General features: G+C 35.6%; 3 protein-coding genes and 2 long non-coding RNA genes across 8 annotated transcripts; 3 read left to right on the forward strand and 2 right to left on the reverse strand.

The window, feature by feature from the left end:
- Positions 1 to 9,055: 9,055 nt before the first annotated feature.
- On the reverse strand, positions 9,056 to 23,215 carry LOC113503385 (probable ATP-dependent RNA helicase DHX34). Of its 2 annotated transcripts, XM_026885313.1 has the most exons (19): positions 22,397 to 23,215; positions 22,050 to 22,168; positions 21,604 to 21,770; positions 20,810 to 21,013; positions 20,299 to 20,431; positions 19,767 to 19,915; positions 19,181 to 19,288; positions 18,975 to 19,080; positions 18,448 to 18,653; positions 17,438 to 17,641; positions 16,446 to 16,631; positions 16,059 to 16,156; positions 15,493 to 15,703; positions 15,038 to 15,100; positions 14,428 to 14,609; positions 13,743 to 13,853; positions 13,308 to 13,429; positions 12,694 to 12,982; positions 9,056 to 9,554 (listed from the first exon to the last, which is right to left on the reverse strand). In XM_026885313.1, exons 1-19 carry the CDS (start codon positions 22,927 to 22,929, stop codon positions 9,272 to 9,274), a joined length of 3,474 nt encoding a protein of 1,157 aa, XP_026741114.1. In that variant the 5' UTR covers positions 22,930 to 23,215; the 3' UTR covers positions 9,056 to 9,271. The 2 variants fall into 2 exon arrangements, with proteins under 2 accessions (XP_026741114.1, XP_026741115.1); XM_026885314.1 differs by lacking the exons at positions 22,050 to 22,168; positions 22,397 to 23,215 and having other exon boundaries at positions 21,599 to 21,686.
- Positions 23,216 to 23,618: 403 nt separating this feature from the next.
- On the forward strand, positions 23,619 to 36,051 carry LOC113503311 (ubiquitin-conjugating enzyme E2 Q2). Its single transcript, XM_026885166.1, has 8 exons — positions 23,619 to 23,900; positions 26,404 to 26,520; positions 29,373 to 29,473; positions 30,808 to 30,943; positions 32,876 to 33,047; positions 33,376 to 33,567; positions 34,040 to 34,267; positions 35,570 to 36,051. Exons 1-8 carry the CDS (start codon positions 23,739 to 23,741, stop codon positions 35,599 to 35,601), a joined length of 1,140 nt encoding a protein of 379 aa, XP_026740967.1. The 5' UTR covers positions 23,619 to 23,738; the 3' UTR covers positions 35,602 to 36,051.
- Positions 36,045 to 40,456, reverse strand: LOC113503312 (glutathione S-transferase 1-like). Of its 3 annotated transcripts, none has more exons than XM_026885169.1 (6): positions 40,249 to 40,456; positions 38,072 to 38,216; positions 37,712 to 37,770; positions 37,434 to 37,581; positions 36,824 to 37,017; positions 36,045 to 36,472 (listed from the first exon to the last, which is right to left on the reverse strand). In XM_026885169.1, the coding sequence occupies exons 2-6, from the start codon at positions 38,210 to 38,212 to the stop codon at positions 36,313 to 36,315; spliced, it is 702 nt and encodes a 233-aa protein (XP_026740970.1). In that variant the 5' UTR covers positions 38,213 to 38,216; positions 40,249 to 40,456; the 3' UTR covers positions 36,045 to 36,312. The 3 variants fall into 3 exon arrangements, with proteins under 3 accessions (XP_026740970.1, XP_026740969.1, XP_026740968.1); XM_026885168.1 differs by having other exon boundaries at positions 40,257 to 40,455; XM_026885167.1 differs by having other exon boundaries at positions 40,253 to 40,455.
- Positions 40,457 to 63,530: 23,074 nt separating this feature from the next.
- Positions 63,531 to 64,857, forward strand: LOC113503322. The gene is made up of 2 exons (XR_003401441.1): positions 63,531 to 63,884; positions 64,462 to 64,857. It is a non-coding gene; the product is annotated as an uncharacterized LOC113503322 (long non-coding RNA).
- A 5,357-nt stretch (positions 64,858 to 70,214) lies between these two features.
- LOC113503323 lies at positions 70,215 to 71,962 on the forward strand. Its single transcript, XR_003401442.1, has 2 exons — positions 70,215 to 70,989; positions 71,567 to 71,962. It is a non-coding gene; the product is annotated as an uncharacterized LOC113503323 (long non-coding RNA).
- The last annotated feature ends 127 nt before the right edge of the window (positions 71,963 to 72,089 follow it).

Genomic DNA, 72,089 nt, shown 5'->3' on the forward strand with positions numbered 1-72,089 from the left:
TTGGACCGAATTGCTTGTTCATGTTTTGCGTAGGATTTCGCAGAAGCAACTTATTTATTTATAGAAGGTTAGGTTGAAAACTTCATGAGTTTTATGCAAAAAACCAAATCCCCCAAAAAATAATTGTATCTATATTTTATCTGTAGCCTATCATAGGAAACGAAAATATGTTTTTGAACTGAGCGATACCTTACCAATTTCAACAGTGTATTGCGGAAAGAACTGGTACCTATGACCTCAAGTTTTTCATACAAAAATTCCAGGTACCTTTATCCATGTCTTCCAAAGAGGTTTGTTACAAAAGCACGGTGTGTTGCGTGTCGGCGCCCTATCAAGTGCAGTAGTATCTCCCCACGTTATCTGGCCGAGTCCTGTAGATGCGCGCGATATCATCGGAAAGGCTAAAGGATACTGCCTGTGTTTCTGTAAAACTATCACTCTGTATGTGGGAAAAATATTTTATTTTTCAAATAAAAACTACTGAACTAACTACTAACTTGAAATTTTATGGGACCAAATGACAGTTATTTCACGATAAATTCTATGATAACAAACATAAAAAATACAGACGAAAGAAGCTCATCCATTTTGATGTCGGTTGAAAATTAGACTACGGATCTAAAGAATGAAGAGAAGAAGTACCTACCTACGCATAGTACGCCGAGCCCAAAATAATCGCGAATAGGGCATGAAGAAGAAGAATAGTACTAGTACTATGATATTCATACTCCTTAAACACTATAGCAACATGATCCAAAAGAAAAATAAGAAAAATATTCTGTTATAGTACCTACCAACCATCTTACAAAAACACCTTTACTAAACACCACCTGATTATCTCGGCTTCGTGCAGTTTGACATTGTAGAGCCAATGAACAATCGAAGAAGCCGATAAGTCAGCAACGTGACTGTTCCGTTGATGATCGTTGTCTGAGCACAGTGATTGTGTGTCCGTCTGTCCGGCGGTAACAAATTAGCGAGCGTCTGTGACCACGCCGTGCTCACGCGCACCCGACCTCGCGAGGGATGATACCAGTTCGTGATTTTGGTATTTGGTCTAGTTTTTTTACTTAGTTAGTTACTGTCCGACTGCACGCCATAGACCTCCCCTGGATTTTTTCACTCTGTCCCGTCTATTGCCTTTTCCATTTTTGTGGTATGCATCCAGTTTAACGCGTCGCGCCACCGCGCCACAAATAATGGAATTGTTTTTTCTTGTATTATAATCCTAGGTTCCTAGTTTGAATAGGTTTACATAACGTAAAAAAATCTATAAAATGTGAATTACTATGAATTTGTTTAATTAAATTTCATGTCCATTAGGTACTTTAAGGTAACGACGGAATCACATTAGAGTCGTTTGAGTGGCGTTTCTACGGATTTTTTTCCAAAATTAAATTAAATTATTTTTTGCATGTGTTTGGAACATGCAAAAAATAATTTGTCTCTCCAAACATTTTCATAATGCCCTCAAAGACCTGAAAGAAAACAGTTCCATTACAATCCAAGCTCAAAACTTCCCAATAAGAATAAATACTAACTAGAACAAATCCTTATGAGATCGTTCACGATCGGTTGGCGGTAGATATCGCACGATTTACTGCTCTATTCGGCGATACATCGACTGCTGAGACACCGAAAGCCTTATAACGTATCACGTGCAAGCAAAAGGACAGCAATTGACAGCAAAATTTTACCCAAAAATTTTAATCAATCTACTTGTTTCTTTGAGATAGTCGTGATTCGCAATACAAATTGGCCCGTTGACAGCAATAATTGTGCAAACATTGTTGAAGATTTTGCTTTTCCCAGATACGTAATACTGTCATGTCTTGTACAACAGATAGATGGCGTTGGATACTAAGATCACTGATTTATTTGTTTTGAGGCTGTTTTTGCTAAGTGCTGCCCCATTTGACTCCAGAAATAGGATCTAAAAGAAATTAAAGTTGTTTTTCTTTGTTAGACATCGTTCAATTGTACTTAATACCTATAATTACCTGATGTTGTCTATTTTTAGAAGACTGTGAAGGACAAAACTTTTATTTAAAAAGGTCTTAAATGACACGTGTTTTTTTTCTAGATGAACAAAGTTAGTTCGGTTTTGGGTTACTTTATCAGCTATTGTCTATAAATATTAGTGTTAGCGGCCTGACCAATAACTTCCCGATCAATATCAACATAGCAACAACCAAAATCGTTGCACGTAATTGCGAGCCAGCCTTTTTCAAAGGTGCTTTAAAGATTGATGATTTAAGGTAGGAGAGTAGCATTAATCTGTCTACATTTAATATGGTTGACCCTAAAGACAGCTCCCAATATAAACCAGGAAACAGCTACTCTAAGGCCCATTCCACACAACTCACAATAGACACGAATTACGAGGCGAAATAAAGGCTGGTATACATTGTACAAATATAGAGGCAAGTACTAGTCATTTTTTTGGCATTATCTGAACGAATTTGACTATGACGGCTCACTAGCCGTGACTAGCTTGAGACATTTAGCAAAACACCAGAAAACTGCTCAGGACATATTGTAGACCACCAGTCTGTGCGCAAACACAGATACTAGCTTCTCTTACCTTCTTTTAGCTAGATCGAACGAGAAACCGGCACTGCTGGAGAGTAATGAGACGTAGGACCTACAATTTAATGTACTAAAACTTTTGGTATTTATTTCTAAAACGAACTCGACATTATAAAAGCGTCTAAGGATCGAAATCGAAACCTTCGACTTGGCAGTCCCACATATCTTCTACTAGGCTAACACAACCTAAATACACGTGCTAGTGAACGTTTAGACTTCCTTCAGTAGTATCATTTTATAGCCAGGACAACAGGACCCAGTAGATACAAAAATAGAAACAGATACTAATTTTGATTCCAGCAAGTTGAATTGTCCTAAAGCGAAGCGAACTGCTAACACTTTACTACTAAACCACTCTCCTAAACACTAAGCCAGTGTAAACTAAGCATATAAAAGCTGCACCACACGCTCGAGTCGTCAGCTCTCAACTATAAAGTAGGTGAGTCGCTACACTGGCGGTCGGCGTCTGCGCAGTTCAAGACAAGGTTGCCAAGATGGAAGTGCTTTAAACTGTCGAGTTAAGGGTGGAACTATCGATTTTTTATATAACAGTATAAAATATATTACGAGGTGACAATTTTAAAAGATTTTAGACGTTTAAGAAAGTATACCTATATGTAAAATTAGGGTGTTAGGTAATTTCGTTGATTGCTTTTTTTGCTGATAGATAAATATGTTTCTCTGCTTAGTTGAAGAAAGCTTAGATATCTCGTGTCGTTTTGGTGGCAAATTTCAGATTATTATTATATGGATTCTAGAAAAATCCAACCGGACACAGATGCACTGATTGTAAGCATGATATGCATAACTTCACTTTAGCGTGCATTACCACTTAATCTGGCAATTTCTATCGAAGCTTAATCGATTAGGTTCCTCTGAATCTTATCGATAATCTCGGATTCCCTGGGTAGGGACCAGCCCTACCGCTAAGTTGGCGTAAATTGAAAATCCTCGTGACGCAACGTGTCGGGATCAGATCCCCTGATAATGGCTATTGTTTGTTTTGCTTTATAAACTATACTATAGATAATAGTGGTATAGGCAAAACGATATTTTCTGCTGGACGTACATCTTAAATTTTTTAGATATCTTTAAATAATGGTGAAACTGTGATTTTTATTAGCACGCTCGTAATCTTAATCTGCAATTTCGGAAATTAATTTAAAAGTTCACAACTAAGCAGTTTGCCAAATTTAAGAAATGCTGTTGGTTTTCTTTAGGACGTAGGTACATTATTTTCAGGGTAAAATTGCTTAGTGATTAAGAATTCTTATCGTTTTATCGCAAGCTTTTTTCCATGACAAAAATCGCTGGTATAGTTACTTTTCATTAAAAAAAGTCGCTTAAACACGGAAATTACATACCCGAATTTGTCACAGTTACTTACCCGCCATCAATTAGTCTACTTATGTCTTCAATCAAGCGAATAAGTTCACGTTTTGCTCAATTTACTGTAAGTTTTTAATCTCTTGAATGGCTCATTAAATATTGTGACCGATAAATTCAATAAAGACGGTTTGGCACACCTATTGAAATATTTATCATTATTTGTATATTATGCTTATTTATCATTTTACATTAAATTAATCATACAAACCAAGACTCCATATTAGATAAGTTATTCATACAAACACCGCGATTAATCTAAGGATCAAAACTTATTTATCTTGAAAATCATCTTAATTTTTCTAACATTAACCGATCTTTCCTATAATCATTATTATTCATCACGGTTTCCGAACTGACTACGAAGTATTTGTTGTTAATTCCATTCTTCCATTAAAACTACAGCCCAAGCGATCCAACAACAATTATTTTCACAATCTCAAATTATTTAATAACTCCAATCACGTACCCTGATTTACTTCCACGAAATTATTTTATTATATAGCACAACAGATGCACTGACTGGCTTCTTGCGCGGTGACAGGTTGACAGCCAACGAGCGTGCTAAACAAACATAAGTCCTAACCTATCTATTCAAAAATAACTCTTAAAATCAATGAATAGAGTCCAATGGGGGTGTTAACTTAAATTGGTAGAGCAGTAAAAGTGGAGGTTAAAAGTTAACCACCCATCTGGTTCACGTTCGATGCACGATTATGTTGGATTTTGATCGTAATGCTTTCGTATGGGCACTACCTGGGGATTTGTATTGGTTCTTCCAAATTACCTTGCGATATATGTTAGGGGTACTTAAATTGTGGGGATTTATGCTGTAGAAGAGAAACTCTACGTATACGCTAGATATTCCTTTCTTGTAAGCGCGCGTATCACTTGTTACTCTAAGTATGAAGGTCTTTGCACAGAATAAGGCCACTAAAACAATTAGTATTTGTTGTGCTTGCTTATTTGGTAAGTCCACCATAAATTTTAAATCTGCATCCTATTCGAATGTTAGCCGATCGATTGTTCTCTAGCTAACGGTCTTCAGATTCTTTCGAAAACTGTCGAAGTTTCTACAACCCAAATATCATCAAGACACGTCTTTCTCAAAACATCTTTGAAGAGTTCTTTACAATGTCAGTTGTAGTGTGTGTTTCTGCTTACCCTTAGGCGAATAAAGTACCATTATACTATATCGATGACATGGGATTACGTATGTAAATTATAACAACGAAACATGAATTTACGAGAATTTGTCGACGCTTCCGGGCCTATCCGACAGTGTTACGGGGCGAGGCCAAAACGCTGACAGATAAGACGCCTAATTATACATAATTACTGGTTAGAGAACAACCTTGGATGGCATGGCGAGCATCCAAGGTTACTTACTATGTATGAGGTTGAGTATTTAGATGATGTTAACTTTGTAGGTACCTTAGGTACTGCTTTTGTTCTTTGTGTCTCTTTTATCTTAAATGCAAGAACCTAAACCTCTTTTTGCCATGTTGCTTTTGAGATCATATACAGAACAGAAGATATATATATTTATGTGAAGAGGATTTTCGCACTCGTAAATTAGTTGACATCTCTAATCTTAAGATCTGAACAATAAAGAATAAATGTCTCTTGTAAATTAACTTTAATTTAGGATCTGTATGAAAGTACGAAATACATAAATCCATAAGTACCTTACTTCTAAACCCATAAAAAGAGGGAACCATGGATTGAACCTATCTTTTTAATAGTCAAACAATCTCCAAGTAACTTTCAACATGACCTAAAATTTAATTCTGTTTTTCTCATGAATTTTCCATTCGATTTACTTAAAAATATGTATAATGACACAACACTTGTAACACACATTAAATAATTTCGATGACAAAATATCAAAGGAACAACATTGTAACACAATTGGTCAACTCACAACAATATAGTTCAGAAATAAAGAGCGTTGCATTTCACGTTCGCCCTAATTTCATTTTCCCAAGGGTTGCGCTTGCGACGATATGCTCACGTTTTCGTGAGTCGTCGAACAATTGACAGACGTGACGAGTGCCCGAATTGTGCAGCCCTGATTTATACAATTACATGTGCAAAATGGAAGACCATGTCCCAACACGGAGCAAATTGACTATAATGCCCAAATTATGTCGTGTAAAGAGCAAAAAAGTCGTGTGAAGTTATTGAATTAGGTGTATCCAGAATGTGAAGGTACTACACCAGAAATTTAAAAAATAATTTGTTTGTGTTGCATATGCGTGGTAACACACAATGTTAAAGAACTATATAACGTATATTTTATGAATTATGGTCCAAATTCGTGTTAAATACAGAAAAAAATCGTTAAACGAGCTTTAATCGCTAGTTATTTCAATAAGCTACAATCCTGGGCTCCAATTGTAAGCATTTTGCCAACACAATAATTGGAAATTCAGTACGGGGCGGAAATCGGAACACTCACTGTCAATACAATGAATATCCAATTATTGTGTTGGCAAAATGCTTAGAAAAAAACGAATAGTGTAATTTCAATCCATTTTCCATTCCTTCACCGGCCATTGTAAATAGCGGAATCTGGGCCCAGTTAGGAAGAAAGATTAATCAAGTATGAACTATATTATTATTAATTGTAAAACTGAAAATGTTATTAATAGCCCTCCTCCAAATTCTTATTTTTGTTATGCCCGACAGGGCCCACAATGCTCCAAAACTAATGTATCTTGTGTACCTACCACCTAAGTTCACATTGTGGAATGCAATAAACGTATTGAGTATTGAAGTGTTCGCGTACATAACAGAATAAGAAAATATTCTTAATATTTTATTTGCACAGAACATGAGTACAAAAGATGACAGAAAACGGTCACAAACAGCGCATATTGTTAGCCGTCTAAACTTGCTAGAAGTTTAAGAATTCTGTAATAGCCAATGGATATCGAGGTCTGAAGCTGTCTCTCACGACTGACGGACGCAATGCGTGGACCACACGGGGTCATTCCTTGTATATGGCAGTAGGTGACCAAATACGGGTATCATTTTAGGGCCCCGATTCTGCTATTTTACAATGGCCGATGAATGAATGGCAATTGGATTAAATTTGAAATTATTCCTATTCTTCTTAAGCATTTTGCCAATACAATAATTGGAAGTTAATTATATTGACCTTTGGTGTACCGTTCCGTACTGAATTTCCAATTATTTTGCAGGAAAAAATACAAAAAAAATAATTTTAAGCCAATTTTCATTCATTCATCGGCCATTGTAAATAGCAGAATTGGGGCCCAGGTGAATGTTGACTGGTGACTTTTTAACACCCGACGCAAAAACAGGTGTTATAGGTTTGACTGTCTGTCTGTGGCATCGTAGCTCCCGAAATGATTGAGTGATTTAATTTAGGTGAATTATTATCGAGTGTTCTTAGACATGTTTCTTCAAAATCGGTCGAGCCATTTAAAAGTCATTGGGGATTTTTGTTCACTATCGCGAGATTTTAAACTTTTTTATTCAAAAAAACTTAGTACTTAATTACATGTTAGATAAGATTCATTGTATAAGATTGCAGTGTTCAATTATCAGCGCGTTTGATTATCACCTAATTCAGTTTAATAGTAGGATCATGTCAGTAAATACGTACTTATTCCAAAAAATTAACCAAATTTCATCTCTATCTCATTCCTTTCTGGTTTTTTTTTGTAGTATATAATGATATTAAAAAAGCACCTCGTATGCAATCACTTGCGAAAACGCACGGTGCGTTATTGTGCGAATTAAAACGGGCACTGGGATCGCTCGCGGGCAGGTCACGATATGCGCCGGAGTGCGCTAATCATGCACCGCCCAGCGACCGGTGTTCGGACCGAATCATTGTATATGCGTACGCACTTGTATAGCATGATTTCGTGTTATTTGATTATTCATGAATTTTCTGTGTAATATGTAGAATTAGTTCTTTCTTTTTCACCCCATCTCTATAGTTCTTTGCCCCCAAAAGATTCCCCTTAAATAGATAATCTTCAACTATGATTTACAATTTCCCTCTAAAGAACATTTTGTTACTGACAACTGTTTGTGAGAAATACTTACTTAAAAACTGTTCTTTTTTTATTCAGACATGTTAATGTAGCTTTAGGTGAGCTTCTACTGGATTGAGGACAAGATCTCTTAGTTTAGGTATAGCAGTTGGAGAAGTGAGACGCCTTTACATACAATATAGAATGGCATCTTGCTTCTGTAACAGCTTGTCTTTTTGGGAGGCAGTGATCGGCCCATAACGCGATAGTCCGCAAAACTGTTCGCACTTGCAACAATAACTTTTGTGAGTCGGATCTCATATATCTACATTTTGAATAAGGTTTACTAACGCTTGTTTATCGAGGCGCCTGCTTGTTTCTAACTAACCTTAGTTCTTCATGAGCTGTCGAGGCGATGCGATCGTGAATGAAACCACGCCCGTTCGACTCACAACCCTGCCGGATTACAAAAATAGGCTGCAGGTAGCATTTTTTTATTATTTTACCTTAACAAAGAGTAATACGTAATAAGTAAAATAGGCTATTACGCCATCATATCTTCGATAATGATCAGATTTCTTGTTAATTGATTTGATAGCAATACGACAATCAAATTGCATAGCGTGACGTGTATAACATCAAAGATGTTTGATAATATCTTTCTGCTAAAACAAAACATGGAAATATACTAAAGCGATCAATCAATTTGCATTAAGCTACCTGAATCATTGTTTCGGTTCCTATAACTTACTTTTTAGCTTTCTGTGATTTCCTCTATAAAACGTTTGTTAAATTACACTCCACTGTTTATATAATATTAAACCCGTATTTTTGTTTTTATCTAAACATTGATGATATGAAAACTGGAATGTAAGTTTGGGCTGGTGCTTAACTGCGTGGCATAAAGTGTACCAAAAAGTGACGTCACACGAACTCTGTTTTATTAAGCATATATTTTATTTACCTGTAATTTTTTTTTTAAATAAGATGCACAGGCAAACAAATAGAAATCTCAGCGATAGGAGCATTCTATCTGACTTTAACTGGAAACTAGAAAAAAAAAACAAATGTAAATCAAATATAATTCATTTATTTCTTCAATTCAATTGAACAAAGTATTCTTCTTATATTCTTGTAATACTTATACATAACGTTCGCACTTGCAACAATAACTTTCTTGAGTCGGATCACATATGTATATCTACATTTTGAAGAATGTAGGTACTTATACATAACGTATTCTGTACAGCAAAGGCCTTAGTTCATTCAATTATGACACTTAAAGACTATGATTTAAGACAACTTTTCTTATGCTTCAATATCTCTACGGGCGTCATATACAAAGTCTGTTTACAATTTTCGCACGTATACTCTTTGGCGTTAGGTTTAATTTCCCTTGTAGTTTTAGGTGTTAATATTTTCTTTTCTTCTTTAGCTGAGCATATGAAGTGTTTGTGTTGGAGTCTCTCGATGGGTGATAGGCAGACGGTAAGTTCGCAGTTTGTGCACGTCCAGGGTAAACTGTAGGATTCTTCGTAGCTATTGTAACTCCAGTTTGTGTCGACGACGCTGTAACAAATATATAGGTAATGATTAATATTCATATCTTGCCTGTCCCGCGTATAGCACGATTTTAGTTCGACGATACCAATGTTCAAATGTAGCTCGCGGGACAGGGAAATGGTTAAAAAAAAAAAAAGTATTATTATTTATTTGACACAAGTAAACATAATCATAAAATCTTACATGGAGACCTCCTTTTAAGTAAGTATTTACCTGTGCTAGGAGGCCTCGCTCTTCCTAATTACATCATAAACATTGTGTATCAAATTAATAGTAGATAAAAATTAAAGGAATTGTAAATACTAAAGTATGAATACTGTGGGCTGATTGGGAAAATAACAAGGCGAACAAATTAAATAGACTAGTAGAATTTAGAACATTTAACGCCTATTTCACAATCATGTATTAAATAAGTAAGCTATCTGGCAATAAAGTGAAAAAAATACATTCTTTATACAGGGTTACAGGAAAAGTCGACCTAGATCCGCTAAGGGCGTGTAGTTTGCAACGTTTCTGACTGATTCTACTATGAAATACCCTATCCTAAACTCAACGGTTTTCGAGATATTCAATTTTTTACTTTTTTTGAAAAATTATCAAATTTTTGTCAATTTAAGCACATAAATTAAAATTTGTGAGTCCAATTCATCGTTTTATTTGTTTTTTACACAAACAATAAGATGTTCTATTATCTCCATAACCAAAATTGTGAGTAATGTAACTAAATTAGGTCATAAAAGGGGTTGAAAGTTAAAAAAGTAAGTCAAATTTTTGAAACTTTGTTTTTCGTTAGTGAATATCTAAAAAAAATGTATGGGAGATAGTCGGCGGATGTGCTATAAAATATCTACGTTTCAACAGCTAACCAACAAGGTACAACAGTCAAGGTTTTTTCTTAGAATTCATAGAAAAAACCCTAGTTAAGTGCCCGCAGGTAGCAAATCAAAAGGGTTCTCGCCTATTGTTTTTCAACTTTGGTCGGAGCGTGAAAGCGAGAAAACTTACGATTTATGCAGGTGTGTGAGAAAGACAATGAGCCGAACCTGTTTGGGGTTCAATACGCCATTCCATTTTGCTTTGTGTTTGGTTGTTAGTCTGTTTATGTGATTCGTCCATGATAGATGCGATATCGTTTTGCTCTCTGTTTTCTACTCGACTTGGCTGTGTTTTCGGACTGTTTCTTCTTATTTGTGACTGCTGTGCTTGTGAACTGGACTCGGATTTTTGCTTGTGATACGGAACTGTTGATGATGTCGGCCTACACAAATGAAGAATATGCGGATATGTTAATTTGCTACGGATACTGCAATTGTGTGTCGGCACAAGCTCGTAGCGAATACATAACCCGCTATCCTGGTCGTCGAGTGCCGGATGTGAGCGTATTCGACGGAGTTTATCGAAGACTCCGAGAAACTGGCTCAGTTTCAAGACGACGTACAGATTTGGGAAGACCACGTGTAATTGTTGACGACGGAGAACAAGACAATGCCATACTACAACGATTCCGGTTGGATCCAACTATTTCCACTAATGTTGTTGCCCGTGACTTGGGAGTCTCGCAATGGAAAGTATGGTCTACTGTACACACTGCGGGCCTGTACCCATACCACTACACGCCGGTACAAGCGATGGAGGAAGGCGATCCCGCCAGACGAATAGATTTCTGCAGATTTATGTTGAACGCCGATGCAGAAGACCCTTCATTTTTTAAAAGAATTTTGTGGACGGACGAGTCAAAGTTTGATAAAGACGGTATTACCAACTACCATAATGCTCATTATTGGGCCCCACAACAACAAGGTAATCCTAAAAAGAAGAGAGTGAAAGGGTCACAACGCAGATTTAGCGTAAATGTGTGGATGGGAATAATTTCAAATTATTTGGTTGGGCCTTACTTTCTCCCAGACAATTTAAATGGAGAAGATTACGAAAATTTCCTAAGAGGGGACCTAAGCGATTTGCTCGACGACTTACCATTACAACTATTTCAAGAAATGTGGTTTCAACACGATGGCTGCCCTGCACATTACAGGAGAAGTGTCCGAGTATGGTTAGACACAAACTACGCTAATAAATGGATCGGACGAGGTGGGCCTTTACCGTGGCCAGCCAGAAGTCCGGACCTTACCCCCATGGATTTTTATGTATGGGGGCACATGAAGAGCCTCGTGTACAGGGAGCCCAACCCAATTTCCACTGTGGAAGAGTTGAGAGCCAAAATAATTAACGCGGCGGATCAAATAAGGCATAATTTAACAACAAGTGTTGTTAAAAGTGGATTGAGGAGAAGATTGCGACTATGCGTACGTAACAGAGGTGGACATGTTGAGCACGAAATTTAAAAATTGTTACACAATCCAATAAATGTTTATTATTATCAATCTTGTTTTATTTTCGTTTCTGAGTGCAGGTGTTAAATTAAACGTAATCAACACGGTAATTTTTTACCCTCTCAGTAGCTTAGTAGCTAAGTTTTTGGATGATTAAAAAAAGAAAACCTTGACTGTTGTACCTTGTTGGTTAGCTGTTGAAACGTAGATATTTTATAGCACATCCGCCGACTATCTCCCATACATTTTTTTTAGATATTCACTAACGAAAAACAAAGTTTCAAAAATTTGGCTTACTTTTTTAACTTTCAACCCCTTTTATGACCTAATTTAGTTACATTACTCACAATTTTGGTTATGGAGATAATAGAACATCTTATTGTTTGTGTAAAAAACAAATAAAACGATGAATTGGACTCACAAATTTTAATTTATGTGCTTAAATTGACAAAAATTTGATAATTTTTCAAAAAAAGTAAAAAATTGAATATCTCGAAAACCGTTGAGTTTAGGATAGGGTATTTCATAGTAGAATCAGTCAGAAACGTTGCAAACTACACGCCCTTAGCAGATCTAGGTCGACTTTTCCTGTAACCCTGTATATTTAACGGGAACTTATGTGACGGTGGTGGTATAAGCCCTAAGTATCGATATATTTTTTTTAAAACGAAAATATTTTTTTAATAAAGTACTTTAGCGCCATCTACCTATGTTTTACTAAAATTAATTAAAATACAACAATCAGTAGCTACCAAAAGCCTAAACACACACACATTAATACCCATTTCATACAAACCAAAAACACAACAACTTACCAATTATAAACAACATTATCAGTAACAAAGACACCTCCTTTCTTCTCATGTGGTTTACATTCAAAGTTTTCATCAAAGGGGTTTGGTTCAATCGCTGGATGGGCCTCGTCATTCCCTTGGTATATAGTCTTCAGGTCACCGGGCAGTAGTCTCTTGATAGTGTAACAGACGTCGCTGGTCAAATAAGAGCTTATGTCGCATGACAACTCATGTTGGACTTCTTCGTAGGAGATTTTTGGTAGATTTTGCTTTTCGAGTTCAGCTTCGACTGTTTTTGTTGGGGTTGCGTCTGAAAGATAAGGAATTTAATAATGAAGTATTATAATGAAGGGTTCTATTAACGATACTTTTTATTGAAAATGCATGTTTTTTTAGTTCTCGTACAAAATTAGACATAAAAATAAGACCCAGATAAAAAAAAAAGATCGTGTTCATAACACAAACATTTGTCCTGAGTGGAAATCAAGGTCGCAACTTCGGCCAATTATATAGATAGATCATAATTAACTTGATTCAGATTATACTGTAGTTAATGGGTTTTCATTCTAATTTATACATCATTATTTCAATTAAAGCCAATAATAATACAATAAACTTAAAGTTACAAAATATACCTAAAAGTCTTCGATTGATGAGCGCATCCCATCGCTGTCGTAATTTGACCGCTTTTAACAGTAAATTCAAGCCAGTTTCAGCATAAGGAAACTCCAATAGTAGCCACGCATCACAGATTATCCTGATGAAAAACAACATTAAATTAAATTACCAACGGTGACAACGGTTTCAAGCAATATTTTTGGTATGCTACAGTACTTCATTCTTTTTTAAAAGTAAATACAATTAAAATAATGAAAAAAATAAACATCAGACAGGACTCGGACCTGGGTCTCCTGGATATAAGCGCGAATCCTTTTACAAACTTTGCTACTGAAATCTTATTTGATGGCTTAGAGACATATGAAATTGCATGGGAGCACAGCTGCAAAGAATATTAAATAATGCTTACACAAAAATGAATCTTGAGCTCATAATTTTAAGTATGATATTACCTTGTAAATCCTATGTTAGTATCGATAGAGTGCGCTAACAGCAACAAAGTTTGTGCGGCAGGCATACGCATAGAGTTCACTATGTACGGCTTCGTAGTTTCCAGAAGTGATCTGAAAATAATAAAACATATACATAATCTAGAAGTTAGACCATCCAATGTCCGGGTTCGCCAACACACTACAGTAAAATTGATAATGTTCATCATCTTTGCATAATAAACTGTTTCATTTCATTAGAGAAGTAATTAAAATTATTTTAACGTTATTTGGATGTGAAATTTCAGCTTTATCGAATATTAGGAAAGGACATACGAGTGATTTACAACGCCAATTTCGTAATAACATTGCCAGTGTCATTTTTAATGTCGAAATAAAATTTAGCTTCTTTTTTGACGAGGTACGCTTTCTTAGCAAAAAATTGTATGGCTATAAGTTAAGCGAAAGTACATAAAACTTAAAAAAACGACTCCCGCATTAAGGAATTTAATTCTTGTATCAAAGACACTCAGATTCAGAACAAGCATTCGTGGATCACACAAATGCTTGTCCTACGCGGGGGTCTAACCAGCGAGACATCGCGCACAATGGATTTGACGTCGTTACCTCAAACACTCGGCTATCCGTGCAAATTATTTATTTCAGCTAAGACTTACGTGAAAAAATATTTAAAATATATATTACTTACAGATAGCACAATATTTGATGTTTGCTCGACAATGGCAACTTGCTGTCGTACCCCGGCGGCTTGTCTGTCTGTATGTCTGCCTCGGTGAGCTGCAGGACGCGAGGATTTTTGCCGAAGTACGACGTCGGGTGGAGGAACACGAATGGCTTGCTCCAAGTGTGGTATAGTTGTTCGGCTGCAGACTGTTTTAAAGGAATTTTATGATTTAAGGCGGTAGATATGGAGTATTTTGTTTTTCAGGATAACATTATCATGTCGCAGGGGACCCTGTATATTAGGCATGTGATTAGAATATTCAAAATGATAGTAAACTTGTTAAAAGATAAACTCGTGTATAAAGTACTATATCTTTTCGCGTAAATGGCTGGTCGTTAAAAAGTAACCCATGCCTAACTATTAGTTAGTTAGGCACGAGATGTATAAGCGACCCATACCTAACTATAAGTTGTAGGTTTATACGGTTTTTTAAACTTTGGAGATTACCTTACTTTTTGGCTATTTTTGCACTCGTTGAATTAGTAGAGGTCAGTATCTGAAGTTAGGGTTAAGTTTTGATTAAGACATTGTTGTGTTTAAAACATTTATGACAAGTTATCATGAAAACACTTACTTTGTGATGATTAAATTCGTCAGCAACAGCCACTTGCGGGTACAAAGCTCTGCACAAAACAACCTGAAATAATTTTATTACGATATGGATGGTGAAGATTTATCAAATATCGACGACCAAATAATAGTGAATGGAACATACGAGTTACTTTAATGTCAAAACAAATCCGCCGCATTTTTATGGTATGGAATTCCCTAGCTTTTTTACTTCTATTGCATTAAGTAATTTAATCTATGGGTTCCGGGGGCTCTCTCATGCATAAACACACCCAGACTCAGGACAAGCATCCATGCCCCATGGAACACAAATTAAAGCCTGTTATACCCAGGGATCGAACTTGTGACACGTCGCACTCAGTGTTTTTGGCATGGTGACCTCAACCATTCGCCTATACGTGAAATTTATTTGACCAAACAACGCTTACTGGATCAGGTAGTTGCATAAAAATATCTCACCTTCAACATAATAAGATCTCTTCCACTGGAAGCGCTAGAGCCCGCTATCAATGCTTGTATACGCTGAGCGTCGTTAGTCATACGGAATTCAATATCTCTTATATCTAGTACTTCGTCGTCTTCATTGGATTTCTCATCGACTATCTCCCAAGAGTCTACTTTGAGTCGCTTCTTGTTTTTCGCATCTTTAGCTGCGTTTTGTTTGTATTGTCTGAAATAATGAGATTTTTTCAACTACTGAATTGAAAAAAGGTCTGTTTGCAATCAAATACTGTCTAGGCAATATAAAGAAACATTATCAAAATGGGCTCCTTTGGGTAATTCAAAACAAATTGAAAACCCTCAAACCATTCGCGCGCTATGAAACAGACAGACAGATACGTCAAACTTATAACACCGCTCTTTTTGCGTCGCTTGTTAAAAATATAACTTGTCTTAGTTTCGGCTTCTTCTCTAGATCGAACTAAAGTGAAATCTATCACATTCGTACAACTACATGTCATCAGACTTTCCATTCTTCCTTTATCTCTCTCTCTGTGATGTATTTTGTTTCTGTTTTGACTTACCTTCTCATATCTTTCAATTGCTTCATTTGACCGTGACGTAAAGCTCGCTCAGCTGACGACATTGACTCGGGTTCTTGAGTCTCCATTAAGTTGTTGTCCTGAAAGCAAAATTAGATCTTAAGCACAGTGCAACACGACACATTTCGAAGTAAACAAATATACACCTTAATTTGTATGCAATAAGCTTCTTAATTGAGCACATGCAATCGTCGTTCTAAAATACCGCATCGGTTACACCACACTAAATGGCACTACGTTACCACGTTTCTTTGTACAAATGTAGACCTTAACCGACCTGCTATGAGCTTCCTAATTGTGCATCAAGTATTTAGCTGGTATAATCGTTTTCTGCCATTATTTGATATCTAAAAATAGAAATTAACTCACCTGCAATAAGCTCCGTAATTGTGCAGCAAGTTTGGTGAGCTCGTACAGTCGTTGTTCTTCGATACCGCGTCTTCTAGACCAGGCGCGGCCGCCGCGGGTGTCGCGTTTCTCTCGAAGCCACGCGCAGTATAGCGAGAGAAGGGTTAAAGGGTCACCGTGGTCAGATTCGTCGGGTTTTCGGGCATTCTGGAGTGTAAAAATTATAATTGTTTTTTTTTTATCATTGCGAAGGAAAATTAGACTGTAATGACTGTTGCTTAGGGTTGTTTTTTGATAAATGAAGAACTCATTTGTAATACAAAGATTGTCATCCTGCATACGTGATATGAACGGGTTAAAGAAGTCAATTATTTCAGTGAAATTATTTTTATAACTCTTTCAACAATCACCTATATCTAAAACTAGCTGTTGCCCGCGACTTCGTCCCCGTGGGTAGAAGATATAAGTTATGATTTATACCTGTCCTGTTTTTTTTTCACATTTTCTATTGTATCTTCGCTCCTATTAGTCGCAGCGTGATGGTTTATAGCCTAAAGCCTTCCTCGATGAATGGTCTATTCACCACAAAAATAATTTTTCAATTTGGACCAGTAGTTCCTGAGATTAGCACGTTCAAACAAACAAACTCTTCAGCTTTATATATTAGTATAGATTGGTTGCCAAAATTCCTGCAACTACTACTTAAAAAGTGTTTGATGTAGATCGCTAGGTCAAATTACTCTGACTAAAGGCCTACTTATTTTTGTCGTTCGATTTACAAAAAAAATGCCGCTGAGCACTTGTTTCAAAAGTGCATCAAGAACTTGCACAATATTCGTTCATCATCATCATCCATCCTATCCCATATTCGTCCACTGCTGGACATAGGCCTCCCTTGTTAAACTTATCAGTTTTAAAACACGTTTGCTTCCTAAGCTAATAACAAGATACATTTCCCACGCTCTCAACAACATTCCCATCTGCTCTAAACACAATTCCTATCTCCAACGTACCTCACACTCAAAATCCCGATGTGCCCTCGTAGTATATATGGCCCTGACCCCTAGCGCGGCGGCCAGCGCCAGCGCGGAGTCCCGCTTGCGCGGCGGCAGGCTGCCCGCGCCCAGCACCAGCGCCTTGGCCAGGCACACCTCCACTGGCAGCTGCGACAGCATGCGCCCGAGGGCGGTCAGCTTCTCGTTCGAGGTCAGGGCTCCCTGGAGTAAGGGAGGGAGATATGAACAATATGTATAAGGAGGTTCATGACGGATTTTGGTATTAAAATAGCAGTGGTAAAAACTAAAAACTAAAGATTTTTTTTATCATCAACTAAGATAATAAGTACGAAGAAAAATTAAACAAGAGAAATCTGAAATATACTCTTAAAAATTATAAAAACGCCGCCGCCCGCGCCCCTCGCCATCGCCAGCCGCGCGCTCGCAACAGAGCTGTGTTTCTAAAAAACTACGAATTACATCATAATATTGAATAAAAATTGCATTTTTAATTTATTGAAATCTCATAAATACTTATTTTTTTATCATGAACGTGTTCTAGTCATTGGATACATGAACTGGGCTGCTTTTGTAAGACGACTAAAAAATCACGATGTATGTAAGGAGGTCTGATTGATCTGATGATCTGATTGATCTAATGACATGGATTCATTACGGATTTTTCTATTGAAATAGCTATGTTAAGAACTGATTGCAAAAAACAGAATGCTCTTCAACCTTTACTTTGTTACTAGTAATTAAAAAAAATGGAAAAAATATCTCCTTCGATACGACCATTTGAATTCTTATCAATTCTTGCTTTGCTTTGCTTTATCACAGAAGAACTGACAACCTTATAATTCATAACAACTACCACATTTTTAACCATTCCATAACTTTCCTACCATTGTTTCTATAGAATAATAACTGCGAACGCTGTTTCAAACTGGCACAAAATAAAAAAGTATGGAATGATTTGTAGAAGACCTATGCCTAGCAATAAAAAGCAATATCTATTTCAGACTTACATGTTGCTTCAGCTCCAACAAAGCATTTTCGACTGCCTCCTCAGGGGGTGCGTCTAGAAACGGGAACCTCCTAACATCGTTGACTCCTAACGAGCTCATGAGTAGCAGTAATGATGCGAGCGGTACTCGGGACACTTCCGGAGTACTAAACGGTTCCATATCGTTGTACTGTTGTTCAGAGTAGATGCGGTAGCAGACGCCGGGGCCTGGAGAATGAATGGATGAATGAGTGAATGATTGTATGAATTTGTTAATACCTGCCGCAGATTCGTTTCCGCGTTGTGTGAAAGTTGTGAAATATTGAACTATTATTATTATACAAGGTGTTGCCCGCGAGCATGCTCTACAAACTGAAAATCATCCCACGTGAACATAAAATCGGGATAAAAACTATTCTGTGCTATCCCCGGTTATAAACTATCTGTGTATCAAGTTTCGTCTAAATCCGTTCAGTGGTTTTAGCGTGAAAGAGGAACTTACCACTAACTTAGTAGGATTTACATTTATAGATGTCGCGTATGACGTACCTGTTCGACCCGCACGACCTTTTCTTTGATCAGCACTCGCCTGCGAGATCCAGAACTCTTTCAATCGTTGCATTTTTGTTGTTGAATCATAACTCATTTCTTTGACCTGAAATTCCGTACTGCATGGTTTTTAGGTTGTAACATTTACAATTACAGGCTGGTTGCATACTACAATATATACTGATTAGATGATGATTATTGCCTACCTTCCCAGAATCAACCACAAATCGTATACCATCAATAGTGACAGACGTCTCAGCTATATTTGTAGAAACGATACATTTTCGTACTCGTTCAGGGGGATAGTCGAACACCTAGAAATAGGAAAGAAAATAGCATATTTAATTAGTAAAACAACTTATAATAATGTATATTCTGGTTTATCGACGTACCTAATTATTTACTGAACTTGTTTTAAGAGCTAGTTGTTGCTACTATACTAATTTCATAACAATTAACACAAAATTACATATGAGTGAGGTGAACTGTTAGTACTTGTTCCGCAAATCATATGAATAAGAGTAATAGAGAGAAAGAAGTCTTCGTAGATTTATTTATTTATTTTAAAAACAGCTCTCACATCCTTGTAGGTCCCAACTGTACAAAACAACTGAACAAAGATTCCCAGACTCACGCATTCGTAGATTACACAACCGCTTTTCCTTCGTTAGAATCGAACCCGCGATACATTGCGCACAGTAGGTTTGGTTTGGTGACCTCCACTCCACCCCTCGGCTACCCGAGCAGTCAATAGATGGTACTATTATGGGCATAACCAGGAAAAAACAGTACCTTATCCTGTTCAGCAAGTGAAAGGCCACTGTGCAAGGGCAAAACAATCCAGTTTTTAGTTTTGTCTGCGTACTGTTGAGCCGCGTCACATATAGCCGTGATCTCTTGGACACCAGACATGAATACTAGAAGATCGCCTCTTTCATCACCTGTAATAAAACTTGTTACTTGTATTAATAGAATAAGGGTGAAGAGCTTTTCGTTGTAAGGGTAGCCATGTACCAAGAAAGAGTTAAAATAAGCTATAAGCTGCCAATAGAACTAAGGAGAATGCTGGACAACTTATATGTTTGTTGAAGTTTTTAGAAGAGTCTAGACCGGGGTCACAGTAACCCTTTTGGACAATCCCGCTAGTCGAATAAAATTCCTCTAAATAGGAATCACGCGGTCACGGTTTACAAACAAAACTCAACTAACGACTGTAGCGCCTAATACCACCTAACATTACACTTTTTAAAACTGGTGACATGATATCGATGATCCCCATACTTTTATCAAAGAATAAGAAAACTTAGACATGAAAACTACTCACTTGAGTATTTACTGTCAATCAGCTGCATAATCTGTACATAAGGCTGAGGGTCGAGCCTGTCATCTCGTTTCGGTTTGTCGTCAATTAACACCGGCTTGTAATTTAATTCTATGGGAAAGAGACGTCCTGGTACCTGAAAGATAAATAATTTTAATACTACTTCGACAATACTTTTAGGTTTTAGTTCATAATATATGATAAGTGTAATTTTTTCTCAACTTGTTTCAACCAACAAGCATGAAATCGCTTATTAATTATAGCTGTTAAAACTTCAATATAAATCAATACAACCAAATTCCATAGAAAATGGTCTGCATGGGCGTGAAAGATAATAAACATACATTTATAACATTAGTGAGAATGGTTTGTGCATCCATATAATATGCATGGAGCAGTCATCAGCAGTCAGATCTAGTATTTCCGATGTCGCTTAAACACCAACCATGGTTTTAAGTCTAATTAAAACGGCCAAAATATTCATAAAAAAAAAGTAAAAAACCAGTTACTCCACCTGTATAACAGCAGCAGACTCCGCCGAAAAATAATCTTGAAAGAGTTTAATATTAATGGTAGCTGACATTAAAACTAATTTGATGTCATTACGACTGTGTATCAGGCACTTCAACACGCCTAACAAGAAATCTCCCATCAAATGTCTCTCATGGACCTCATCTAGGATTATGACGTCATAGTTCGGTAGATTTTCTGATGACATCTGAAATTAGAAAACAAATGGTTTAAGAGAAGAAATAAGTTTTTTTATTAGTTAAAAATTTTATAGTTCTGTAAATTTTCGGGATTTAGGCGAGCCATTTAGATTGATTGAAATAAGCTAAAGTTTTACTAACAGATTATTTAAAAGCTATATGGAATTGTACTTTCGTATATTTCTACTACATTTTGAACACGAAAGTTTGTAAGTAGTGATGGATGTGTATTACTCTTTCACGCAATAACCACTGAACAGATTTAGACTAAACTTGTTACACAGATTGTTTACAAAGTAGATTAGGACATAAGACTTATTTTATCTCGATTTTATGTTCTCTTGAGATCACTTCCAATTGAGGGTGGTGTAGCTGGCAACAGATAGTAACTCTCATAAATTTCAGGAATGAAAGTAAATTTAAGTATTGGATTGCAATATGCAAGGTAGGGCTCACTTGTATAAAGAACTATTATATCACTTAAACCATTAGATTTCCCCTAGTTTCGTCATCCCTTCACTGTTTTCATTTTCAAGTTTCAATAAGTTTGATTGAATACATTACAACTATATTCAAATAAAATATATCTGTACCTGACCTGTCTCAGCAAAAGCCCTTCAGTGATGAAACATATCTTGGTGTCCGCTGTCTTGCTCTTTTCAAACCTGATCTGGTAGCCAACTTTACTTTCAAATTGTGTCAGCATTTCATATGCCACTCTCTTAGATAAGGACACACAGGCTATTCTTCTAGGTTGTGTACATGCTGAAAGAAAAGAAAATTATAATTTTCTGCAAGGTAGCCAAAACTATTGTTGTTGTTACAATTTTATAAAAATAAACTTTTAGGGTTGTGCAATGTGAACTAAGACTTTACAAGTAGTATATAAAGATAAAGTTAATTGAGTTGCTTCATCAGTTTCTAACCTACAGGGCCACAGACTCAAATAAACACACACATAGGGGTCAATACCTAGCACCAATTGGATGGATTTTGGCTGAACATGTCTAAAAAGCATAACTAAAAAACCAAATTCAATCTTACCAATATTTTGGAACCCAGCTTCGTGTAGATACTGTGGGACTTGTGTGGACTTACCACATCCCGTGTCCCCAGCAACCACCACCACCCTTTCATTCTGCACTGCAGACACAATTTCATCTCTGGAATAGATGAGAAGGGATTTCATGTAAATTTGTATTCTTTTTGTCATTTTACTCCAAGCATTTGTGGAATGTGGCAATAGGACCTGTTACCCGTTGTTTGGTGTGGTGACACATATAACTAAGGTTTTAAGGCATTCAAATTTCATTTAAAAAAATTATGGTCAACATAATATTGCAGTTTGTTTAGATATTTGAAAGCCTAATAAAGTTGTTAGAAATACTTACCTATATTTAGCTACAGGTAAGTCTCTCTGAGCTTGTCTTAACTTCCTAAGTTTAGTAAACTTCTCCTTATTTTTAAAATCAATGTAGATGGAAACAATATTCAAGAAGGCTTGAAACAGATTTTTGTCCAACTTTCGTCGCTCCCTTTCATCATAAACTGTATCCACATACTTCATGGATGAAGTGAAATTAATGCAATGAAACTTTGAAAACTTTTCTGAAGATTCTTCGCTATTTTCTTCAGGTCCATAGTCAACTATAGGTTTGCCAGCTTTCTTTAGAGTAGCTTCATATTTCTTTAAAAACACCCAAAAATCATCTAAGCTATTAGCAACCGTGTTGCTCTCGCTACTGTATAAAATTATTTTGTTCAACTCTCTTTTATAATTCGTGAAACTAAATTCTTCCTCGACATGTTTTGAAGTAGACGCATTTGGACTCGTCTTCCTAACTTTATGCCGGTCTCGATCGCGAGAACGTGACCGTCGTCTTTTGTAGTAATTACTTCTACCAGGAGAAGGGGTTCGACCCATGGCGAAATTCTAATTTTATTTACAAAATTCAATGTTTACAGTTTTATCATAATTTTGACAGCTTTAGAAGCATTTTCTGAAACTGACATCAGTTATTGCAATAGATAATAAATATTGTTTTATTCTGTCCTCATCTCCGGAAAAACAACTCTGTACTAATTCGTGCGTCCCATCTTTTTGTCCTTATATTGTATAAAATCATAACGACACTTAATGTTATTATAAATTCAGAAAAGTCCAAAATGATTGCATGTATCTCAAAGCCAGTTTCTCGTCCGCTGCTCAGTACAAAAAACAACTATAAAAATTGTTATAAACATTGTCATCAATCAAAATTAAAATCATGATTCATATTGTCAATCAATTAATTAATTGTCATCAATCTTTAGAGGATCCATTACTCCATCAAAATAAAATAAAAAAATCCTATTAAGCGTATAATTAGGTAAAATGTATGGGCCATTAGCTAAAAATGTGGTCAAATTAGCCACCAATCAATTTATTTAGAATTGGAATAAGAATATGTAATTTTTCCTTGATTTTCACATAGTGTTGCATTTTAACGCGGTACAATGAAATTGTTTTGTTTACTAATCGATGCACCAAAGTTACGTTACAGATAATGCAAGAAATAGTCAGTCTACGTTGCCTAGTCGCCCTCTAGCGTCAGCAAATAGAGTTTTTTATAATAATTTCCGCCATTACGTTCCGCCATTTTGCTTGGTCGCGGAGTGAACGTAAAATTTAATCTCATGTATTTTATCGTGGATAACTATTAGTTAGTTTAGAATTAGTGTTTCAACACACTAATGGCTTGCTTAAATACACTTAAGTTAGAAATCAAAACTTTAGAACAAGTGTTTCCAAAAAACCATGAACGGTTTCAGATAATGTCAGCTAGTGTCGACGAACTGACCTGCAGATTCGTTGGCAAAAATGGAAAGAAATACGAAATCCATGCTAATATTACTGTAAGTACCTTATATACCTAATTAACGATTGTGACCTGAAAATTAGTGGACTGAACTGAGGGGTGCATTTATTGATTATCTTTAGCTGGGACAAAGGGTCGTTGTTTATGAGGGCAGGGCTGTCAACAAAAGGTTTACGGAAGTGAATTTACATTTCCCCATTGCAGCCACACGTTTGTCACGTTTCTGTGTAAATTATTTACAAAACATTGATGTTTAAGACATAATCAATAGTCGCGCTCTAAGGAGTTTGCGGATCATATGTTTATTGAGCATACGGTGCCGTGTCGAATTGCTGTATCGATCATTTCGGGCGCTGAACGTCATTATCACAACGTTCGTGAATCACTTACAGCTATTTTATAGAGAGAGTAACGTCTGTTTTGTTTGGATAACGGTATATAGGCGCGTTTTTGGGACAAAGGCTCTTAGTCATCTTCTACCTGCTTTTTGTCATGTAGACATTTTGTTGGGCCCATTACTGACGTTTTTTTAGGTGCAACAATGCAAGTTTGGAATGTTCTATGTCCTTAGTTCGAGGCATTCATTGATAACAGGTTATTATTGTTGATTGAATGTACAACATTAATGTTTACTAGGATTAACATGTGTAGTATAGACAGTGTAAACATGTATTGTTTATGTATGACTAGCATGATATAATACAATGCAAAGATTACACTCTGTTATCAATATTTGGTACCCACCCACCATCCAGTTGTTAGGGAAGCATTCAACTGAAATCCAGCTATTTAAAATTTAAATTTTACAGAATTATATAATTTATCTTTTATTGATCTCATAGGCAGCTATCTCGAATCTTATTCAAGCTAGTATTAGAAAGTGTAATCATATAATTATAGTAGTTAATATTAACATTGTGATACTTTTATTATTCAATGCCCTTGCCATGATTAATTTATTAAAAATATTAAATTTGCGAAATTAATTTATTTTACACCTAGTATTTTTTTTTTCTGAACTTAAATGTTTGTTAGCTTAATAAGATAACTCGATATAATTACAGCACATCTGATGAAAATATTTTGCATTAATGCTACCAGTTTATTAAGTTTCTATAATAAGGAACTATTACAAATGTCACATATATCTCATTATATAGCTTAGCAATTACAAGGTAAATGAATGCTTTATTCATTTAAGTCCTATGTGTTAATTGTTATATGGTAATTGCTCGTTGATAATAATTACCATACATTTAGTAATAATCTATATACATAAAAAACTTTAAAGAGAGAGATAACAATAATAAGTCTTTCCAGTCAACTAAAGTTGCACTAATTCTGCCAACAGTTGTGCATTTCAGTTGGCTGGTGTAAAGATTATTTAGTTTATTAATAACGTTTCCATCTACAAGATTAAGTTCAAAGTTTTTTTGGTAAATCTGACAGTTCATAGCCTATTGCTGCCTGTATATAAGAAATAGTGTATTATTGAAAAATATTTAGATACCATTGTTACAACAGTCTATAGCATTTATTAGTGAAGTACAAATGACACCTGTCTTAGACACTTTATAAGCTGTGATTTAACTGTTCTTTGTCTAGATGAATAAGCAAATTGTAAGCAACAACTAATACTATGTAATCAGTATCATTGATGAAATATGACTTGTTAACTGTTGACACATTGGCCTTTATTTCAAAACATTATTACAAAGGTAGCTATCATAGTCTTCATATCAACCTGGAATCATCTATTCCTAGGTACATATGTGCAAAGGGCACACCATTTTCCATTCCTTTTTAATTCTTGTGAAAATAACAGACTGCTATTTAATTCTGCAAAAGTTTTTAATTGGTCTGGCTTTATCAATTTACCGACTGGCTTTTGTCAATGTTTGGCAAAAACTTTGATGAATCAAACAAAAAACACCAACAGCAAGACATAAAGCTTCATTCAATTACATAATTTAAGAGGCCTTTAATCTAAACTTGTAAAATAAAACTTATGTATACTTTCACAGCTAGCATTAAATACATGATTTTACATATTACAATGTTTTGTCTATTGTTAAAGAGCACTTGTATTTACTATTTGCACACATCCAGATATGAAGCGAGTCCATTATTTACTTATATTTAATAAACAATATCACATATTTGCTATAATTAGACAGCATTTCCTCAAATCTATTAGTTGATACATAGTTATACAAAGTAAAGACCAATAAATGAGGTTTATTATTATATTCTTCATAGTGCTGTGTTATTATAGCAACATATTGTTGAATTTTAGTCCAGATTTGTTTAATTTTATAGTTTTAATGGAGAAACTTGACCTTTTACAATGGCGTTAATTAATTCCCTCAATATATTTATTTGGTACATTTTATTATGGCCGCTATCCATAATGCAAATTATCTTAAGTAGACCTTAAGAAAATGCATTCGTCCCTTGTAAAAGTTTGAAATAGATCACAGAAGAAGAAGAGAAGAACTGTTCTTTTTAATTTAAGTTAATTTAAGTTTTCTTTTTACCAGGAGACATACCCCAACACACCACCTGTATGGTTTGCTGACAGTGAGGATCCCATCGTGACCAATGCTGTTCAGATCCTCACAAACACACAAGGCAGAGATAACCATGTTATAAATCAGGTAAGGTTTCATAGATTGATGGGTTTGCACAGTGAAAGAATAAGCATTACATTGAGTGTAGCACAGTCTTCCACAATGGCAACAAACTGAAAAAGCTCACTATATAGATGAATTTAAAAACAACAGAGTCAATAAATCATTAGCTAAGGATATTTCATCTTTTCTTTATGAATCAACTGAAATCCTCCATGTGTTTCATGATAAATTTACCTGCGTATTGCATCACACAGCTCATGAAAGACAACTGTAATACTCTATTAAAAGATATATTTAAAAACTAGTTGTTTTCTTACTCTTATGGTTCGAAAATCGCTCTATACATATTCTACAGTTTTAATATGTAAAAACAAAGTAATAAAACATAGGAAGGTATTTGTTTATGTATTGCCATCTTAAGGCTGAATAAAAATAAATCTCATGTGTGCCAAAAAGTCAATCAGTTTAAAATAACTTAATATAGATATGAAATAATAAAACCCTATAAATATATTCTATCATATCCCAAAATAAACCATATAATAAACACTATGCCAATATTTACAACTGTGTTATCGAATTTGTTCAAAGGGATTTATTTTTACTGTAATAGTTTAGCGTTTTTATGAAAGTGATCTTTCTATAAGTCCACTTCTAGTTACTGGTAGACTTGAATCGTCATTCCTGCTCCAAAATGAAATGTGGACTCTGGCTTAAAAAATGACATGTAAGGGTGATGACGTCTATCCTATTTGAAGAATAAATGATTTTGATCAGTAGGAAAGTCGCTCTACTTTGTGTTCTTAGCTGAAGAAGTGGCAATACTTACGTCAATAAATTAATCAAAACGAAAGTTTCATAGTTCCGTTCGAAATCACACTTGCAAATTTTAATGTCCTTTGATCTTCATGGCCATGCAAACGTACAGCGAAATGATTTATACATAAATATGAATTCCGCGTAATTGTTTATTTATCTCCTTGTAAACACGGAAATTATAAAAGAGACGGGATATTCAGACTATTTAAAATCGATTAAGAGGTCGTTTACTCGCTGTCCCCATTATTTATAATCTTGATAAATGATAATACGTACATAATAAAATTGTAAGAATTATCAAATTGAAGTCAAATGCTGATTGATTTAAGGTTTTTATTTCAACTGTAATTGAATACTCATCTGCAGTAGATATAGTAGAGTAAAAAATGAAACTTACTAAAACAAACGATTTTAATTTGTGACCAATTCTCACAACTTTGCAATTTCGGTTCGGTAAATAGTTATATCTATAAAAAAAATTTCTCGCTTATTTATAGACTGATATATATGCGAAATTATAATAATGGCGGTCTTATCGCAATCATATAACCTTAATTATCACACTTTTACCTTGCATTTAGGATTAAACTCAAGCACACCAGCTGATAAAACTTAACCTTGTGTGCTATTGAATAGTATGCAATCCCATATGGTAGGTAGCATTACAGTATGCAAAAGTGCTGTAAATACAATGTTCAGAAACTCCCTCCTGACTAGTAATACACAAGTCGTAATACATCTCAAATTGTTACAACCTATGTTCTCAAGGATTACGATTGTTGAGTCTCAAAGCGTCACCTGTTTACTCTATAATCTTGTACGCTCGTAAACTATGATTTAAATCGCCGTAAACGTAATTTAAATACACCCTTTACATAATGTTGTACATCTACGCATGCGTCAGTTTTGTGCATTCTCTGCATTCTTTCTCTTCCGTCGACGGTAACGAAATCGTCCGTGACCTGATAAAGGTTGTCTTGTCAGCTATTCCCATTGCTTGACTGCACAGATAAACATTTAAAATCACAATTTTCGATGACCTTATATTCCTAACAGTAGCTTACCACTTAGCAAACTGTTCGCAACGGGTACAATTTTCACACAGAATTTTGAAACAATGGAACCTTATTTTGCGTATGTGTGTTAGCTAAATAATCTTTTTGAGTTTATTTAGCAAGATAAAGGACTAACTTTTCATAATTTTAACATATATTTGATTTACGGTTTGCAAAAGATTCACGTTCACGTTACGTTTATCTATGCGTATTGATTATTCGGCGATGAACTTGAGGTCGGTGACCTGTCCGTGCCAAAGCCTATCTCAACGGTGTGCAAATTACGCAGTCGCTAATTGCGTTCCCAAACACGTGCGATTTACACTTTACACGATGTATTTAAAAATAAAAAGTAGTCACCAATTTGATACTAGAGTTGAATTTGTTTTCAAGGGCAAGGTGAATCGATTGAAGGTCAATTTCGTAACGTAGGAAGTTTCACGATTTATATCAAATCTAGTAACCAAATTATCGTGTTTTAATTACTGAACCTTGGTTAACTGTTTCGTCTTTTGACGGAGATTATATTGTTAATGTTTGTTTCATAATTGAAGGTCATAGAATTTATCGGGTTTACACGGAAATCTAAGTAGAGCAATTTACATTTATGTTTTTGTTATTTAATACGCAAAAGGCGCTGTGAAGCGTAATTAAATAATACACACAAAAATATCCTGTTTATCCAGTTGTCGTAGGTTCAAGTCCTGAATGAGGTTTGCAATTTTTGTCTTTGTATTATTTATACAAAAAACATGGATATTTTTTGTTTATTGTGAATTTATTAATGCAATTAATGAATTTTAGGGAATTAAGAAAAGAACACGTTGTTCTTTTAACTCAACTAATATGTATATTATAGGCTAAAGAAATAACCACTATGTAGTTTTAATTGTTCAAGTAAAAATAGAATTTGTACATTTTGTTGTTTTTAATAAACCAACCTTTTTAACAGTTTTCAATCTGTTGTTACCAAATTATTACCTACACTACCCATTGTTCTAGGTTGGTATATTGTTGAGAGAACTATGCAAGTTACATGGAGTGCCAGAGCCCCCAGATTTGGATTCCTTGTCACTTCCAGTGCACCCCGCGCCGCAACAGAGGTTTGTATTCCTACAATAGGTTTACAATAGAAATGTAAGAAACCAATGGCAACAGACTTTTTTTAAGCACTCTGGCATCTATTCTTTTAAGGGGTTTTCACAAACTTTCAGTTGACTCTCACAAAAACTTAGGGCAAGCAATCGTACCACACGCATTCGCTGGTCCTACTCGGAATCGATCTCGCGGCACGTTGCGCCCAGTGGGTTTAGTTTAGCGTGGTGACCTCAACCACTCGGCTCTCCGACCACGCGGTCACCACGGCAGTGCAGTCAAAACTGTGTTGTGTCCTAAACTTAAGTGAGGAATTATGATTCCATCAATCTGGCTAGCCTTTGCCCACGTTTGTTTTCGGGCAGCTAAAAGTCTCAACAAAATATATGGTACAGAATTCCGCATTTTATGCCTTTATTTTATTAATTTAATAATTAATATACACAATAAAACACGGAAATTAACAATAGATGTACTGAATATTAAAATTTATTAATAGGCACAAAACAAGTCAGAATTCATTTTTGAGTCTATTGTAATAGTCCTTACAAAGTTGACGTCACTCTGTTAATAGGTCAAGTGCCTGACCTCTGGTTAACTTTTGTATGAATGAAAACTAATACGAAAGTATAATTTGCTACTATTAATAATAAATTAGTTGAGTAAGATATGACATATTGTGTCTACATATTGTCTATGTTCTGATTTTATTAGGTTAAAAGAAAAGGATGTTGTGTTGTAGAATCAATCTGAAAATAATTACGATAGGTATTATGTATAGGGAATTTACCCTTAGGCTGTTCTCCTTGTTACTTAACAGAAAAAAACTTTAAGGTATTTTTAGTAAGTATCTGAACGTTTTTTGCGTCTATTTTGTGTGAAAGCCTAACAAAAACTCACTTTTTATTACATTCTACAAACCGTAAGAACTACTGTGGAAAAAGTCTAAAAAAGATATATTTGTAAGACTTTTTGTGTACTTCCCCGGACGATAACAATGTTAGTTTATATAAAAAAAACAAACGCCAAAATCTAAGTGGAGGCGGGGAGAGAAAAAAAGAAAGAGAACAATTACTTTCTCGCTCCCACAACGGCAATTGCCCTGCAACGCTCCGAGTACTGTCACTAAACTGGCTACCTGAAAATAATATAATAAGCACATAATGGATGGTGAAGTTTGTGAACTGTACAGTGTGTTCTATCCCCTGCAATCCCGAGGGCCTGTACAACAACAACGGTAATGCTGTCTGTACAATCGAGTGCTGGTCTTAGTAAAACATGTTTCCGAAAGCACCAAATTGACACGCTGAAAAGACGACTTGTTTTACTTTCTATATTCTAGAGTTCCAAGTGTGACGTCAAACGGTGCAGAATCCGGCACTGAGGAGGATGAAGAAATGGCCGCTGAGGAAGACGAATCTGAAGGAGAGGATGACTTGCCACTAGAAATGGTCGACGATGCTGGTCGCAGCAACAAAGTACGTACTTTTCCACCTCTCGATGGTTAAAACTTGTGACAACATTGAGGGGCATTTTAATGATAGGTCAGTGAACCAGTCAAACTCAACGCTAAATCTAAAGCATAGATGATAATGTGATAAATGGGTTTATTAAGCCTTCCTACATGAGGTATGTAGGAACGCTTAATAAGCCCATTTAAGGAGTCCCTGGATGCCTTTGTGGTATTGTTATTTTCGCTTTAACTATGGTAATATGTATTAGAGATTAACAAGCTTATAGTAATTGTAATGTTTCAGGTCTTGTGTTGGTATTTTTGTATCCTATTCTTCATCAATCAATAAGCCAAGTCATACACTCACAGTCACAAAAATCTATCTCTAGTGTCTTCAAAAACCTTAGCTAGTAGGTCAATCTGATTGTAGGTACGACATAGTTCTATCCGCCCACTATTCAAGATGTCTGTGATAGATGCGTTAAGCTAACATTATATCCATTGAGTTCTGCCCACGCAAGAAAGATCTATCTATTTCGTCATTCATCATCAACTTGGTTCTTTAAATTCAAATACGTTATTAAAAAGTAAATCTAAAAATCCAGTACGGCAAACTCAGCATCTACAATGTATTTCCATGCACACACAACTAGATAACAAGCGCATTTCCTAACAAAGAGGTCAATAACTATAGTAATTCATTGTGCCTCGGGTTGGTGACCGATCATGTACGTTCAAAAGCGGTGAGTAGGTTAGAACCTGTCAATATTTACTAGCAATACATTATGAGGTGTGTTGAGGCACGTCAATAGCGTTATTAATGTCAATTTGCATTTTTATTTTCAAACAGAACGGGTTTGAAGTGTTTTATGTGTAGCTGACGTGTATTTAGTTATGAGACTGTTTTTTTTTATATTTAAATGGACTAGCAAGTTTGGTTAACTTTAAGATTCAAATAAGAAATGTTATACTCAGTCTTTGGATTTTAAAGTGTTTTATGAGTCATCATTAATTAAGACTGAGTATTCTGAGAAAATAAGGTGACAAGTCACTTTTAATTCAGATCTTAACCTCCAATAAGCCTGAATTATAAAGCGCAAATCGTCATAGTTTCATTGTAAAATGAAATCGTATTATCTATTGGTACGGCTTCACCCTGACACTATCGTAGTTTGTAAATGTCACGATCAAGGTTCTATAGACTTAACTAATCATATGGAGGACTGCATTGCCAGCCTGATTGATGATAAAATCAAATAAATATCTATTATGAAAGTGTTTTTTGTACACTTGTGTACTTAATTAACGTAAAATATGGGAATTTTACTTGCATAATACATTATCTTGTCTGCTGATCACCTGATTTGCTTGATAGAAATCTGTTTGGGTCAATGCCAGTAGTGTTAGGAATATACAAATGAGTTAGAAATTGTATTATTTAAGGTTTTAACATAAATGTTACGTTGATACAATTTTAGCCGTAAGTTTAAAGAACGTCACATAACCTTTTAACTATTGCCATTAATATGTCATTCTTTTGTTAAACGTGACAGGCCTAGAGGTTTTTTGAAGGCCCTTAATTATCAAATGCCATACTGTCGCCCTGACGACTTGATAAAAGCTGTTGGAAAGGCTAACAATAAAATATCCTACTTACATCACATAAACATAAACAAAAACATTAGAATATAAATAGTTTTATTTATAAATCCACGATACAAATTTTGTTCAAAAATCACAAAACCTGCTATTTTACGAGGGTTGTTACTTGTTACCTGGAAATCTTAAATATGTATTAATAGCAAGACTTCACTCTGGAAGTGACGAATGCAGACTACACGGCATAAAGCAACATCTGTACAACAACTGCAAATTTATTTACTTCCAACTTTGGTGGAAAACTACAAATCATTACACTAACATGTCTAACTTCCTAACTTAACCTCTTAACTTCCAGGATGACATGGAAACAGAGCACCTAGCGACACTGGAACGGCTGCGGCAGAACCAACGAGCGGACTACCTGTCAGGCAGCGTGTCCGGCAGCCTGCAGGCCACAGACAGACTCATGAAGGAACTACGGGATATATACCGCTCACATTCCTTCAAGAATAACATGTATTCTATTGGTAAGTTATCTTATGTATGAAATTAACGTGTCGCTATTTTTCAAACCCTTAAGTCATAAAGGGTTGTCCACCCCTAATTCTTTTTAGTCGTATACTATTTTTTCTACACGATTAAGTCTCTTGAAATATGATTTATATGACAAAACATTGTTGCCAGGTCAACTAGGAATCAATTTTAATGGGTTAATTTAATTTAAAAATTAATGGTGTTTCAGTTAACATTATATTTATTTATAATTTTATTTCAACATAACGCTTACACCATATTGCCTTTTCAAATAAAATCAATTGCATAAAATTAACATTACCCAAACTTCAACAATTCCAGAGCTAGTAAACGATTCACTGTACGAGTGGAACATCAGACTCCGTTCAGTAGATCCGGACAGTCCACTGCACAATGACCTGCTTGTGCTCAAAGAAAAAGAGGGCAAGGACTCAATACTACTGAACATCATGTTCAAGGAGACATACCCCTTCGAGCCGCCGTTCGTTAGGGTCGTTTATCCCATTATATCAGGTTTGTGAACTTTACAGAATGCTACAGAAAGGAGGTGTTTAATTGTGTAATGTACTACTCGTTTTGTTGCTTACGGGTGCTGTTAGATGACGTGTTGTGTTGATTATTATGTGTGCCTGTCTATTTTATAATTGTTTTTTTCTTGTATTGGATGTATGACATATGCATCCCAATTATTATACTAAATAGACAGATCTAGATGTTGGAGTCCATTAAGGTGAATCAGAAGAAGTTTTGTGATATTCATTGACTACATTGATGGTAAAAATAAACATCTTTAGTGTCGTAAATAAAATAAAAGATGTAAAAGTAAACTTACGCTTGTTATTTTGAATAGCACTTCTTAAGCGAATACACAATTGAATGAACTTTGCTTTATATATTTTTAATATGGCTGAAGTATTTTTGTGCTTCTAATTTATCACCCAGTCCTAACTATCAAGTTTCTTACCACCATACGTTTCATTTGCAGGCGGCTACGTGCTAGTCGGCGGCGCGATATGCATGGAGCTGCTGACCAAGCAGGGCTGGTCGTCCGCCTACACGGTGGAGGCCGTCATCATGCAGATCGCGGCCACGCTGGTCAAGGGCAAGGCGCGCATCCAGTTCGGCGCGACCAAGGTCGTGTCGCAGTCGCAGTACAGCCTGGCGCGCGCGCAACAGAGCTTCAAGTGCCTCGTGCAGATACACGAGAAGAATGGTCAGTATTATGTTCATTCGCCCGCGGCTTTGCCCGCGTCGATGTCGGTTATATCGCGTTTCTAAGAGAACTCTTCAAAATTCCGGGATAAAAACTATCCTACGTTCTTTCTCAAGCTCAACTCTATCTCTGTATCAAATTCAATAAATCAGTTCAGTGGTTTAGACGTGAGAGCGTAACAGACAGACAGACAGACAGAGTTACTTTCGCATTTATAATATTAGTAGGGAAGTAGGGATTACATTCAAATATTTGTAAAGTTATGACTTTTTATGCGAAGGTAAAACGCTTCGTAACATTTTACGGCTCCTCCTTGTCTGGCGTCCCTTTTGCTCCTGTATCAGGAGGCAGTAGGCATGCACCTCCTCTTACATAAGTTTCTGTGGTTTATTCTGTTAGCGTCCCGAGATGCACACATTATTTTTTGCATATTTATGCACAAAATAATAAGATATTGTTATAACAAGTGACTATAGTCCGATTTTTAATTCGAGGCAGTAAAATGACATTTCCAGTGTGGCAGGATTTTGATTCCAAATAAATAGTGATGTGTTAGAATCGACTTATTACAATCAAAAGTTAGTCGAGCTTACATTTTTTTATTCAAGATCAAATTAGCTCGGTATAAAAGAAAAATATTTACGACAATTAATCAAAAGACATGCACGGTGACTGTTTTTAAATGTAAAAAAAATAATATTAATTTAAATTTATAAAATTAAAGCCAAATGCGGTGCTGGTATAAGATGAAGCACCTTACCATGCAAGAAAAGTCGAGCGCATCCAACTCCAAACTGGATGAATTCTGACATTATGCAGTGGTTGGATGAAAAACAAATTTAATATCAACTTACAATTATAAAAGCTCAATTAATAGAAATAGTAAATTTTTGATACATAATAAAATAAAGCAGACTAAATGTCATCGTAGTAAGATTTCCAAACATCACTATTGTAGCGGGTCACCCTTTTTTGTATAAATGACAGTTGCAATTGTCATTTTACTGACTCGAATTAAAAATCGTACTATATGTTGGTCGTGGAGTAAGTAAATAAGCAACTCATAAGACTTCCAATTACTTCGAATTTGTATGTCGATAGATTATCGTTTTGAAAACCAGACATTATTAGGTATAATTTTTGTTTGAATGCACATTATGGTTATGTCTTTGTGTACCTAGGCAATATGGAAACTAAGTCAAAGAATGTATGATGCGTTTTATAAGAGAAATTTAGAATTTTGCTTTCAGCATAGAAACTTTAGTTAATTAGTAACTAATACGCAGTATTAACATTTTCCAGGATGGTTTACGCCACCGAAGGAGGACGGCTAATGCAGGCTATCTCCCTGCCGTTACATTTAAGACTAAACGTGCAACATAGACAGTAACGCCCAAACAGACAAACAACTGCTCCAAATTTGACAAGTGACTGAGTTTGCGTGAAACTTTGCATTATGATTCCATTATGATGTTTGTTTGATTATTGAGACGCAATTATGTATGTGTTAAGTATGACTGAGGAACTTCGTGGTCGATATCTCGACAATTGTACGTGTACTTTAATCGTTAAGTGCTATTGATGTTCTGAAGATGTGCGGGCGTTCGCGAGAGACTATACAAGACTTATAGACAAAATGTTTAACTGTGTAACGTTTTTGTAATCATTAATTTTCTCAGAAAAAAAGTTATCCATATGGTAGCCCTAGACGTTACTGGAGTGTAAAGTTGAAAAATTCTTTGCATTTCTTTTTAGTTATTGAAATAAAAAACCTGTGATTCTTATACTGCATTTTGTTTTATTCCCTTACATACACTAGAAACATCACCAAAGTAGTAACAAAATAGAATTATAATCTCATTTAAACAAGAAATACTTAACCACATTTTTTAATTACATTATAGAGCTAGCTTTTTTCCTAAAACGTTGAAAATGTGATGCTATCAAATCCCATATTCCAAATAATCAAACACCACTCCATACTTACATTTAAGTCTCATTTAAATTCTACTTCGAGTATTAAAAACCAGTCTTGTGTGATCACTTCATAGCTTGGATTTAGCTTTGGCTTGAGCCTGGTTGTGTTTATTCATCTCCATCAAGATCTTCAGGCCATCCGAATGTTCTAAACCCCCGGGTATGTTAATCTTCTTACAGTATTCTTGTTCGTTCATGTTTTGCAGCCATTTATTTAGTTTTGGATATCTGAAATGGAATTTAATAGTTGAATCATCTTTTATTTAGATTTTAGCGTCATTATTTATGCTTTCATTTCAGGTCTGACTCCCTTTCAATAATAGTAGACGGCGAGGATCTTTATTTCATCTGATTAATTACTTTTGTGTGAAACAAGAAAGGACCTTATTTTATCTGATTTCTCAATACTTTTCTGTGATACAAATACCAGTTTTATGTCTACAAATAAAACGTGGAAATGGTAAGCATAAACGTTCTTAAAATATTTTTTGGTTAATCCTCATATAACACCTTTAGTTTGTTAAAAATCCGAAGTCCTACATGCTATATCGTGGACAAATAATACAGGAAAATACATACTTGTTCCCATCAATCGGGACCAATCCACATAGCGTTCCTATCGTGGAAACAACACTAATGTCTGCAATAGTAATCACGTTGTCAGCCATGTACAGATTCTCAGATAAATAATCTTCTAGCATTGAGTAAGCATCGTTTATGTTCCTGATCATGCTTTTAGACATTTCCCCCAATCTTTGCATGTATGTTGGTGCCTAGGAAAAAACAGTTAAAATTGTAGGGATGTTAGTATTTTGCAATTTCTCTTATATAGTAAAATATTTATCAATTTACCAGCTGTATAAGCATACTCATATTTTTAAAGGTCGCGTCTTTGCAATGCAGTTAGCCTGATCGAAGGCTTTGATGTCTTCACCAGATTAATAAAGAAAAACTTTAATAACGTAAAGTTGATCAAATATCCAAAATGTGTTTTGATCAATGTTTTTGACAATATTATTGTCAAGTTACAGGCATATTTCTTAAAAGAAGGCGTTAAATCTTAATCGAAATGCTACGATTGTGTTTGAGTGTAAAATAAATTGGGACAATATTCAGGAACAATGTCAACCGGAAAATCAAATTAAAGTATCACATATACAAGAAGAATATTAATATAAGCAAGTCGTACCATGACGGATCTAAGTCTTGGAAACAAAACTCCACAGTCGAAAAATAGTCTCTGGTTGATCACTGCGCGCTTTCTGGGATCAGCTGGATACAAGTGGGAATGCTGAGGCTTACCATATTTCTCTATAAGATAAATTATTATCGCATGACTGAAAATAAATAGTTACATACGTAAGTATCTTTGTCTAGTTATGAGTCTTTTTCAGGTAAAACTTGGTGTTTATCGAGAATGCTTAATAATAAAGGAGGAAAGCGAAAGTTAGGAAAAATAATAATTACCTATCAGCCATCCAGAAATCACCTTCGTCGTATATCGGAATGGTTCTCATTGGGTTTTTCTGAAAGTTGAAAATATATATGTTACTGGGTGATCGTATAACGGTTGTGGTTTCCTCACTTATACAGTACTAGCTTTTCGCCCGCGTCGAGGTCGGTTATATCGCGTTTCCAAGAGAACTCTTCAAAAGTCCGGGATAAAAACTATCCTATGTTCTTTCTCAAGGTCAACTCTATCTGTACCAAATTTTATTAAAATCAGTTCAGTGGTTTAGACGTGAATGCGTAACAGACAGACAGAGTTACTTTCTCATTTATAATATTAGTAGGGATGTACAGTAGTAGGTATAGCTCCCAAGTTACCTTTTTGAATTCTGGTGCATCTTGTTCCCTAAATACTGGATTTAAGTCTTGTAAGTCCACATCTATTCCTAAAATATCTATAACCATCATAACAGCTCTTGCAGGAGGACTGGCGTTCTGTTTGTAAAGTATTGGCCGCATTGTCCTGTAAAAGAAAATGTTAATAATTTTGCACGGATACAGTGGTTGAGGTCAGCAACCCACTGAGCCGGACATGACGCGGATTTGATTCCTCGAAACACAAGCGTTTGTGTGATCTACGAAATCAGAGTTTTTGTGAACACGAACTGAATGTTTGTGAAACCTCCACGACACAAAGATTAAAAACAAAGTGCGGGAGGCGCTTCTAAAAAAAGTTTTAGACACTGAGCCACTACAATTCGCGGCTTCTCTTCATCACCTAATTTTTTTTTTTTGTGACAACTTACACACGGTTATCTGATCCCAAGCTAAGCAGAGCTTGTGTTATGGTATCCAGACAACTGATAAACTTACTTATATATTTCTAAATACATACATATTATAGATAAATTACACCCAGACACCAGAACAAATGATCATGCTCATAGTCATCACACAACATTTGTCCTGGGCGGGAATCGAACCCACGACCTCCGGTGTAGCAGTCAGGGTCACTAACCACTAGACCAACAGGCCCGTCAGTAAATGTAAATATAAGGACCTGAAGCTCTACTTCTCCCGCTTGGTCTTAGGGTTTTGTTTTAGCTTAGCATCAATAATTGACTACGCTAATAAGATTAACATACTTTCAATAAACTTAAAGACTAATATAGCAATTTGTTACAGGTAAGCACAACATGCATGGCGCATTTAAAAACTAAGTTAATCTCCGAACATAATTGCACGAGATTAATATATTTAATTAACATGCATCTTAAACTAATATTATTCATGGTATTATCTTTGTATTCAGTGCAAAAAAAAAAGTATAAGCTGGCTCGGAAAAAATAGGGCCCCATGAATGAATGAATGCCGATGAATGAATGGAAATTGGATTAAATTTGTCACTATTCACTGTGTCAGGAAAAGCTTCAAAAATACTAATAGTGTCAATTTAATCCAATTTCCATTCATTCATCGGCATAAATTGGTTTAAATTGATACTTAGTACTTGGTACTTTTCGTATCCTTAGAATTTTGCCGACACAAAAATTGGATTTACGGTGAGTTTTCTGCCCCGTAATGAATTTCCAATTATTGTCACGTACTAAATGCTTAGGAGAATACGAATAGTGCCAAATATATTCGAATTTTCATTCATTCAGACCGAAATGTTGGTATACTTTCGTGCACATTGTACCCTACCTGCCGAAACGTCATTTATTGACCTTTGGTATATTGTTGTAGATAGGAATAAGTACTTTAGATAGGAATAACTTTGATACTAGTAATTCTTTCTATAGTGTAATAAAATGTGATGATAAAGATATCAGATAAGCATCTTATAATATGATCCGCGTGTGGTCTCAGCGAACATTTTTATGGATTGGATGGATATAATGAATAACATGAACTTGTGAAATAAAACTAGGCTAATTCACGAGACTTAAATAATAATACCTACAAGATTATTGTTAACTCGTTGTAGAATAAAATAACTTTTAAATTGATTAATGTTTAGTTACGGTTACTGAAACTACTTACATTTTTGGTAATGATTAACTAATTTTGAAATTACAAACCAATTATTAAACGGATTATGGTGACTGAGATCCTATGATATGCTACCCTATCACAGCTACCCCAGCTTTTCAAGCAAAATGAGTACTTATCGTAAACTTTTGGTATTTATCCCTAATCGCCAGTGATATGTATGAAAAATGAAACTGACAAAACAATAGATTATTGTGTATATTTCTAGTTTAGTTTAAGTTTTACTTATAAGTGAAAAAGCGAAAGGTCTCTAAAATTTTACCGGTTAAAATCAATATTGTTCAGACGTTTTTAACTTTGGACCGGGAAACAAAAGAACTCCAAACTTTCAATAGTAATTAAGTAAAGAGTAGTAAATCGTAAGTATTCTATTCATTCTAACCTAAAAAGTTGAAAAATACATTTATAAACGGAAAGTAAAAAATGTTTGCAAAATCAATTACAAGAATGTTTCTTGCACACAGAATAAAGCATAACATAAACGTCTTATAAAACAATAATATTTACTTACTCAGCTTTGATACTTTCGGATGAACTACTTTTCAAATATGTGTGAAGGAATTTATAGAAAATTTAAATCAATTTGAACTTTGTAATTATTAACGCAACTAAGTTCACTTGTTTATGCCTGCTATTCGCTGCTTGATTAAATAAACACTGTTATCTGTCATTTTATATTTTGAAGTATTTGTGTTATCATCACCGCTGTCAAATGATAATTTAGTTTTCGATGAGTCTTATAGATGGCAGCATAGAGGACGCGCGGCCGCTAGACGACTACACGACTGAATACTTACAAGATCATCGAGCGTTGTGGGTTGAAAAAACAAAAACAAAATTTTGAACAGAATTATGAAAATAAAAAATTATGCATTTTAAAGTATTGTTTTCAAGGAAGGTACAATTGTTTTTAAAAACAATAAAAAATTCTTATTCTTATCAATTTTTTGCTCAGTTTTTTTATTTCTCTGTACCTAGCCGTAAGAAGGTACATAATATGGGTCATTTCTAAACCATAGGGACCTATTGTGAACATAACAAGAAAAGTTTAATACCTTCTTAAAATCCAATATCTACGTCGAAATATCAGCAAATTAATAGGTACACAAGATACGGACTGTAGTAGGGGTGTCAAAAATACTATTTACTTACCCGAATTTACTTTTAAGTCATTAATAGTTGTCCATTGTGAGCAGATCGTAGAAGTTTTTGGAATTTTAAGGTATGAAAAATCATTTTTAGGCCATCCAGCTCTCAGAGAAAGTTGTGTTGATAGCCACCCAAAAATTTCCCAAGAAGGTACAGGTCGGATTTACTTTATTCTGCGTTTCTACTATATTCGTTATTCTGTGCATCCGGACTTCAGCCTTAGGAATGGGAATGCCGTTTAAATATGCTTAGTATCTTGTCGAATGTGATATTGTGACGACTCTTTCACGAAGCATGAAACTTGTGCCAAAAGTGAACATAAGCTAAACTCAAAATTGTTTTATAATTAATTAATTTATAATTAATAATTTATACTATGTTGCACCAACACACAAAAACATTATATATTTCAACGATTTGGTAGTGTGTGACAACCCTACAGACCCTTTACAGTAGGTGCTCTCAGCCCAAGCGCTCTCCAGTCCGATTTTCGTTTACCAAGACAAATACTTCGAAATTCTGAACCGAAGTTCAATTCACAACCTTTCCGTTATACATAACCTACGCATAGACTTGGGTTTAAAATTTACCTCGACCCGTAGGGCCATATTAAACACCCATAATTAAAACCCTTAAGAAAAATAAATTGTATTTAATGTGACGTAAATGTAATCTAATTATCAGTCAAAGATTTTGTGTGATACAAAATTAGTCTAAGCCTGTTTCCTTTTTTAATTGCCTAATGTTATATAGTGGTTTCTATTTTTAATTTTATAATTAAAATATGAAGGTAGAACGAGCAACATCTACTGTCAAGACGAACGCCATCTCAGTATGCCCGTGACCATGATACCTGCAAAGGTTTCGAAACGTCGGGAACTAAAATCTTAAATTAAACCGCGATAAAATCCGTAAGAGTAGTTTCATTTTAATACCTAATGTTCTGTTTTTTCTCCTCGATGGAGGTTTTTCTCTTTACTTCACTTTATTTACAAACACGTGTAAATTTTATTAGGCTGTCTGCCGTAGCCACGCTAAACAAATATGCTCAAAACTCTGTAGTTTGTTGATCACGTCTTCGGATAAATACTTCTTGTACCTATCTTGTTTACTTACCCGAATAAAAGCCTTGTAACAACTTCGCTATTTCGTCTATACAAAATAGTTAAACAAAATAAATAAAAAAGAATAAAGTCAAAAAGGTTATTTTTTAAGTGGCCTTGTACTTTCATAAGTCAACTGTAGGTACAGGTACGCTATCCCACTTTATAACGAAATCATATACCTACCAACACTGGCAATTTTTGTCAGTAGTTTTCGGCGGTCATTTAGAGCCTGTATCAGCTGATAGTTCCAGGAAAATCCTTGTGGCCGGTCGAAATACTGACCAAAAAGTAGCAAGAGAAACACGTTGCTTTGATTTGAAGTGAAATTCAAAGCGAAATCCCACCCTAAAACCGTATTTCCTGTCAAAAGATCTTTCTTAGAACGGACAGCATATAAAGTGATGTCCATGTGAATGATGTTTAAAACATGTCGAAGTATTTATTACTGTTTGAAAAAAAAAACAGTGTTGGTAGGTACAAACGACAAAAGCTTGAGGCACAAGACACTCCAAGTTTAAAAGCAAGTAAATTCTTTTGTTTAACCTCTAAAGGGCCCTAAACTGTCCCTTTCGATACTTCAAAGATATACAAAATGCTTAACACGAATTTACGTCTAAAAACATCTGACAACCTTTTTTTGTGGAATCGTTACTATGCAAACTGCTCTCGAAGGGGCAAGGCAGGAGATTATTACACCTACGACTTTTACCTTTGTGGCTTTTACGGTGTGTTGAAGTTGTTCGACAGTTTTATTAAGTACCTAATCGTTGCTTGGTTTCTTATACGTCGAAATATTGATTTGTAAAACATTTAATCAGGGTATTTTCTTAGGCCCCTGCCTCCTAAGGGCAGGTGGTTGGTAGTCACAGACTCTGACGGACTAAACTTGACCACTGCGCAATGTCTCTAGCATTTCTTTGATGCGTGGTAATGCATCGACTGCTGCCGCGCTGAGCCCCGTTCGCCATGATATGCCGAGGGTTTCCCTTCGCGTTTTTGGAAGCCGACATGCTAAGTGCGTCGGCCTCTCTATAATAAGATCTACTGTACTAGAGGTTTCCGCTCATGTAGAGTGGTAGAGCCTAGATCACCACTCTTGCTTATTTGTGGGTTGATGATTTTAGGCTACATCTAGATCAGTGTCTTGAATTAAAAGGATGTGTACCTCTTATAAACAATCACCCTATGCTACATTCAGTAGATATTTCTTCCTGAGTCTATTATTATACTGGAAGCAGTTTCCAAATGCTTGAAAAAACAAGCAAAACTGCTACCTGCTTCATTCCATATACCTAGATTATAAAACATACTTGAGAAATATTATTCCCAAAGATTTGCTTTTCAATCAAAAATCGAAATCTCTATAACGTCAAAGAAGAGCTTATGATTGAGGGGCTTGAAGCCAATATATAATGTCAAACACACTTCCTCGTCTTTAAATATTACGCTTCACTAGATAAGTCTCATAATATCAATGTTTAATGTTCAAATAGATTTATCTTTAAGTTTAAAGACGGTTTTTCCTGGATGGTAGTAAAATTAAGACGACAGAAAATAATAACTGCATGCGATTTGATACTAGCTTACTTGTGAAAAGCAAATAACACCAAAACGTTATTCTTGAATACCTTATTTTGGCTCTATTAAGAAGCTTTTTTTTCAATAACCGACATTTGGAATTGAATAGAAAGACAAAAAAAATTGGTTGTTGCGACCAAAACAAGGAGTACAGTAGATAAGATAGAAAAACTAAAATTTCATCAATAGGTAGGTATAGGTAGATAGTTTATTTTCCAAATACTTATACATTAGACAGTTTTTCACATATATAACAATATGATACAATTCTCTTAAGTGATACTAACTTAAACTTATGAATAGAAACATTTAAATAACAACTTAAAATACTTGATGACAATTTTAATTGCTATCAATTTCACAATGTGGTTATACAAAATAGACAAATATATCTACTTATATTTGACTATAGGTACGTAAGTAACCTCGTACCGTACGAGGTATATATTTTTTCAGTAGAAAAGTCACCGTCCTTCTAAGACTGGCGTGGCAATGGTATGGTGACGGCAACGAATAAAACCAAGCTTTTTTGCTAATTCTTTCTTTTGAGATTTAAAATCCAGTTAGAATACTAACTGATCGATTGACATGTGAACGTTTATTGAGCTTCTGCATTATTTACCAGATCCCGAATATCAAAAGAAGGCTTTTCCTTATGTTATAACCACTAGCATTCTTATTTAAAAGCTAAAAATACTTACAAAGAGCCAGAATGCGATGCTGTTGTGTCATTTTATAGCGGTGCATATAAAGCCATCTTCCAGCTCCAGTATCAAATCATATTGCATTGCCACTCAATATAAAATTTCAGCTAAATCAGAAACCAAGAAGTTAAATTTAACTTACATTCTTTTTACTTTATTGTTTTTCAATGATTCTTACAAGGCCTTTGATACCTTGTTGATAACAATGATAACAGATAAAAGGACAGGTGATGGTAAAATAAGAGCTTATAGAAAATCGCCTGTTGTTTGTTTGTCTGAGTGTGTGTTTCCACCGACATAATGTTTGAATAAGTTTGTTTCTTCCTAGCCGCCTTACCAGTGCGACCCCAGCCTAAGGAACTGAAGATATAACACGAATACTGTATTTACACAGATAAAAAATATAAATAATTATTTCTTATTTCAACACCAATTTATTTGGCACCACTAATTAGTGAATTTAATAACAGTGATATTTTAATTAGGATTAAAATGTTTTACATAAAATAATTAATAGCATTATCCGATTAATTGATGATTATTAAAATATAGGTTTTTGAATGTTCATGCTAACAAATTGTTTATTTAATTTGAGTATATGGAGTTTATTTATTATGGAGAAAGTCAATAATCGAAAAATATTTTCACTATTTTTTATTACGTACCCTACTGCAAAATTTAGAGATTTTTAAACCTGAATAGGTACAATAAGTACCTAAGTACTTCAAGTAAGAGATTTTAATAAGTAGGAGTATAAGGAAAAATGTTCAAGTCACATTAATCCTAGCGCCATAAAAGGAATTGCAATATTTTGCATTAGGATAAGCTAACAAGGAAATGCGGAGAAACTCGGTCAGGACTAGGGATGTCATGGACATGCAATGTCGGATATGGATATTTTAATTATTTTACAATTAGTCTCAGTTACGGATATACGGATTTTGAAACAACGGTTAATATATTTGTTAAGGGGTAGTGGAATGATGGTACATTTATCATTTAAAATACGTGTCTATTGTGTCACGGCTTGGCCTAAAATAAACTACGGGGCAAAAGTGACGTGTCTCTCAGCTGAGCGTGTGTCTTTTTTCTTCAACCAAAAAAAAACTGAAACCCAACAATTAAAAGTGTTACTATGAGAAGTAGTGGTACCTCGTTTGTAAAGAGAACTTGAAACCCGCTCTCATCCGAAATCATTCTAACTCTTATATCAGTTGCAGCTGGATTTCTTACTTCGGATATCCCGTATTTCGGTTACGGTTACAGAGCCTCAGAACATCACTATTCCTGACATATTGTGTCAGCATTTACTATCTGGAAAGTGGGTCAGTGTCACCGATTTGTATACCAGCTAATTTATTCTATTACTTTATATATAATACTGCCGAATCCGTTTTGATGGAATTAAACTCGCGAGTGAGAGAATTTAGGATGTTTCTTAATAAGATGAAAATAGGCTTTTTTATGGTGGAGGAAAAGTAGCTTTAGAATGAGAATCACTTAGACTACAACCTTTTTTGCATAATAAGTTGTAAAAAGAAATGCTCATTCTAAAATTGCATGACTTCTGTAATCATTTCTAACTTAAAAATTTACTCTTGATTTCTCGAGACGCGATTGCTTCTTAGACATTCGGATAACCAACCATGTCAGATTAGTATCGAATTAATAACAGAATCAAGTTCCTTTTCAATCGATTTGATACTATGGAACACATCACTAGCGCAGTGCAGTGGCTTGAGCTAAACATACCCGTCCAAATAAATCAGTATAAATAAATAAATATAGAAATACCAGTCGGAAATTTATGAATGAACATATGACAGAAAGCTTATACACCGTGTAATACAGTTAATTATACACGGTGTTTTTTAGTCGTCTTACAAAAGTAGCCCAGTTCATGTATCCGACGTAAAATACCCCTAGGCGCAATTATTATTATTCTTATCATCAACTAAGATAATGAGTACGAAGAAAAATTAAACAAGAGAAATCTGAAATATACTCTTAAAAATGATAAAAACGCCGCCGCCCGCGCCCCTCACTATTGTTACAAGGCTCGAACCGCGCTCGCAACAGAGCTGTGTTTCTAAAAAACTACGAATTGTATCATAATACTGAATAAAAATTGCATTTTAAATTTATTCAAATCTCATAAATACCTATTTTTTTATTTACTATAAAGGTGTTCTAGTCATTGGATACATGAACTGGGCTGCTTTTGTAAGACGACTAAAAAATCACGGTGTATATTGACATTCGTGTCTTACTTTGATTTGGCCCGAGTGACCTTGACTGACTCCTGTAACTACAATCTGATTCCTATTGAAATGGGGCACGGAATCTAAATTTGAGCAAATGTAACGGACTATTAAAAATATATTCCATGTTATATTTGGAGACGAAATAGGTAAAACGCCTACGTCGACAACTACCATGTTTTGAATGTGGGGCTATTTCCTCATTTATATAAATAGATTTTCATTGAAATGAAATGAAATCATTTATTCTGTAAGTAGGATATATCATCACTTTTACATGTCTTCTTATTTTTTTGAGAACGCTGGAGTCGACATTCAAAGACCACACTTTATATTAAGTTTGTAAAGGGTTTCTACAATATATTAAACATTAACAGTAGGTATAATATAAATTTGATTCAGACATCGACACAATATACGTATTAGGTACTTAACAAAAGAATCAAATAAGGAAAGGTGAGGTCAAAATAAGGTTTACGAACAAAAAAACAAATACCGCAAAAGTTTACTGACAAGTGACGTCACTGAGATTTCAAATTACTGTACCTATATTAGTTTTTTGTTTACTAACGCGATAATAGAAAAAATACTTTTGGAATGGAAACTACTTTTTTTTGGAATTTATCTGACGGACTATTTCTTTTTTTTGTCAAATGCCCAGCATTCAACATTTAAAGTCGGTATGGTAATCAGCTGATTGAATGCGCAAATTTTCAGGTTCATTAAAATGAACGCACATACATCAAAATAAATCCAATAAGCCCACCCATTACCCAAATAGCTTTCAAATTATTTAAATTTGTAATAACATGTGCTTTTGTATAATATTAGATGTGCATTTAACCATGCTTTCAAGCCAGTATCAAATTGGGATATTTCATGTTTTTTTAAATATATAATTCCGTTATAGGTGTGAATGTCACTGAATTCCTCCTAAACGGCTGAACAGATTTGAATGATTTTTTATGTCTATGATGTGCGCTCTGGATGGTTTAGATTCACAATCTCTCTCTCAATCTTTTGAAACATGAAGCCATTATTACTTGGAAACTATTCTCAATAATGGGAGTCGTTCGAATGTACCTTAATATATAATTAAAACAACAATAAATGCGTCAAAATAGGGGATTATCTAGGTTATGTAATGAAATTCTTCTATTTACAAAGGATATACAATGGTCAATGATTTTTAAATACATTTATATTTAAACATCTATACATAAGTAAAATTATTGATTTTAAATTCGTTTTAGAGTATTTACATTCAGTAGTACTTAAAAAAATATATACACAATTTTTACATTTATATTTTCATCTTAATCAATTACGCACAACACTGAATTTATACTTTAAAAACTAACATAACAATGTCACAACCATTTTTAATTTTGTCTTTTAAAATAATACACGAACAGTAACAGGTTTATTTTTTCCACTACAAAAACCTTGTGACCTTTAAGTGGTTCACTGTACCAGTCTAAAATCTACTTTCCTGGGTGAAATTCCCAGGAAGAATTGGTCGCTATCTAAGGTTTCTCTTGGGCGTATGCAACACGAATATTTCGCAGCTGTGTGCTGATTTGATCGGCCGATCTTCCACCGAATGGTCTGCCCAGTACGTTATTGGATCGGAGTTAACACTCGGCCTGACCGTCGACAGCTCCTCGAACCGAACTTTGTGGCGACGGATGCAGGTTAGGCGTACCTGAGGACAAATTAACAAATTATTGTTTGCAAAAATACTAGATATACGGTGATGTTTGGAAACTATTATTTTTCTTATGGAAGAGGAAGGGTCTAGGCCTTTGTTCAGTAGTGCGACATAAAAACAGGTTACCAAACGTATTTTAATACGGACTTTTGCAAGAGTCTCTTATCAAATACTTATACTAATAAGTTATAAATAAACTCGGATAATGAAAAAAATATTGGATTTTGAAAGACAACCGTCTGGATATGATTATGGATATAGACTAATTTAGACTTTTAAAGATTTTCTCTGAAGGAGGAAATGCAAAATCAGGACTGAGGCAGGGAATAGGCAAAGAGTCTACAAAAGGATCTACTATAATTGAAACAAGTAAATAATCCCAAGATCCTAAAAACTCATCGATTAAATATGTTGTCGAAAACTGTTTTTTTGTTAACCGCTAATGCAATCAATTCAGCACGGAACTTTTTCAATGGATAAGTGATTGTCACATTGAATAGCGTTTATGTAATCGGTACGGCTATTATGTATTTAGTAATATTGACATCGTTATTAAAAATTATATTTCTAGAGTAACCCATATATTTTTTTACGTTTTTCGTTTGCAACTTACAAACCAGTACATTTTTCGTTATTGTTAAGTATCTAATCAAACTGAACTTAAACAGCTGAAAAGCGCTTCTGAAAACACAGAAAGCAGATGAGCCAATCGTTCCGATCAATTTTGTTCACCCCTTGTAAACACTGCAGTTGGCTTCAATCCCGTCGGCAAACATACTTTCCAATTATATCTCAAATAGAAAACCCACGAGCTTTTTACCGACATGACCTTAGAGAAAAAAATATTACTTAAAACGATTTTGTAGATTTGTAGTAAACTTGAAATGGGCTCACGGAATTCTATCATATTCGGGCTCTTGACTTCATAATTGATTTGTTTTTTGATTGAATCTCATTGTGACCTTGATAATATTTGATAATCAATGAAATAGGCCTAACCTCGAAAGTTTTAATGTTGTTCATGAAGAACTATCCATCTTTAAACAATCTGAAATCAATAGTTTCGTCGAACGAATCGATTATTTTTCTTGTCTGAGCTCAGAGAAAATGTTTTTGTATAGTCACTTCCGTTGCTTTCGCGGACAAGTAAAACTAGAATGCACTAAGACGTAGTCCAAGGAAGATTACAAACTTAATTTTAACCTGTATATACTAACAACTATTGTAAAAAAATACTTTTATAAGTCTGTAAGGTGAATGGGCGTTAGTAGCCCAAGAATAAATGATTATCTGCAATAAGTGGTTCTTACAGAAAACGCAGAAATAGATATTAATTAGGGCTATTTAAATTAGAGCGGGATTGTCCGAAACAGTCTGTCTTCCCGCTAAACCCAAAGTGGACCACTTGGTCCACTTTGGGTTCCATTTGAAGATTTTCGAAGAACATGTATTTGAGTAAAGCTTAATACACAAAATACTACAAACATATATACTACAACTCCTCTTCAGCCGATATCATTAATAGCAATCTGGTTAACTAAGCATAGGTAAAGATTTCTTTTATCGCTGGTGGGCTCAAGCACGGCTTACATAATCTTACATAATGGACCTTATCGCACAATGCGGTTAGGTGAGCAACCATTTTTTTGTCTATCTGCTCCACGTGCCCGTCATTGCAACTCCTGTAAGACAGGAAATACTATGAAAGTAACGAAAACCACCGAAAATATTAAGTTCGGTGTGTCCCAGGGGAAACAATTAACTGCCTTGGAACCCGCAGCGAAATTAATCAGAAATAGTAAAAGCAACAATTGCCAAATTGTAAGTTGGACAAGGTGGACTTGCTTTTAATACATTTTTATATGCATTCGTGAGCTATGATAGAACTTTTGAGCTTACGGCACCAAAATAACCCCTTATCATAGTTATCATCAATCCAGTATATACGAATTTCCTCAAATAAATAAAAACAATACGATGTATTATTGGAATTTGATTTCATTGTCTTTATTGCAAACAATATCCGCTTCGAAGCATTTTCTGCGTATTTTCATTTTCTACCAACCAAATTTTCCTTTCCATTATAACATCAATTTAATTATGAGATTTCATGAAATGTCCCATTCCTGTGGAAAATTCGTAATGTTTACATAAAACATTGAACCTAACCTCCACAACCCATTTTCTGAGAATAAAGGGCCTTTATAAGATTGACATATTTTTTAGGGACTAACGACTGCCAGAGATCAACTCCTAATAAACGGAATCGGCTTAACTTTCCTGATCCTTAAGCCTTTTACTTGGTCAGCTTTCATGTCTCTTTCTGGATGGCTGAATATCAAGGTAGTAAGTTGTACTAGTAAGGCGGATTCATATGTCTAAATCGCTGGAAAAATGAATCATTAGAACTTTGGTTAAGCGGATTCATAGTTATACCTAATGTAATTTATAATTACGCTTTACTAACCATGATTTGTATTCATTTTGTTTATTAATCACGCGTATTAATTGAGATCGCACGTCTAGTTTAAGACGCAACGAGAGTTCTTAATCATGATCTGACGTAGCTGAGTGAATAAGAGCTTAAGATGACCATTATTTAATGTTCATAGAGTAGAAAGTCGTAAGTATTGTTAATTTATTAAAAAAGCCATTTGAAATTTTGCATTATGTGACGGTTTTCCACGTTTTAGGAAAATTTGTGCCTACCGTTCCTTACAATTGACACCGTTTTCGCTTAAGCATTCTCTTGGAATATAGGAAAAGCAAAAAAAAATGTGTTCAATATATTTTCTCATTACTCCCACGGGGAAAAATGCGTTCAATTATTACTAGAAAGGTACATGACAAGAAGTGACATTTGAATTACAAATACAAGCAGTTGTATTTGTAACTCTATTTAGAAAATACAGTAATATCTAGGTATACAGAAACTTTTAGTTGTAACTTCAAATGTCAGGTAAACCTATTATAATCTTAAGTGCGTTATGTATTACCCTGAATGTATACTTTGTGTTGCCATCGACCTACACACAGAAACACAAAGACCCGCAGTTACTATTGTTTCGGCGGTTCAATTAAACCGAACAGCACATTAATGTCACACCTGGCAACACTAGACACTTGATATTAAGGCTTAGGCTACAGTGTCTAGCGATTCGCGATTAGAAGTACGAAATAAGTTTAAGTATGGACAAAAATAGATGATTATGTGTACATTATCGTCATCCTAGCTTTTGGCCAATTTCTAGTCTAACCGCATGCAGCTAAGTACCAGTGTTTTACTAGGAGCGACTGGCTATCTGACCTCCTCATACTGCGCAACACGACTCATTGTCATCATACTTCTATAGTATGTAACTGATATTCTGCAAGTGATGCTAGCCTATCAGAAATTTATATTTCTCATGTTGGTAAAAATGTTGTGTAACAATTGTTGGATGGCCATACCAAATAAATCAATATTTGGCATACAGCGTAGAGGTCTGTTAGCTTTTGCGTTTGTTACTCATGTATCCCATTTCGTGGCGCGTTCTAATCTACATATATAATAACATTATAATTATCTAGAAGCCCATAAACTGTTGAGGTACGATACATGCTTCCTATAATGACTGTGTATGAACATTGATTACAAAGCTCACTGCGTGTTGACGCTTTAAGATTCCAAAATTTGTAATCCTGCTTTCCTCACGGTTGTTCCCTTCGCCGTTTGTCTGTAGTATTTTAGAATATTTCAAAAAGTTAACTTTTAAAAGGTTGCATTCAAACAGAGGTCTAATGTAGCCCCAGCCTAATTTCTGTTGTGACGTAAACCAGTAAAGTAATAATACAGCTGCGAGAATAGATGTACCTTCCATAAAAGATGTGACTCAAAAAATTTGTTAGACTTAGAGGTCTTTGACGTTGTTATGCACCGTTATATAATATGCACTTACACACTATGCATCACTTACACACAATTCAAGAGATTATAAAAAGAAACGGCCAAGTGCGAGTATAAAACTAAAACAGCGTAAAAACAACTGCGCACAAATTGGTTGAAGGTAAACGAATTGGTTGGGTGACATAATTATGTATAACAACGTAATACGTTGCTTAACCTTGATTGTTTTCAGTATTTGTTGCTATTGGATATATGATATTTGGAAGTTGAAATACATACTTCATCTAGCTAGCTATCGAGGTACACAATATGCAGTCTGGTAACAGACAGGCGGAAAAACAGACGCACAGACAGTAGACTCTGAGTAGTAGGGTTCCGGTTTTACCCTTTTTGCCCGGAACCCTAAAAACAAACCTTTGTTACGACAGGTGAGTGTTCTAATGAATACATATCCACAGGCAAACAGTTTGACGAAAATTTGGAAATAATAACAACTGATTCGAGTAATTATAGTCTAAACTAAACAATACGCTCGTTCGGAGTCCACGTGCGTCTGGCCTATTGAAGATAATTCATGTATTATTCGACATTATCAGAACTATCGTATATTGATTTAGTTTGAGTCGGGTAGGCTTAACTCACTTATGTCAGACCGGTGTTGTGAGATGAAACATAGGTACTTAGAAGGATGTTACAAATATCTAGGTTTACAAGTGTCTTACACATGTTCTTGTACTTTACGAATATAAAAAAGGGCAAGTGAGAGTTGAATTCGTGTTATTTAGGGTTTCGTACAACTAGGGAAAGGAAAATTATTTTTTTGTTGCAAAATAAATTGCATGGTTCCATGCGGCCCAGAATAGAGAGTCATGGAAGGATTTGGGGGAGGCCTTTGCCCAGCAGTGGGACACAGTGAGCTAGAGAAAAAAAAAATTGGTCACCCTCGAATTTCCGACCTTACAAAACGTTGCTTAATCTGTTTTTATTCAATAACGGTAACATAAATACATCATCTAAGATAATTTCGTATTCTAGTACCTAAGATAAAGCCTGGTGTCGGACGAAGAGACAGCCGGGCTTCAGTAATAGGGTTCCGTTTTTTGCCTTTTGGCAACGAACCCTAATTAAAAAGCCCAAAATACCTATACAATAAGGAGGTTCTTTTATACCTCTATCAATATAACGGATAAATTATAAAACTTAATTATTTACATAATCTTAAATAACAAGCAAATTCATATCCCGTCATACTTGCTCTCGTTCCAAACTTCAACCGCAAGACAGAGACGGGTATATGAAACCAAAAGCATTTCCTACCGCTTAATAATCTCGAGTATAATAGTCAAGACGATGAAAGTCTTCATCTCAGGAACTTGGTAGGTACTCGTAGTTAATTAAATTTGACTTAATAATTTAGCACGTCAGTTTTGCTGTTCAGTCCTTATCAGGCAGAAATTCATATTGCACATGCATAATGGATGAGAAAAAATCTTTTTGTACGAAACTTTTGTGGAAGCCTAGAAAAGTTTTAGGGTATTCATTTAAATTCGCCCAACAACTGATTCTAGGAGATATAAAGAAAGTTTTTTTTAAATCTCTCCCGCTCTTAGGAATTTTGGCCTTGAACCGTGTGGGTTTTAACAAACATTCAAGTCACAAAGACACTCAGACTCAGGACAAGCATTGCTGAATTCAACAAATCTTGTCTCATGCAGAGATCGGTGCGTTTGTCGTGGTGACGTGACATAAGCCACGCGGGCTTCAGTGCAGTTCAGCCAGAGACGCGCAAAGCATCGCGAGGAATCCTGTGGCTCTGACTCAGGCTGTTGAAGGGGCCAGGGGTGTTATTAGTTAGCGAGAGTACGACGTATCCCCGCAACGTTCCCCTTAACGTGGGTTGAAGACATTAGCTTTTCACATAATATGTGTGCATAAAGTGTGGCTCATATTAGCGGATGTTGATGCCATATAAATATGCTTGTCTTCTAGCCATAGGTAGGAACGGCATTATTATGCGTAAAAGCTCTCCACTTGGGCGTTTATTTGTGATATGGAAGCCCCCATAAAATGGAAGCAATTCGGCCCTTTGAGGGTTAAATGTTTATTGACGTATAAACATAGTTCTGTAAATGTTGGGATACCGATTACGGGACATGATAAAACGTTTACTATTTTACGGAATAGACAACGTCCTTCGCCTATACTGCGAGATATTAGAGAAATTCTCCTGTCGTTGTGGAAGCAAGACGGTGCTCTATGCCGCATAGAGTATTGTCTCTTTTCGACTATATTTTAAGTTTTAGTATTAGTGGATGGTGATATAACCTCTGCAAACAAGTTCGTGGTGAACAAGTTCTAAAATATGTGAATTCTATTTAAACCCCGCATTTTTATGCGCTCTGTTCTCATTTTCGACGCCCGTCGTGATAAATGGTAGACTAAGTGCTTTCCCAGGTCACAAACTATAGTAAGTATTCAAACATAGATTCATGCAACTTTTCTGGCGTGATAGAGAAAAATCGTGCATACTTTGAACATAGCACTTTGGCAATTGAAAAGGGTAAATACATGAATGTAGGCTGGAAGAGTACGGAGGTACTAGTAACCCTTTAAAAGAAGAGAAGGGAGGCTAACAAAAATCCTTGTACCATGGCCTTAAAACTACGTCAATATACTATAGTAACTATGTAGGTAAATAGACTTAAAATTAAAATACGTATACGAATTAAAAAATAATAACACTAGACCTTGGAAACTTTGTTTTTTCTTCATTTTCTGACGGATTTACTCTTTCCCTTTTAAGGATCCATTAGGTTTTACCACCGCTCTTACTTAGTTATTCATTTTATAAACAAAATGCTACTTTACAGAAAAGAAAATTTTACTAGCATTGTTTAGGTAATTAATTTGTTTATATTTTCAGTGAATTTTTCTATACGAATGGTTTTAAGGTTAAATTTTGTCATTTTTTCGTCTTTTAGTATGAAGCTCCTAATTCATAATTTGAGAACTCCTTGGTTAGCCAAGTGGATGAGGTCACCACGCCAACCCACTGTGCGCGATGTGTCGTGGGTTTCATCCCCGAGGACAAGTATTTGTCTGATCTACGAATACTGGTCCTGAGCCTTGGTTTCTTTGTGCTTGTCACTTGAAAGTTTGTAAAACCCCGGCGACACGGGGATTAAATTCCTTAGTGTGAGGGTGGTTTATTAAAAAAATTAAAAAAGGAAAATAAAAAAACTCACTATAAAGAGAAATTACTTGATCATCTACAACTAATCTAACTTGTAGCAAGCCTTCATTCCGGAGCTGTACCGATCAATTCGACAAACAAACTAGTAGTAAATTGCTTCCTTTGATATACCCCGGCGTAAATTTCAAATAAGAACACTGAATGCAAAAAGCACGTTTTAATTAGCAATAGTAGTTGCATTCCCAAGGACTTGACCTATAACAAAGACTCTATCGTCAGTCTATCTGTTTATCTGCAACGAAACCGTATATCATGAACTTTAATAGCTAGAAAGTTGAAATTTTCACAAAGATGTGTTTCTATTTGCTTTATCAGCAAAGCACAATAGGGGTTAAGCAACAGTGAAATTAAAATTTGATGATTGACGAATACACCCATTGTCTCCAATGCAATTTGGATTTAACCAGTTTCTTTAAACGGATCTTACATTTCATTTTGAAAATCACTTCTCTCCACTTGGTCCCTTTTTATCCCATTGCCCCTCACTGTCCTTTCTTTTTTGCGTCATTAGCTTTCGCGGCGAAGTCCAATTGTATGTGACCGATTCCTTTGGAATGTCACACAATACGCACCCTTTTTCCTTTATAAACTTATCCTCAATTACCATTCTATTCTGGTATTCGCGAAAATAACTTTTCAGTATGTGTCATTCATTATGGTGAGTTTTCTTGGTAGGTAACATTTGAACATCCACGTTTTTCTGACAATCTTGAGGCAAATTTAGATTTAATATAATTTTGAGAATTTATTATTTATATATTATAACATTCACTGCGGCCTACGTTGTTACTCGTGCCCAACCAGCGATTTTTGCACCGCGTGAAAACGGTGATAATGCAGAAAAAAACAAACCTACATCAGTCACGCATCAGCCAGACGATTTCCCACTTTACCATCATAATATAATATGGTAATAACCATGATAAAATGTAGCTAATATGTTATTGCAGACAATAAACGATCTCTGTCCTAAATTTGATTCAGATTTCAGCAGTTTTTGAGTGAAAGTGTAAACATCCGTACATACATCCTAATCATCTTTCGCTTTAATTGTATTAACCCTTCCCTTAGAAATAAGTCTTATTATGGTTATATAGAGTCGAAACTGGTTGCACCGTTTTGAATCTTTAGGATTTATTTCTAACCATTGGTTCCGCTTTCCAATCTTCTCGCTAGAATGCTTGTCTAAAGGAGTTTGACGTAAAACCTTATTTCCTGAAAAGTTTGTCGGAAAGTCCGCGGAAAATATGCGTTGTAGGCGAGGATGAAATGGTTTTGGTCATGGCACATAGATCAGCAGAGGGAAGTGGTATTAACTTGCTATAGAACTCGAAGAAGTTTCGGCGATGTTACCTACCGCCACGTCTTGAAGTAATGTTATTGGTGTTTGTGGAAGACGATTGCCGCTCTACGCCGTGTAAAGCGCTGGCACGCTTCCAGATCTTCTGATCTACGCCGCTCTTTGTTCTTGGTCAAAGACGTGAAATGTAAAAAAAATGTGGCTAATTGTTTAATTTGGACCAGCCAAATGAGGAAAGAAAAAATCTTCATGTGCGAATTTTTGTTATACCGTCAAAATGAACGCATTTTGCAAATTTTTCTTCTGACTTTGTTTCTACCCTTCGTCCTTAAAACGGGATCTTACAGTTAGCAATTATCATTTCTAATCTTTTTGAGGTATTCTGGTAGGCATTTCCTTCTACTTATTTATTCTCCGTGATATCCCTTTGTGACTGCCTCGTAGTCGCGTTGCTTTCACCAAAAAGGGGACTTTGTACAACTCGAACTTAAAATGGAGTATTGAAATTGTAAATGTTTTGAGTGAGTCGCTTCTGGACTGAATTTAGTTGTAATGATTTGTTTCCTTTATTTGCAGTGGACTGTGAACACGCGATTCATTTGGATTATTAGCTTTGTATCTCAAATAGACTCATTTTGTGACATTTTATTAAATGTGTAAATTCACTTTATGCATGTATACAGGGTGTCCCAAAACTCAACGATAATCTGAGACTGGGATGAAAGGCCAAGTGAAAACAGATCAGGGAAAAAAATAAAAAAAATCCATGTCACTCAGAGCAGCGATAAGAGACATTTAAAAAGTTGAAATTCGACATCCCTCGTCGCATTTTTAAGTCCTGTGATCACATGTAAAAATTTTGCTGTGATTTTTTTATCTTCGGGATATGAGTGTGAGTTTAAAATAACCAAAAGTAAGGCTTAATTTGTTGACTGTGACCGCTCCAAGGAAGGTTCTACGATTAATGCAAGGTGAACGATAGGAATCTGTTTTTTGCCCAAATTGGACTGGTTTGCTAGATAGTTAAATATCAGGCCAGTTGTGGAAAGTATTTTTTTTATGTTATCATCCATAAAATCCAATTTAGAATTTCTATATCGCCTTATCCAGTCAAATATCCTCGCTTAATCCTTTAACCTAGCTATTTAGCCGGAGTTCAGAGAATTCATAATACCAGTGCCTTAGTATGTCTATGTATTGAGATCAAAGTACTAGTATTGAAGGTTCTCCAATAGGTCAATATTAGACTACCCCTAGGAATACTGAATCTGATCGCTTTTAGTTTTAGATTAATCTCTATCTTATTTATAGGCCTCAAATCTCTTGGTCGAATATCGATCCTGTCTAAAGGCTTATTCAGAAGAGTATTCGCTGCCGTCTTTTTCTGAGCAAACTCAGTGAGTATGATAGTATTGGGGATTCGGGTTGAATGTCTTATAATTTAAGGTATTTATAAATTCTATCATAAGGATTGAAATGGTACCGTTATTTGACATTGAATAAAAATGCTGCTTAATAAAATCTGATTTGCATTTTTATATTGTAGTTTGAACAAAAAATGAAGACGACAGGTTTACCATCTTTGATGAGTTTTATCCCTATGCTGTTATTGATTTAATAAAAAATATACGCCTCCAATATTTTTTCAGAAAACGTCTAGATTTTTTTATAAAATTTCCTACTTTAAATTATTACTGTGACTAAGAAAGTTGCATCTCTTTTGATTGATGAAGCTATGAAGTCATAATTCTCCTAAAGTAAATATTTTTTCGAAACATGTACACGCCATGTGTATGCAAATAGAGCGATGTTCTGACAGACTACTATAACGATCAGAGCGATAATTGGTGTACAGTACACAGTTGAGGTAATCTGTTGGTATTCTGTTACAGGTCGCACCAAAGCGTATTTTGTAGCATCGGACGCATTATTATAGATATGCTCTAGCAACGGAGCTCGACACTAAATTCCTGAGCAAAAAGCACGTGGTATCGACCTCTATTCCAAGGCAGCAAATAGCGCTCAGGTTGAACTGCTGAAAAAGTTGTATATAGGTAAGATAGCTTATTGAAGTTGATCTCTTTTCATTCACGGATAACTTCATGGGAAGACCCGGTGCTTTTTAAAGGTGGATAAGAGGACACAGGTTTTATCATGGAGAGAAAAAAGAAGCTTTAATCTGAGATATGAGGGGGCATCAACCAGTAGTCACCCTACTCACCCCAGCTCTGTGTAAAAAACATAAAGACTGGAGAGAAAAAAAAACTAATCTATTTTATAAAAACTTGTTAGAAAGGAAACAAAAGGATATTTAATACAACTATCAAAATGTAAATGCGTAGTGCAAAATGGAACAAAGTTGTACATTGCAAAATTCTTTGTAAAAATTCCTGAACATGTTACACGTGGTCCTCCTGACCGTGAATTTTATTAATATTTCTTGCATTTCGCTGGGGATTAACACATGCGTTTAACCGACCAGAAGAGTACACTTTAGTTATTAAATGTGAGCTAATTGTTAAATAAAACCTCTTTTTAGGTTAAAGTGCAGTTGTAATTTCAGTATTAAATTTACGTTACGCTGGTAATGCAACTGAATGAACAAGTAGAATTTGTTAATTTTATGAACAGAACGACATAAAACCAGAGCCCATTGGAGTCGAAACTCTGATGGTCCCATACTATTAGTCTGAAAAAACAAACTAAAAGTACAAATCGTGGCAAATACGTTTTTGGGTCTTTCAAATTTATTTGTCAGCCATCAACAAATTGATGACCATAAAAACTCTTGCTCAACCTCGATCTTCAGTTTCGGCATTAGTTGTTACAGCGGCAGAAGAAATACATCATCTGCTAAAATTTCAACCAACTAGCAAGCATGAGATACAGGCTAATGTCGGACAGTCAAACAGTAATAAAGTTTCGTTTCACGTTTTAGATGCGGAACCCGAAAAAAGAAAACATGAGTTATTATCTGAACACGTGTAAGGAAATAAAGCAACATATTTTTCATTAAATAATAAGTTTGTAAAATGCAACGTTAGCGACTTATCTCTAGTTTTTATTTGTTTTCCTTTTTGTACCTGATCCGTGTTTTAAAGTTGTTTTATTTAATGTTGCCTTTGTAGGTACAATTTAAAATGGAAGTACTTTTCTTGAACAACTATTAATTTTAGGTACTTGCGGTTGCCCGCGAGCCCGCGTGCTACAAATCAAAAATGATCCCATGGGAACTCAAATTCGGGATAAACACTGTGTTAATCCTGGTTATAAACTATCTGTGTACCAAGTTTCGTCTAAATCCGTTAAGTGGTTTTTGCATGAAAGAGGAACAAACATACATACAAACTTTCACGATTATAATAAGAAGGATATTACACTTTGACATAAAACTAAAATATTGACTTGTCAATGTAGAAAATAGATGTTAAAACAAGAAAACATTTACCTAACATTGAAACAGATATAAAACAATTCGTATTCTGAAAAGGTGCGAACGTTAGGTCTTGAGTACAAAAAATATCGTAGCACCAGGTGTGGGACTAATAAAACGCCTCTAACTTACAGATATTATAGGTTTCATCAATTCTACTAGCTGTTGCCCGCGACTTCGTCCGCGTGGTTAGAAGATATAAGTTATGATTTATATCTTCCCTGCTTTTTCCACATTTTCCATTGTATCTTCGCTCCTATTTGTCGCAGCGTGATGGTATATAGCCTAAACCCTTCCTCGATGAAAGGTCTATCCAACACAAAAAGATTTTTTCAATTTGAACCAGTAGTTCCTGAGATTAGCGCGTTCAAACAAACAAACAAACTCTTCAGCTTTATATATTAGTAAAGATAAAGATTACAATGTTGGGCTGTGGAGCAAATATGTTTACAACATTAAGATGTTGTATAACAGTATTTTTAACTAACTCTCATGAGCATTACTCATATTTAAACATCGAATTACGACTCAGAACCAGCTGCGACCAACCGCAATTTGCAGTTGGAACGCAGTCGCACGCCGTCTGCAATTGAAGTGCATTTGAAAAGTCTTATGCCGTCGTGGCAACTGCATTCAAGGTGCACTTGAACTGCAATTTACAGTTGGACCGTTGAAATGAGGTCTGACTGTCCAGAGCCTATGGATCCCGGTTGGGTCGAAACTCGCAATCCAATCAATCCCGGCAGCAATTAAATTAAGTTGTATAACAGTGTCGAACCATCTTTGGGCTAATTTCATTGTATAGCCTCCTCTACTATGGGTATATATATTAAAGTGGATTTCTTTTTCATTATTGAGGAAGAGAGAGGGCGCATTTCGCTTTGTGTATCGGCATCTTGTTTCTTCAAAAATAGTAGACCTCAGGCCTCATTTAAAAGATTTTGTTTACCTCTTCACACTAATATTATGTTATTGATAATTGAGTATATTTTATGTATGTTTGTTACCTCTAACCGCAGAAACGGCTGTATCGATTTCGATGAAATTTCGTATGGAGGTAGTTGACATTTTGGTTTAACACATACGCTCAATTCGATTCCAATTATGTTTTTGCAGCTATAAGCGACATTATAGCAATCAAAAGATATTATTGTTACTGCAACTTTACGCAACAGCCGAATATGTAGGTTGAAAATAGTCCGGCACTGTACAAAACTATCGCAAAATTCATTAATGAACTACATGTTCAAGTAAACATGTGCCTGTTCTAATTAAACCTTTGTAAATGAGTAACAGCATTCACAAACACAACACATACAAGGACATTACCTAATTTTGTATGAAAGCTGGCATAAGTGCTGCCTAGATCACTCACATAGTCACTTTGTTTCTCAGACCGTTAATAATCTGTATTTCAAAGCAATGGCCAGTGACTACTGAAAGGCAACTGAGACATTAGTTCGGGTTTTAGAAAACTTTATTCTCATTAAGAATTACATAAATTCACTTACATGAGAACATAACTTTATCACTACAAAATATTTTATAATGAGCAGCGTGCACTACAATATAACAGGACTACAAAAATCCTAACAAGACGCACAAAATAACAGAGAAAAAGTTTAGTAATCACTTCGTTATTACAAACCATCAAACTATGTAAACAACATTGTCATAGATTTATAGAATAAAGATTATCACTGTAAGGAGGGTAAATGTGAATATATTCGCAAAACAGAAGCGAGTAACAAGTTTTATTTATCGCAAGTGACGAGGATCAAGCATGGCTAGATGTGGCATGCTAAGCGTGAGCGTAGTTAGGTAAGTTATTTCTATTTTATGTTATAATTACTTTTACATTGTTTAAGTTAGCTTTTAGTATCGTACTTAATTTGTATATAATATAATATATGATAATAATATGTATAAATATTACGTATGAAAATATTAGAGAGACATTAGTTAACAAAGCGAATACAATTATTGTAAATATAAAAAGAAAGTTTTTGTGTGGTTGTGTGTTGTGTACGACAATATAGTTGTCGATTATTACAATCTGAATTAAAAGAATTATATATTAGCACTTAGCAAAATTTAAGCGTAGATACCTATACAAACGCGATTTATAAGGCCAGATAGGTACACAAAAGATCCACGTCTTTCGGTACGTACGATGTTATGGTATCAGAAAACCATTTTTGACAATAAATAAATAATTAATAGATTTGAAATTAAAAAAATCCACGTTTTTAATTGTCACTCCATTAAAATTTTATCAAAATAGGTCCAGCCGTTTTTATAGTTGTAGTTTACATTGTCATCGGGTTTGAAGTTACCCTAAATTTCAGCCAGCTAGCTTATCGGGAATTGCCTCAAAATTGAGTTGCCAAAATCCAACCGGAACGACAAACAAAGAAGAAAAGTGAGTGATTTTATTTTTTTACATTTCGTATAGCCACAGAAATATTTCGCCAACTTACAATCCCAAGCATCACTTGGTCCAAAAGTTGACAATGTCCTTTTATCCGTTGTCACATTTTCCCTTCATTCCTCGGAGATAGAATAACAACGTTTACTTTGCATGACACACACACACATACACTCTCGAGTGGGGTACACTTAAGTTACCCCATTGAGCGATGAAACCGTACATGTAAGTACATATGTCATGTCCGGTTCGACAGCCTTAATAGGTCAGGCAAGGTCAAGCTTAATAACTCTACATTGTAGTGTAATGCTGTTTCCATGTGAGTTTTAGCTCATGCTGGTCTCAAGGTCTTTGTACCTTGGACATGGTAAAAGTACTTTAAGCTTATATAGATTAAGTTGTAGAGGGTACTGTAAAAAGTATTGATGTATTTAATGTACAAACTGACTGACATGCATAGTTAGACCAGAAGTAAAGGTCACAACGTGCAACACACGTGTTGCCAGTTGGATCTCTGCGAATGGTTATTTTCGCTTTTTCATATGTTCTAGTATACAATTTAGCTTGCGTGTTGATATCACACACAAGCACACGCACACACACACATTATTATTTGTTGGCATACCGGCTTTAAAGCGGCGAGCGTTGTTGTAACAATAAACCATCTATGTAATTTTTTATCTTTTTGTCATTCATGATTCACGACACCGCCTACTGACTGTCAGACGGACAAAAAGACAAACAGTAGAGCCTTGGTAATAGGGTTCCGTTTTTACCCTTTGGAAACGAAACCAAAAAACTAATTTAGAGGGGAAGATATCATGCGAGTGAATGATACATTGCTGGTAATCACATTTGATAACAGAACAGCGCGGCCCCGCAATATATTAAAACTCACATAATACCTTGTTTTAAGGAATCTTTTTCTTGTAAGTGGTCTTTAACTGCTGACCTACTTACTCCATATGTACTGTAACGTTGTACGTTTTTATGCTCTAATTTCTTCGAATCTATAGACACTTACGAGTATATCGAGTTGAAGTTCTATAAAATACTCGTCTTTATATTGGAACGCGCCGCACGCCCGAACTCACGTCTCGGAAACCGGTTCCGTTGGCCGAACCCCTGCCACCGTTCGAACTGCGAGCGACGCGTCACGCGAGTCACCGATGCCAGTGCGACCGGGGAAAGGATTATTACCGACCTACCGCGAACAGCTGAGCGCGTACTCTCGAGTTCTATTTTTTCACAGTGAGGCCCTAATACCGGCCACTTAAAATATAAAACTTTAAATATATCTACTAATTAAATTCAGTGAACCCCATATCGGGTGAGTGTTGCAAAACGTTTACAAATAATCGCTAGATTTAAGTAATGCATGACTTGCTAAAATTATCATTGTGCTACGATTAATTGCTTTTAATACTTTCACCATCATAGTGTTGCAAACCTTTAATAGATATTTAAACTGTTATCTGTCGTGTTCTAAAATGTAATTGACCTATAGTTTTAAATATTGTGTTTACCGACTTTACAATTTGCATTGACCTTTGGAACGGTTAACCTTGGCCGTGTCATGACGGTCAACCATTTTAAACTTACAACGACATTTTTATTATAGCATATCCTTCTCTTAAATTCGAAATCTAATAACACTGCTATTAATTTATTGCATAAGATGTATTAATTATGAAACTACTTTCATAATAGCTGTTATTCATCTTACAATTAACAACGTCATGTAGTTTTGCTAGCTAATGTACCACGCTGCCTAGACTGCCCCATCTCGATAGCTACTTAGTGCTGAATCACCGCTTTCCATTTTAGTATGTTGTGTTGCTAACGGGATGCCGCAGTAACAGACTGGATTCGGTCAATTTCTAAAGTTACCAATTACCGAATTCCAGGGTTCAAGTTCAAGTTCAAGTTCAAGTTCAAGTTCAAGTCCAAGTCGAGTCTCCAGCTTCAAGCCTCCAGTTCCTGCTCAAGTACTTGTAAGCCACCGAGGCTGCGTTTTCTACTCTTCTTCTTCCTCTTCGTTCCTGCCTAATGTCCTTGACGCCGTCATCTATCGACCGTCAGGATTAGAAACGTTCCTGCCGAAGACCTTGACTGCCCTTGAGTCTCCGTCGGTCAGCTGCTACCCGGGAAGGAGACCGCGGGCCCCTACACATCCGGATACTGAGGCAGGATAGTGGTGTTTCTCTAGCGACATTCAATTCCTCGCGCGCTCGATATTTTAAAACCACCCCCAGCTCAACCGACTAATTGTTTTTTTCTCAAGAATAAATTGTTAATCTCATTGTAACCATTTTTTTTTCTCACAAGCCTATCTGCCTAGAACCTACGTTACAGTGGCGCCCAGGAAGGTAGAATATCGTGCCGTGTTGAGTTTTTGTGAGCTTATCATTTTGTAGTATTTCTTGGTGTCGGCTTTCTTACAGTTGTGCTAAAATTAATCACAGGCTACCAATTGTGAATTTTTTGAGTACCTACCCTCATTATATTTTTATTGTATATTTTAATTTTTCACATATTGGTAGACTGCCTAACTACTGATTTTGCATTTATTTTTGTGTTGTCCTATTTTTTTAATTTTGTTGTAACTGTGTATCGTGTTTTATACGTTTTGCAACACACATTCCGCGGCGTTTTTTTTATAAGATGTCTTATCCTATTAAGTTTCTGTCGCTACAAAAAGCTGAACTGGACTACGAGGTATCTGTTCGTGGTGGTACTGGTGGTGACTCCGTTAGCGAACTTAGGAAACAAATAGTTAAATTATCCTTAACATTACCCTCTGAGGACATCTTAGAGTCACATTTAGATCCAATTTCAGATTTGAAAGCGGTTAATGAGTCCTTGTTAAAATCTCACAATAATTTGGTATCGTTAAAATCCAAATTCGATAAAAACTTATTTTTTCGCACGGAAACCTTACTTCACCATATCTACCATCGCTTGAATCGGATTAATCACTCGACTTCCGATGTAGCAGAGACATACAAAGTATGTTGTACTAATTTTAACTCACAATATAAGGAGATAACTTCACTAAAACCAAAATCTCAAACTACCCACATTGCTAGTCCGACACAGCCGGTACCTGAACTGAGTAACGTGATTGTCACTTGTGAGCGCAAGATTCATTCCGAGTTAAGTAAATTAAAATACTCTGGAAAAACCTGCGTTAGAGCATTCATTCAAAAAGTGGATGAGTTTATAGTAAGTAGGGGTATCCCTCAAGAAAATATTGTGTCGTACTTATTTGAAATTTTTACCGATGACGCTCTGCATTGGTATAGGTGTATTAAAAATGACACTAAAACTTGGGATGAGATCGTAGTTTTACTAAAGCAGGATTTTAGTCAAAACGACTACGACTATAGGTTGCTTGCCGAAATACGTGCTCGTACGCAGGGTGAACTAGAAAACATAACTATATATATTTCTATTATGCGTGGTATGTTTTCGAGACTGAGCAAATCTTTATCTGAAGAGGATCAGTTAGAGATCTTACTGCACAATATTAGGCCCTGTTATGCAAGTACTCTAGCGTCTTCATCTGATATCACTGATATTAGAAGCTTGCAGAAACTATGTAGGAATTATGAAAACATACAGTCTAGGCTTAAACAGTTTTGCGAACCTCCCAAGGTTACATCTGACACTTTAGCACCTGAGTTTGCCTATACAAAGTACGCTAGTTCTAAAAATTCTAGTAATAATAATTTTAATAATAAATTTAATAAACCTAACTACTCTAATAACTATAATTATAATAAACCTAAAACTACTTTTGAACCAAATAAATCATTTAACAATCATATACAAGTTAACGAAATAGGACAAGAGTCTGAGAACATGAATAAGCATAGATATTGTCCAAGGTGTAGATCTAATTCACACTCTTTAGGTTCATGTAAACAGCCACACTTTGTTATATGTTTCAAATGTGGGAAGAAAGGCGTTAAGTTTCCAGATTGTCCTAATTGCCAGACTGATCAAAAAAACTAAGTATCAAGGGTTGTAGTAAAGGTAATAATAGCATGAATTTTGATAAGACTGATTGGGATAATTGGCTTAGTACTATTTCTAAATTCTTTTCTTGCTATACCGTTTCTACAATCCATAACAATAATATAGACTTTACACGCCCTTACGTTTCAGTTAGCGTTAAAGGTAAAACTATTACTGGACTACTTGACACAGGTTCTGCCGTTACTATAATGGGAAACGACGCCCATAAGAGTTTTCTAGCTTCTACTACCACATGGAACATTAGCCAACCTTTAACATTCGCGGCAGCAGGTGGACAAAAACTTGCGTCTATAGGTTTTATTACATTACCTTTCACTTTTGAAAAACAGACTCATAATTTGGACGTACACATTATACCAGAAGTTAAAAATTCCTTAATTCTAGGCATGGACTTTTGGCGTAAGTTTGGTTTATTTCCTAGTTACTTAAACTCAATTTTATTCCTAAACCCATCAGAGGCTCAATTAGCTGAATTGGCATCAGAGAGATCGGAATACCTACAGTCTTATGTACACCTGTCGGAAGACCAGAAAGTGACAGCAGATAATATCATCTCTCAATTCCGGGAAATTTCATACGAGGAACGAGGTCTAGGTCGTACTGCCTTAATAACACATTCCATTGACACTGGGGATGCTGCTCCCATTCGTCAAAGGTACTATAGAATGTCCCCGGAAAAGCAACGCATATTAGTGGAGCAACTTGATGAGATGCTAAAAGATGATGTAGTTGAGCCTGCTGAAAGCCCATGGTCATCTCCTGTACTACTAACACCTAAGAAGAATGGTGAGCTTAGGTTTTGCCTTGACAGTAGGAAATTAAATGCCGTCACTAAAAAAGATGCCTACAATTTGCCCTATATATCCGAGATACTCGACAACCTACGCGACGCCAAATACCTATCAAGTCTAGACCTGTCAAAAAGTTTTTGGCAAATTCTAATTAAGCAGGAAGACAGGTGTAAGACCGCGTTCTACATTCCGTCGCGAGGCACTTATCAATTTAAGTCTATGCCGTTCGGTCTCACTAACGCACCGGCTACCCAACAGCGCTTGGTAGATGCTTTGTTCTATGGACCGGAATTTGAGCATAGGGTCTTCGTCTTCATAGATGATATAATTATTGTCTCGTCTTCCTTTGAGCAACATATTTCTCTATTACTACTTGTGTTAAATAAACTAAAAACTGCGAATCTAACTATAAATCTAAAGAAAAGTCAGTTTTTCAGGGATAAACTGAAATATCTAGGTTATATAGTGGATGCTAACGGCTTACACGCTGACCCTGAAAAAGTAGAAGCTATTAAAAATTATCCTACCCCGACTAATAGGAAGGAAGTTCGTCGCTTCTTAGGCGCAGCTTCTTGGTACCGCAGGTTCATTCCCAACTTCAGTTCCTTGGCCTCACCATTGAACAAATTAACCTCACAAAGCAAGAAAGCTCCCCCATTTTTATGGTCTACGGAAGCTCACATTGCCTTTACTAAACTAAAGGACTGCTTAGTGTCCGCGTCTGTTCTTTCATGCCCAGATTATTCCCAACCCTTTCAAATTCACACCGACGCGAGTGACTACGGTATCGGTGCAGTTCTGACTCAGGACATAAAAGGCGAGGAAAGAGTCATAGCATACATGAGCAAGTCATTGTCCAAACAAGAACGCAACTATAGTGCAACAGAGCGCGAAGCCCTTGCAGTTCTTTTAGCAGTTGAACATTGGCGTTGCTATGTTGAAAATGGCCAAAAGCTAACGGTATACACGGATCATTCTGCCCTTAAATGGTTTTTAAAATTAAATAATCCTACAGGTCGTTTGGCTCGCTGGGGTGTTCGACTGTCGGCATATAATTTAGAAATAAAACACCGTCGTGGTTCAGAAAATGTCGTACCTGATTTTCTATCGCGCTCAACTCCCGTATCAGCCATTGATAGTGACCATTCTGCCAATAATGCTATACCCAAAACTTCAGATTCGTGGTATCTAAGTGTTTATAATGGTTGCTTAAATTCTCCAACTTCCTTTCTTGATTATCAGGTATCAGACAATAAACTTTTTCGTTTTAAAAAGAGTCTTAATCCACTAACCAAAGAATTTGAATGGAAAGAAGTGGTACCTCTTGAGGATAGAACTAACATTATAATTAAAAATCACGCTGAGCCAATCTGTGGCCATCTTGGTATTTTTAAAACTTTTAAACGACTATCACTAAAATATTACTGGCCCGGTATGTATGCGGATGTGGTCAAAGCAGTAACTTCTTGCGACACTTGCATAGCCCACAAACACCAAAATCACGCAACGCTTGGACACATGGGTAAACCCAAATCTTGTTACAGACCTTTTCAGATGCTTAGTATTGATCTTGTTGGACCTCTACCGGTTACCAAGAAACAAAATTCTTACATATTTGTCGTAACCTGTTGTTTTTCAAAATACTGTTTGCTTTTCCCTATTAAACGAGCTAATGCTGACATAATCTCCAGAATTCTTGAAGATAACGTATTTTTGGTACACGGTATCCCATTTACTATCATACTCGATAACGGCAAACAATTCGTTAGCGCTACTCTAAAGAACTTAATAGCTAAGTACAACATACCAAACTTACATTTTACACCGAAATACTCGCCTCACATAAATACCGTTGAAAGGTATAACAAAACTATAATGACTGCTCTGTCAACTTTCATAAATAACGATCAGCGTACTTGGGATTTAATTATACCTAAAATCCAATTTGCTATTAACAGCTCCGTGAATGAAGTAACTGGTTTCACGCCTTCCTTTCTAGTATATGGTCGTGAACTGGTTAGTTGTGGTACTCATTACAGAGACTGTAAATTCGACAGCGATATCATATTTGAACCACGTGATTTGTATGCTGAAAATCTAGGTTATTTAGCTACTATCTTCAACAAAGTACAAGGAGCTCTTTTGCAAGCTCATACTAGAAACTGTCAGTCATTCAATTTACGAAGAAAACCTGCCGAATACAATTTAGGTGATATTGTCTGGAAGCGAACTTTCTACCAAAGCGACAAAGACAAATATTTTAATAAAAAATTAGCCCCTAAATTCATTAAATGTAAGGTAGTCAATAAAAAATCACCACTAGTTTATGAATTAGCTGATATGTCTGGAAAATCTATCGGAGAATGGCATATTAAAGATCTGAAACAAATTAACTACAAAGAATGACAAAACTTAGCTATATATGGTACATTGCTTGGAACAACTGAAAACTAAAATATATTAAATAATTTAATTTAAACTAAAACTACTTTTTACATAACTTATCCCTAAAATAAATAAAAATCTAAATCTAATGTCGCCTATCTAGTGCCTAAAATTGGGCTAAAATGGATTACTACCTTAACTATATACAATACAGATACAGTTACCTATACACTGCCACTACATATGAACCATTCCTTCTATTTACTATTTCCTTATTTACACTGTTGGTCTACCCCAATTGTCTTACAAGACGATGGCCTACCCCATTCATGCTTCTATATTATTACTATCGGCCCTACAGCCATAGTAAGAAAGCAATCTTGGTTCTACCCCAATGATTTCTGTTATTGGTATCATGGCCCTACACCATCGATAACTTATACACATCTTTCTACACATTACACTCTACACAGCGGTTTGCAACTGTTTAAATAAGCCTATGCAGGAGCGGCTGGTGACTCCAAAAGTAAGCCAAAACCACACACTTCCTATCTATATTAATATCTGCCATTTTATTTATCTATCATCCATTGGTTATATGTAGACTGCACTGCATAATAAACTCTCATAAGATCTACGTTCGGTTCGCGTGGGTGTTTTGCGTTATATGCAGAATACTCTGAATGATAGCGTGCGGAAGGCACAGGATCTAAAGTGTCAGCTGCTGATTAAAAGATGAATGAATAAAAGAGGATGGGTGAAAGGGATAGGAATGATAGTGTAGCGTGAACCAAATGCTTTCAGTAGCAGTAGCAGCGGATTTTCCCTAGGAAAAATCCTACCCTAAAGAGGGGGGTACTGTAACGTTGTACGTTTTTATGCTCTAATTTCTTCGAATCTATAGACACTTACGAGTATATCGAGTTGAAGTTCTATAAAATACTCGTCTTTATATTGGAACGCGCCGCACGCCCGAACTCACGTCTCGGAAACCGGTTCCGTTGGCCGAACCCCTGCCACCGTTCGAACTGCGAGCGACGCGTCACGCGAGTCACCGATGCCAGTGCGACCGGGGAAAGGATTATTACCGACCTACCGCGAACAGCTGAGCGCGTACTCTCGAGTTCTATTTTTTCACAGTGAGGCCCTAATACCGGCCACTTAAAATATAAAACTTTAAATATATCTACTAATTAAATTCAGTGAACCCCATATCGGGTGAGTGTTGCAAAACGTTTACAAATAATCGCTAGATTTAAGTAATGCATGACTTGCTAAAATTATCATTGTGCTACGATTAATTGCTTTTAATACTTTCACCATCATAGTGTTGCAAACCTTTAATAGATATTTAAACTGTTATCTGTCGTGTTCTAAAATGTAATTGACCTATAGTTTTAAATATTGTGTTTACCGACTTTACAATTTGCATTGACCTTTGGAACGGTTAACCTTGGCCGTGTCATGACGGTCAACCATTTTAAACTTACAACGACATTTTTATTATAGCATATCCTTCTCTTAAATTCGAAATCTAATAACACTGCTATTAATTTATTGCATAAGATGTATTAATTATGAAACTACTTTCATAATAGCTGTTATTCATCTTACAATTAACAACGTCATGTAGTTTTGCTAGCTAATGTACCACGCTGCCTAGACTGCCCCATCTCGATAGCTACTTAGTGCTGAATCACCGCTTTCCATTTTAGTATGTTGTGTTGCTAACGGGATGCCGCAGTAACAGACTGGATTCGGTCAATTTCTAAAGTTACCAATTACCGAATTCCAGGGTTCAAGTTCAAGTTCAAGTTCAAGTTCAAGTTCAAGTCCAAGTCGAGTCTCCAGCTTCAAGCCTCCAGTTCCTGCTCAAGTACTTGTAAGCCACCGAGGCTGCGTTTTCTACTCTTCTTCTTCCTCTTCGTTCCTGCCTAATGTCCTTGACGCCGTCATCTATCGACCGTCAGGATTAGAAACGTTCCTGCCGAAGACCTTGACTGCCCTTGAGTCTCCGTCGGTCAGCTGCTACCCGGGAAGGAGACCGCGGGCCCCTACACATCCGGATACTGAGGCAGGATAGTGGTGTTTCTCTAGCGACATTCAATTCCTCGCGCGCTCGATATTTTAAAACCACCCCCAGCTCAACCGACTAATTGTTTTTTTCTCAAGAATAAATTGTTAATCTCATTGTAACCATTTTTTTTTCTCACAAGCCTATCTGCCTAGAACCTACGTTACAGTACCTCAACCTCTTTGGAGGGACAGAAAATATGAAAAAGTGCACGCCTACCTGTGAAATGGGTTGACAGCTTTCA

The sequence above is a fragment of the Trichoplusia ni genome, chromosome 19 (assembly GCF_003590095.1).
Source record: "Trichoplusia ni isolate ovarian cell line Hi5 chromosome 19, tn1, whole genome shotgun sequence".
NCBI classification, from domain to species: Eukaryota; Metazoa; Arthropoda; class Insecta; order Lepidoptera; family Noctuidae; genus Trichoplusia; species Trichoplusia ni.

Excerpts from the sequence above, each read along its gene's own strand:
- LOC113503385 (XM_026885313.1), bottom strand. The coding sequence starts at position 22,929 with ATGGGTCGAACCCCTTCTCCTGGTAGAAGTAATTACTACAAAAGACGA. Across the intron at positions 19,916-20,298 it reads GATTGACAGTAAATACTCAA|GTGATGAAAGAGGCGATCTT; the intron begins GTGAGTAGTTTT and ends GTTTTATTACAG. Across the intron at positions 17,642-18,447 it reads TGTTGGAGCTGAAGCAACAT|GGAGCCCTGACCTCGAACGA; the intron begins GTAAGTCTGAAA and ends CCCTTACTCCAG.
- LOC113503311 (XM_026885166.1), top strand. The coding sequence starts at position 23,739 with ATGGCTTGCTTAAATACACTTAAGTTAGAAATCAAAACTTTAGAACAA. Across the intron at positions 29,474-30,807 it reads CACCCCGCGCCGCAACAGAG|AGTTCCAAGTGTGACGTCAA; the intron begins GTTTGTATTCCT and ends TCTATATTCTAG. Across the intron at positions 33,048-33,375 it reads GAATAACATGTATTCTATTG|AGCTAGTAAACGATTCACTG; the intron begins GTAAGTTATCTT and ends CAACAATTCCAG.
- LOC113503312 (XM_026885169.1), bottom strand. The coding sequence starts at position 38,212 with ATGCGGCCAATACTTTACAAACAGAACGCCAGTCCTCCTGCAAGAGCT. Across the intron at positions 37,771-38,071 it reads ATGCACCAGAATTCAAAAAG|AAAAACCCAATGAGAACCAT; the intron begins GTAACTTGGGAG and ends TTCAACTTTCAG. Across the intron at positions 36,473-36,823 it reads GTCCCGATTGATGGGAACAA|ATATCCAAAACTAAATAAAT; the intron begins GTATGTATTTTC and ends ATTCCATTTCAG.